Source organism: Bombina bombina, chromosome 6 (assembly GCF_027579735.1).
Source record: "Bombina bombina isolate aBomBom1 chromosome 6, aBomBom1.pri, whole genome shotgun sequence".
NCBI classification, from domain to species: Eukaryota; Metazoa; Chordata; class Amphibia; order Anura; family Bombinatoridae; genus Bombina; species Bombina bombina.
In genome coordinates, this window is record NC_069504.1 from 27,724,958 (window position 1) to 27,797,046 (window position 72,089).

The following is a 72,089-nucleotide window of genomic DNA, read 5'->3' on the forward strand; positions in this document are numbered from 1 at the left end:
TTTGAAATAGGATTTTGGAAACTTGAATTCTTTGAAATGGGACGGTTTAGAGAGGGGGGAACCAAGTGTTAAACAACAATACATAACACAGCTTATACATTTAAGATAAAGGTAGTTTTATATATTTTTTAATACTATAGTACCCTCAGGAAGGTAGTACACTACTGTAATCAGAAAGGTAATATGTATTGTTTTAAAAAAAATATAAACCTATATTTGCATTTTAGAACACACAAAAAACAAACCCCCAAAAAAACAAAAGATACAGACACTGAAGATTGTGATAAGTTAGGGAAAATAGTAAATGATGACCATTTTAATAAAAATAAAATAAAAAAATGTTAATTTACAAAATTTGGATTTAAGAATAAGTTTGGATTTTGGAATTCCAGATTTGGGAATTGGTATCTGCATATATAATTTATTAAATTGATCAAAATCTAATTTTCAACTTATTAATCAATAACAGGAATGGTTAATAGATTCAATTCTCACTTATAAATAACAGGGCAGGTTTATAGATTTAATCCTAGTTTACAAATAACAGGGCAGGTTTATAGGTTTAATCCTAGTTTACAAATAACAGGGCAGGTTTATAGATTTAATCCTAGTTTACAAATAACAGGGCAGGTTTATAGATGTAATCCTAGTTTACAAATAACAGGGCAGGTTTATAGATTCTATCCCTGATTACAAATAACAGGGCAGGTTTATAGATTTAATCCTAGTTTACAAATAACAGGGCAGGTTTATAGATTTAATCCTAGTTTACAAATAACAGGGCAGGTTTATAGATTCTATCCCTGATTACAAATAACAGGGCAGGTTTATAGATTTAATCCTAGTTTACAAATAACAGGGCAGGTTTATAGATTCTATCCCTGATTACAAATAACAGGAGAAGGTTTATAGATTTAATCCTAGTTTACAAATAACAGGGCAGGTTTATAGATTCTATCCCCGATTACAAATAACAGGGCAGGTTTAAAGATCCAATCCTAGCTTACATTAAATTATATGCTCTGTCTAAATCATAAATGTCTAATTATGACTTTACTGCCCCTTTAACTGTAAAAAAAGCCCCAAAACAACTCTGTTTAAATGTTATTTTTATATGGAAATACGGTATTTGTGTATAATAAAGTCTGTCTGTCTATATCTGTATGTGAAGCCATAAAATATTTTATATATACAGAATGTGTGTTTAGAATATATCTGTTGTCTTGATTTCTCTAATTACTAGTGCAACCATTTCCCTATGTTGTAAAGTGTATTTATGTAGAATTTCTCTTTTAAAGAAAACAGTGCAGGTATTGCATATTATTTTATTACATATTAAATACAACTTCCATGTGATTCTGATCTTTCATTGCTTTTTAGACTTGGAGGCCTATTTATCAAGCTGTCAACCGCAAATACGCTGGAATTCCGCAGCGTAATTGTGGCGAGCCTGATTCGCCTTATATATCAAAGCCTACAGACCGGCAAAAGTTGAAATCTGTCATGTAACATACAATCCGCCGGTCTCAATCTGACACAGATCGATGCTTATGCCATTACAGATGTTCCGAATACAAATTCTGCACTATCTGATAACTTTTGCTATTTATCAAACTTCTAACAGGTACGCTCGCGGCTATTCCAGTCCAGTGTACCTGGTTTTCAATCGCCACCCTGGAGGCTGTGGATGCCATAGGAATCAATGGGAGTCTGAAAGCAGCGAAAGCTTATGTTCGCTGCTGCCCGCTATCCCATTGATTTCTATAGTAGAATAAAAGTTACGTTTAGACCTAACACTCTAACATAACCCCCGAGTCTAAACACCTCTAATCTGCCGCCCTGACATCGCCGCCACCTACAAAATGTTATTAACCCCTATTCCGCTGCTCCCGGACCCCACCACAACTAAATAACGTTATTAACCCCTATCCTGCCACTCCCGGAGCCCACCGCAACTAAATAAATGTATTAACCCCTATCCTGCCACTCCCAGACCCCTCCGCAACTAAATAAATGTATTAACCCCTAAACTCCTGGCCTCCCACATCACTATCACTTACTAAACCTATTAACCAATAAACCGACAGCCCCCCACATCGCCATGAACTAAATTAAGCTATTAACCCCTAAACCTAACAACCGGCTAACTTTACATTAAATATTAACTCATCCCTATCTTATAATAAATTTAAACTTACCTTTAGAATTAAAATAAACTATATTAAACTATTTATTAATCTACCCTAACTATTATACTAAAATTACATTAAACTATATTAAACTATTAATTAACCTACCCTAACTATTATACTAAAATTACATTAAATTACATTAAACTATATTAAACTATTAATTAACCTACCCTGTTATACTAAAATTACATTAAACTACAAATTAAGTTAACTATATTACATATTTAAAAACCTAACCCTACTCAAATTATTTAAATCTACAAAAAAAAATTACTGTTACAAAAAAATAACAACTAAGTTACACAAAATAAAAAACACTACGTTACACAAATACAAAATAAATTATAAAATATTTAAACTAATTACACCTAATCTAATAGCCCTATCAAAATAAAAATAAAAAACAAAATAAAAAAAAACCTAGCCTAAACTAAACTACCAATAGCCCTTAAAAGGGCCTTTTGCGGGGCATTGCCCCAAAGAAATCAGCTGTTTTACCTGTAAATAAAAATACAAATACCCCCAACAGTAAAACCCACCACCCACACAAACAACCCCCCACATAAAAACCTAATCTAAAAAACCTAAGCTCCCCATTGCCCTGAAAAGGGCATTTGTATGGGCATTGCCCTTTAAAGGGCATTTAGCTATTTTTCAGCCCAAACCACTAATCTAACATTAAAACCCACCCAATAAACCCTTAAAAAACCTAACACTAACCCCCAAAGATCCACTTACAGTTTTTGAAGACCCGACATCCATCCTCAACGAAACGGCAGAAGTCCTCAGCGAAGCCGGCAGAAGTCTTCATCCAAGCGGGCCGAAGTCTTCATCTAACCGGGCAGAAGTCTTCATCCAGACGGCATCTTCTATCTTCATCCATCCCGCGCGGAGCGGCTCCATCTTCTAGACATCCAGCGCGGAGCATCTTCTTCTTCCGACGTCTTCTGAACAATGAAGTTTCCCTTTAAATGACGTCATCCAAGATGGCGTCCCTTACATTCCGATTGGCTGATAGAATTCTATCAGCCAATAGGAATTAAGGTGGAAAAAATCCTATTGGCTGTTGCAATCAGCCAATAGGATTGAGATTTCATCCTATTGGCTGATCCAATCAGCCAATAGGATTGAGTTCGCATTATTTTGGTTATTCCAATCAGCCAATAGAATGCGAGCAGCGGGGGTTAATATATTTATTTAGTTGCGGTGGGCTCAGGGAGCAACGGGATAGGGGTTAATATATTTATTTAGCTGCGGTGGGCTCGGGGAGCAGCGGGATAAGGGTTAATATATTTATTTAGTTGCGGTGAGCTCGGGGGGCAGCGGTATAGGGGTTAATATATTTATTTAGTTGCAGTGGGCTCAGGGAGCAGCGGGATATGGGTTAATATATTTATTTAGTTGCGGTGGGCTCAGGGAGCAGCGGGATAGGGGTTAATATATTTATTTAGTTGCGGTGGGCTCCAGGAGCAGCAGGATAAGGGTTAATATATTTATTTAGTTGTGGCGGGGTCCAGGAGCGGTGGGATAGGGGTTAAACATTTTAGTATAGTGGCGGCGTTTAGTGACAGGGTATAAATAAAGTTGGTAAAAAGCCGAATAGCAGCGAGATCGATGACTGTTAGTTAAAAACAGTCCGCTGCTCATCGACCCATACTTGGTGCGCGGCTTTTTGACAGCTTTTTTGATAAATAAGGAGAGCGTATTCAGGTCCGCGGCCGCGATGTTAGGCGAGCGTATTGGTGCCGGCGAATGCAGCATAGTTGACGGCTTGATAAGTAGGCCTCATGATCGTAAGAACCACTAGGTGAAATTCACTAAGAGGTCTCTCCAGCCTCTCCAGCTTCACCAGTTGCTGTGTTATTAAAACCATTTGATTCACAAAAGAAGGAAGAGATAGATTTTGTGAATCAGCTGGGGGTAAAAACAGGAAATGGTAAAGCTGGAGATAAGTGTAAATGGTCATTTTATTTATCTTTAGGAAGTTGTTTCCTGCTAAAGACATCTACAACTAATAAAATAAAATCTCCATAAAAAATGCTGCTCATAAGATGTCTGATTTATTATTACATATGGTAGAGGTGCTGAAAATAATAGAAAGCACAATAGAGTTTTCTAAAATGTTTTTCATTATTACAAAATTCAAGCGCATAAATAGACAATTTTGTTTCATGAATAAAATATTATTGTTTACTTTTCAGAATGGAAATGTTTTTGTCATTATTGAAAGGCATCTGGACGTACTTATCGGTACCTTAGATCATCTGGTGATATCACTAACAAAAACAGTGGTAACGTGAAATCATATTTTCTATCTATACACAACCTCTAAATAACTTTATAAGAAAGTCAAACTATAAAATACTGGGGTGTGGTTTGTATACTCCAGTGCACCCCTAATAACGGCCACTGACTTTATCTGCAGGCAATGTAATATAACTTACAGAGGCATCATTTTGCTTTATTATTATTATTATTATTATTATTATTATTATTATTATTATCGTTTATTTATAAAGCTCCAACAATTTATGCAACTCTATACAAAAGTACATTACAATAACGAGGGTAAAATACAATAAAAACTTACTTTTGTGATACTATATAATGTACATTACTACACTTATACTGTGTGATACTATATAATGTACATTACTACACTTACACTGTGTGATACTATATACTGTACATTACTACACTTATACTGTGTGATATTATATAATGTACATTACTACACTTATACTGTGTGATACTATATAATGTACATTACTACACATACTGTGTGATACTATATAATGTATATTACTACACTTATACTGTGTGATACTATATAATGTATATTACTACACTTATACTGTGTGATACTATATAATGTACATTACTACACTTATACTGTGTGATACTATATAATGTATATTACTACACTTATACTGTGTGATACTATATAATGTATATTACTACACTTATACTGTGTGATACTATATAATGTATATTACTACACTTATACTGTGTGATACTATATAATGTATATTACTACACTTACACTGTGTGATACTATATAATATATATTACTACATTTACACTGTGTGATACTATATACTGTACATTACTACACTTACATTGTGTGATACTATATAATGTACATTACTACATTTACACTGTGTGATACTATATACTGTACATTACTACACTTACACTGTGTGATACTATATAATGTATATTACTACACTTACACTGTGTGATACTATATACTGTACATTACTACACTTACATTGTGTGATACTATATAATGTACATTACTACACTTACATTGTGTGATACTATATAATGTACATTACTACACTTACATTGTGTGATACTATATACTGTACATTACTACACTTACACTGTGTGATACTATATACTGTACATTACTACGCTTACACTGTGTGATACTATATAATGTACATTACTACACTTACACTGTGTGATACTATATAATGTACATTACTACACTTACACTGTGTGATACTATATAATATATATTACTACATTTACACTGTGTGATACTATATACTGTACATTACTACACTTATATTGTGTGATACTATATAATGTACATTACTACATTTACACTGTGTGATACTATATACTGTACATTACTACACTTACATTGTGTGATACTATATAATGTACATTACTACATTTACACTGTGTGATACTATATACTGTACATTACTACACTTACATTGTGTGATACTATATATTGTACATTACTACACTAACATTGTGTGATACTATATAATGTACATTACTACACTTACATTGTGTGATACTATATAATGTACATTACTACAATAACATTGTGTGATACTATATAATGTATATTACTACACTTACATTGTGTGATGCTATATAATGTATATTACTACACTTATACTGTGTGATACTATATAATGTACATTACTACACTTATACTGTGTGATATTATATAATGTATATTACTACACTTATACTGTGTGATACTATATAATGTATATTACTACACTTACATTGTGTGATACTATATAATGTATATTACTACACTTACATTGTGTGATACTATATAATATATATTACTACACTTACATTGTGTGATACTATATAATGTACATTACTACACTTACATTGTGTGATACTATATAATGTACATTACTACACTTACATTGTGTGATACTATATAATGTATATTACTACACTTACACTGTGTGATACTATATAATGTATATTACTACACTTACACTGTGTGATACTATATAATGTACATTACTACACTTACATTGTGTGATACTATATAATGTACATTACTACACTTACATTGTGTGATACTATATAATGTACATTATTATATTTACATTGTGTGATGCTATATAATGTACATTACTACACTTATACTGTGTGATACTATATAATGTACATTACTACACTTACATTGTGTGATACTGTACATTACTACACTTACATTGTGTGATACTATATAATGTACATTACTACACTTACACTGTGTGATACTATATAATGTATATTACTACACTTACACTGTGTGATACTATATAATGTATATTACTATGTTTACACTGTGTGATAATATATACTGTACATTACTACACTTACATTGTGTGATACTATATAATGTACATTACTACACTTACATTGTGTGATACTATATAATGTATATTACTACACTTACATTGTGTTATACTATATAATGTACATTATTATATTTACATTGTGTGATGCTATATAATGTACATTACTACACTTATACTGTGTGATACTATATAATGTACATTACTACACTTACATTGTGTGATACTATATAATGTGCATTACTACACTTACACTGTTTGATACTATATAATGTATATTACTACACTTACACTGTGTGATACTATATAATGTATATTACTACGTTTACACTGTGTGATAATATATACTGTACATTACTACACTTACATTGTGTGATACTATATAATGTACATTACTACACTTACATTGTGTGATACTATATAATGTATATTACTACACTTACATTGTGTGATACTATATAATGTACATTACTACACTTATTCTGTGTGATACTATATAATGTATATTACTACACTTACATTGTGTGATACTATATAATGTATATTACTACACTTACATTGTGTGATACTATAAAATGTACATTAATACACTTACATTGTGTGATACTATATAATGTACATTACTAAACTTATACTGTGTGATACTATATAATGTATATTACTACACTTACACTGTTTGATACTATATAATGTATATTACTACACTTATACTGTGTGATACTATATAATGTATATTACTATACTTATACTGTGTAAGACTATATAATGTATATTACTACACTTATACTGTGTAAGACTATATGATGTACATTACTACACTTATACTGTGTAAGACTATATGATGTATATTACTACACTTATATAGTGTAAGACTATATGATGTATATTACTACACTTATACTGTGTAAGACTATATAATGTATATTACTATACTTATACTGTGTAAGACTATATGATGTATATTACTACACTTATACTGTGTAAGACTATATGATGTATATTACTACACTTATATAGTGTAAGACTATATGATGTATATTACTACACTTATACTGTGTGATACTATATAATGTATATTACTACACTTATACTGTGTAAGACTATATGATGTATATTACTACACTTATACTGTGTAAGAATATATGATTTACATTACTACACTTATACTGTGTAAGACTATATAATGTATATTACTACACTTATACTGTGTAAGACTATATGATGTATATTACTATACTTATACTGTGTAAGACTATATAATGTATATTACTACACTTACTGTGTAAGACTATATGATGTATATTACTACACTTATACTGTGTAAGACTATATGATGTATATTACTACACTTATACTGTGTAAGACTATATAATGTATATTACTATACTTATACTGTGTAAGACTATATGATGTACATTACTACACATACATTGTGTGTTACTATATAATGTACATTACTACAATTACATTGTGTGATACTATATAATGTATATTACTACACTTACATTGTGTGATACTATATAATGTATATTACTACACTTATACTGTGTGATACTATATAATGTACATTACTACACTTATACTGTGTGATACTATATAATGTATATTTCTACACTTATACTGTGTGATACTATATAATGTATATTACTACACTTACATTGTGTGATGCTATATAATGTATATTACTACACTTACATTGTGTGATACTATATAATATATATTACTAAGCTTACATTGTGTGATACTATATAATGTACATTACTACACTTACATTGTGTGATACTATATAATGTATATTACTACACTTACACTGTGTGATACTTTATAATGTATATTACTACACTTACACTGTGTGATACTATATAATGTACATTACTACACTTACATTGTGTGATACTATATAATGTACATTATTATATTTACATTGTGTGATGCTATATAATGTACATTACTACACTTATACTGTGTGATACTATATAATGTACATTACTACACTTACATTGTGTGATACTGTACATTACTACACTTACATTGTGTGATACTATATAATGTACATTACTACACTTACACTGTGTGATACTATATAATGTATATTACTACACTTACACTGTGTGATACTATATAATGTATATTACTACGTTTACACTGTGTGATAATATATACTGTACATTACTACACTTACATTGTGTGATACTATATAATGTACATTACTACACTTACATTGTGTGATACTATATAATGTATATTACTACACTTACATTGTGTGATACTATATAATGTACATTACTACACTTATACTGTGTGATACTATATAATGTATATTACTACACTTACATTGTGTGATACTATATAATGTATATTACTACACTTACATTGTGTGATACTATAAAATGTACATTAATACACTTACATTGTGTGATACTATATAATGTATATTACTACACTTATACTGTGTGATACTATATAATGTATATTACTACACTTATACTGTGTGATACTATATAATGTATATTACTACACTTACACTGTGTGATACTATATAATATATATTACTACATTTACACTGTGTGATACTATATACTGTACATTACTACACTTACATTGTGTGATACTATATAATGTACATTACTACATTTACACTGTGTGATACTATATACTGTACATTACTACACTTACACTGTGTGATACTATATAATGTACATTACTACACTTACACTGTGTGATACTATATACTGTACATTACTACACTTACACTGTGTGATACTATATACTGTACATTACTACGCTTACACTGTGTGATACTATATAATGTACATTACTACACTTACACTGTGTGATACTATATAATGTACATTACTACACTTACACTGTGTGATACTATATAATGTACATTACTACATTTACACTGTGTGATACTATATACTGTACATTACTACACTTACATTGTGTGATACTATATAATGTACATTACTACATTTACACTGTGTGATACTATATACTGTACATTACTACACTTACATTGTGTGATACTATATATTGTACATTACTACACTAACATTGTGTGATACTATATAATGTACATTACTACACTTACATTGTGTGATACTATATAATGTACATTACTACAATAACATTGTGTGATACTATATAATGTATATTACTACACTTACATTGTGTGATGCTATATAATGTATATTACTACACTTATACTGTGTGATACTATATAATGTACATTACTACACTTATACTGTGTGATATTATATAATGTATATTACTACACTTATACTGTGTGATACTATATAATGTATATTACTACACTTACATTGTGTGATACTATATAATGTATATTACTACACTTACATTGTGTGATACTATATAATGTACATTACTACACTTACATTGTGTGATACTATATAATGTACATTACTACACTTACATTGTGTGATACTATATAATGTATATTACTACACTTACACTGTGTGATACTATATAATGTATATTACTACACTTACACTGTGTGATACTATATAATGTACATTACTACACTTACATTGTGTGATACTATATAATGTACATTACTACACTTACATTGTGTGATACTATATAATGTACATTATTATATTTACATTGTGTGATGCTATATAATGTACATTACTACACTTATACTGTGTGATACTATATAATGTACATTACTACACTTACATTGTGTGATACTGTACATTACTACACTTACATTGTGTGATACTATATAATGTACATTACTACACTTACACTGTGTGATACTATATAATGTATATTACTACACTTACACTGTGTGATACTATATAATGTATATTACTACGTTTACACTGTGTGATAATATATACTGTACATTACTACACTTACATTGTGTGATACTATATAATGTACATTACTACACTTACATTGTGTGATACTATATAATGTATATTACTACACTTACATTGTGTTATACTATATAATGTACATTATTATATTTACATTGTGTGATGCTATATAATGTACATTACTACACTTATACTGTGTGATACTATATAATGTATATTACTACACTTATACTGTGTGATACTATATAATGTACATTACTACACTTATACTGTGTGATACTATATAATGTATATTACTACACTTATACTGTGTGATACTATATAATGTATATTACTACACTTATACTGTGTGATACTATATAATGTATATTACTACACTTATACTGTGTGATACTATATAATGTATATTACTACACTTACATTGTGTGATACTATATAATGTACATTACTACACTTACATTGTGTGATACTATATAATGTATATTACTACACTTACACTGTGTGATACTATATAATGTATATTACTACACTTACACTGTGTGATACTATATAATGTACATTACTACACTTACATTGTGTGATACTATATAATGTACATTATTATATTTACATTGTGTGATGCTATATAATGTACATTACTACACTTATACTGTGTGATACTATATAATGTACATTACTACACTTACATTGTGTGATACTATATAATGTATATTACTACACTTACATTGTGTGATACTATATAATGTACATTACTACACTTATACTGTGTGATACTATATAATGTATATTACTACACTTACATTGTGTGATACTATATAATGTATATTACTACACTTACATTGTGTGATACTATATAATGTATATTACTACACTTACACTGTGTGATACTATATAATGTATATTACTACACTTACACTGTGTGATACTATATAATGTACATTACTACACTTACACTGTGTGATACTATATAATGTATATTACTACGTTTACACTGTGTGATAATATATACTGTACATTACTACACTTACATTGTGTGATACTATATAATGTACATTACTACACTTACATTGTGTGATACTATATAATGTATATTACTACACTTACATTGTGTGATACTATATAATGTACATTACTACACTTATACTGTGTGATACTATATAATGTATATTACTACACTTACATTGTGTGATACTATATAATGTATATTACTACACTTACATTGTGTGATACTATAAAATGTACATTAATACACTTACATTGTGTGATACTATATAATGTATATTACTACACTTATACTGTGTGATACTATATAATGTATATTACTACACTTATACTGTGTGATACTATATAATGTATATTACTACACTTACACTGTGTGATACTATATAATATATATTACTACATTTACACTGTGTGATACTATATACTGTACATTACTACACTTACATTGTGTGATACTATATAATGTACATTACTACATTTACACTGTGTGATACTATATACTGTACATTACTACACTTACACTGTGTGATACTATATAATGTACATTACTACACTTACACTGTGTGATACTATATACTGTACATTACTACACTTACACTGTGTGATACTATATACTGTACATTACTACGCTTACACTGTGTGATACTATATAATGTACATTACTACACTTACACTGTGTGATACTATATAATGTACATTACTACACTTACACTGTGTGATACTATATAATATATATTACTACATTTACACTGTGTGATACTATATACTGTACATTACTACACTTACATTGTGTGATACTATATAATGTACATTACTACATTTACACTGTGTGATACTATATACTGTACATTACTACACTTACATTGTGTGATACTATATATTGTACATTACTACACTAACATTGTGTGATACTATATAATGTACATTACTACACTTACATTGTGTGATACTATATAATGTACATTACTACAATAACATTGTGTGATACTATATAATGTATATTACTACACTTACATTGTGTGATGCTATATAATGTATATTACTACACTTATACTGTGTGATACTATATAATGTACATTACTACACTTATACTGTGTGATATTATATAATGTATATTACTACACTTATACTGTGTGATACTATATAATGTATATTACTACACTTACATTGTGTGATACTATATAATGTATATTACTACACTTACATTGTGTGATACTATATAATATATATTACTACACTTACATTGTGTGATACTATATAATGTACATTACTACACTTACATTGTGTGATACTATATAATGTACATTACTACACTTACATTGTGTGATACTATATAATGTATATTACTACACTTACACTGTGTGATACTATATAATGTATATTACTACACTTACACTGTGTGATACTATATAATGTACATTACTACACTTACATTGTGTGATACTATATAATGTACATTACTACACTTACATTGTGTGATACTATATAATGTACATTATTATATTTACATTGTGTGATGCTATATAATGTACATTACTACACTTATACTGTGTGATACTATATAATGTACATTACTACACTTACATTGTGTGATACTGTACATTACTACACTTACATTGTGTGATACTATATAATGTACATTACTACACTTACACTGTGTGATACTATATAATGTATATTACTACACTTACACTGTGTGATACTATATAATGTATATTACTACGTTTACACTGTGTGATAATATATACTGTACATTACTACACTTACATTGTGTGATACTATATAATGTACATTACTACACTTACATTGTGTGATACTATATAATGTATATTACTACACTTACATTGTGTTATACTATATAATGTACATTATTATATTTACATTGTGTGATGCTATATAATGTACATTACTACACTTATACTGTGTGATACTATATAATGTACATTACTACACTTACATTGTGTGATACTATATAATGTACATTACTACACTTACACTGTGTGATACTATATAATGTATATTACTACACTTACACTGTGTGATACTATATAATGTATATTACTACGTTTACACTGTGTGATAATATATACTGTACATTACTACACTTACATTGTGTGATACTATATAATGTACATTACTACACTTACATTGTGTGATACTATATAATGTATATTACTACACTTACATTGTGTGATACTATATAATGTACATTACTACACTTATACTGTGTGATACTATATAATGTATATTACTACACTTACATTGTGTGATACTATATAATGTATATTACTACACTTACATTGTGTGATACTATAAAATGTACATTAATACACTTACATTGTGTGATACTATATAATGTACATTACTAAACTTATACTGTGTGATACTATATAATGTATATTACTACACTTACACTGTTTGATACTATATAATGTATATTACTACACTTATACTGTGTGATACTATATAATGTATATTACTATACTTATACTGTGTAAGACTATATAATGTATATTACTACACTTATACTGTGTAAGACTATATGATGTACATTACTACACTTATACTGTGTAAGACTATATGATGTATATTACTACACTTATATAGTGTAAGACTATATGATGTATATTACTACACTTATACTGTGTAAGACTATATAATGTATATTACTATACTTATACTGTGTAAGACTATATGATGTATATTACTACACTTATACTGTGTAAGACTATATGATGTATATTACTACACTTATATAGTGTTAGACTATATGATGTATATTACTACACTTATACTGTGTGATACTATATAATGTATATTACTACACTTATACTGTGTAAGACTATATGATGTATATTACTACACTTATACTGTGTAAGAATATATGATTTACATTACTACACTTATACTGTGTAAGACTATATAATGTATATTACTACACTTATACTGTGTAAGACTATATGATGTATATTACTATACTTATACTGTGTAAGACTATATAATGTATATTACTACACTTACTGTGTAAGACTATATGATGTATATTACTACACTTATACTGTGTAAGACTATATGATGTATATTACTACACTTATACTGTGTAAGACTATATAATGTATATTACTATACTTATACTGTGTAAGACTATATGATGTACATTAATACACATACATTGTGTGTTACTATATAATGTACATTACTACAATTACATTGTGTGATACTATATAATGTATATTACTACACTTACATTGTGTGATACTATACAATGTATATTACTACACTTATACTGTGTGATACTATATAATGTACATTACTACACTTATACTGTGTGATACTATATAATGTATATTTCTACACTTATACTGTGTGATACTATATAATGTATATTACTACACTTACATTGTGTGATACTATATAATGTATATTACTACACTTACATTGTGTGATACTATATAATATATATTACTAAGCTTACATTGTGTGATACTATATGATGTATATTACTACACTTATACTGTGTAAGACTATATAATGTATATTACTACGCTTATACTGTGTAAGACTATATGATGTATATTACTACACTTATATAGTGTAAGACTATATGATGTATATTACTACACTTATACTGTGTGATACTATATAATGTATATTACTACACTTATACTGTGTAAGACTATATGATGTATATTACTACACTTATACTGTGTAAGAATATATGATTTACATTACTACACTTATACTGTGTAAGACTATATAATGTATATTACTACACTTATACTGTGTAAGACTATATGATGTATATTACTATACCTATACTGTGTAAGACTATATAATGTATATTACTATACTTATACTGTGTAAGACTATATGATGTATATTACTACACTTATACTGTGTAAGACTATATAATGTATATTAATATACTTATACTGTGTAAGACTATATGATGTATATTACTACACTTATACCGTGTAAGACTATATGATGTACATTACTACACTTATATTGTGTAAGACTATATGATGTACATTACTACACTTATATTGTGTAAGATTATATGATGTACATTACTACACTTATATTGTGTAAGACTATATGATGAATATTACTACACTTATACTGTGTAAGACTATATGATGTATATTACTACACTTATACTGTGTAAGACTATATAATGTATATTACTACACTTATATTGTGTAAGACTATATGATGTACATTACTACACCTATATTGTGTAAGACTATATGATGAATATTACTACACTTATATTGTGTAAGACTATATGATGTACATTACTACACTTATACTGTGTAAGACTATATGATGTACATTACTACACTTATACTGTGTAAGATTATATGATGTATATTACTACACTTATACTGTGTAAGACTATATGATGTATATTACTACACTTATACTGTGTAAGACTATATGATGTATATTACTACACTTATACTGTGTAAGACTATATAATGTATATTACTATACTTATACTGTGTAAGACTATATGATGTATATTACTACACTTATACTGTGTAAGACTATATGATGTATATTACTACACTTATACTGTGTAAGACTATATGATGTATATTACTACACTTATACTGTGTAAGACTATATGATGAACATTACTACACTTATAGTGTGTACGACTATATGATGTATATTACTACACTTAAACTGTGTAAGACTATATGATGTATATTACTACACTTATACTGTGTAAGACTATATGATGTACATTACTACACTTATACTGTGTAAGACTATATGATGTACATTACTACACTTATACTGTGTGATACTATATAATGTACATTACTACACTTATACTGTGTAAGACTATATAATGTATATTACTACACTTATACTGTGTAAGACTATATGATGTATATTACTACACTTATACTGTGTAAGACTATATAATGTATATTACTACACTTATACTGTGTAAGACTATATGATGTATATTACTACACTTATACTGTGTAAGACTATATAATGTATATTACTACACTTATACTGTGTAAGACTATATGATGTATATTACTACACTTATACTGTGTAAGACTATATGATGTATATTACTACACTTACACTGTGTGATACTATATAATGTACATTACTACGCTTACACTCTGTGATACTATATAATGTATATTACTATACTTATACTGTGTAAGACTATATGATGTATATTACTACACTTATACTGTGTAAGACTATATGATGTATATTACTACACTTATACTGTGTAAGACTATATGATGTATATTACTACACTTATACTGTGTAAGACTATATGATGTATATTACTACACTTACACTGTGTGATACTATATAATGTACATTACTACGCTTACACTCTGTGATACTATATAATGTATATTACTATACTTATACTGTGTAAGACTATATGATGTATATTACTACACTTATACTGTGTAAGACTATATGATGTATATTACTACACTTATACTGTGTAAGGCTTTAAGATGTATAATACTACACTTATACTGTGTAAGACTATATAATGTATATTACTACACTTATACTGTGTAAGACTATATGATGTATATTACTACACTTACACTGTGTGATACTATATAATGTACATTACTACGCTTACACTCTGTGATACTATATAATGTATATTACTATACTTATACTGTGTAAGACTATATGATGTATATTACTACACTTATACTGTGTAAGACTATATGATGTATATTACTACACTTATACTGTGTAAGGCTTTAAGATGTATAATACTACACTTATACTGTGTAAGACTATATAATGTATATTACTACACTTATACTGTGTAAGACTATATGATGTACATTACTACACTTATACTGTGTAACACTATATGATGTATATTACTACACTTATACTGTGTAAGACTATATAATGTATATTACTACACTTATACTGTGTAAGACTATATGATGTATATTACTACACTTATACTGTGTAAGACTATATGATGTATATTACTACACTTATACTGTGTAAGACTATATGATGTACATTACTACACTTATACTGTGTAAGACTATATGATGTACATTACTACACTTATACTGTGTAAGACTATATGATGTACATTACTACACTTATACTGTGTAAGACTATATGATGTACATTACTACACTTATACTGTGTAAGACTATATGATGTACATTACTACACTTATACTGTGTAAGACTATATGATGTACATTACTACACTTATACTGTGTAAGACTATATGATGTATATTACTACACTTATACTGTGTAAGACTATATGATGTATATTACTACACTTATACTGTGTAAGACTGTATAATGTATATTACTACACTTATACTGTGTAAGACTATATGATGTATATTACTATACATATACTGTGTAAGACTATATGATGTACATTACTACACTTATACTGTGTAAGACTATATGATGTACATTACTACACTTATACTGTGTAAGACTATATGATGTACATTACTACACTTATACTGTGTAAGACTATATGATGTATATTACTACACTTATACTGTGTAAGACTATATGATGTATATTACTACACTTATACTGTGTAAGACTGTATAATGTATATTACTACACTTATACTGTGTAAGACTATATGATGTATATTACTACACTTATACTGTGTAAGACTATATAATGTATATTACTACACTTATACTGTGTAAGACTATATGATGTATATTACTACACTTATACTGTGTAAGACTATATGATGTATATTACTACACTTACACTGTGTGATACTATATAATGTACATTACTACGCTTACACTCTGTGATACTATATAATGTATATTACTATACTTATACTGTGTAAGACTATATGATGTATATTACTACACTTATACTGTGTAAGACTATATGATGTATATTACTACACTTATACTGTGTAAGACTATATGATGTATATTACTACACTTATACTGTGTAAGACTATATGATGTATATTACTACACTTACACTGTGTGATACTATATAATGTACATTACTACGCTTACACTCTGTGATACTATATAATGTATATTACTATACTTATACTGTGTAAGACTATATGATGTATATTACTACACTTATACTGTGTAAGACTATATGATGTATATTACTACACTTATACTGTGTAAGGCTTTAAGATGTATAATACTACACTTATACTGTGTAAGACTATATAATGTATATTACTACACTTATACTGTGTAAGACTATATGATGTATATTACTACACTTACACTGTGTGATACTATATAATGTACATTACTACGCTTACACTCTGTGATACTATATAATGTATATTACTATACTTATACTGTGTAAGACTATATGATGTATATTACTACACTTATACTGTGTAAGACTATATGATGTATATTACTACACTTATACTGTGTAAGGCTTTAAGATGTATAATACTACACTTATACTGTGTAAGACTATATAATGTATATTACTACACTTATACTGTGTAAGACTATATGATGTACATTACTACACTTATACTGTGTAACACTATATGATGTATATTACTACACTTATACTGTGTAAGACTATATAATGTATATTACTACACTTATACTGTGTAAGACTATATGATGTATATTACTACACTTATACTGTGTAAGACTATATGATGTATATTACTACACTTATACTGTGTAAGACTATATGATGTACATTACTACACTTATACTGTGTAAGACTATATGATGTACATTACTACACTTATACTGTGTAAGACTATATGATGTACATTACTACACTTATACTGTGTAAGACTATATGATGTACATTACTACACTTATACTGTGTAAGACTATATGATGTACATTACTACACTTATACTGTGTAAGACTATATGATGTACATTACTACACTTATACTGTGTAAGACTATATGATGTATATTACTACACTTATACTGTGTAAGACTATATGATGTATATTACTACACTTATACTGTGTAAGACTGTATAATGTATATTACTACACTTATACTGTGTAAGACTATATGATGTATATTACTATACATATACTGTGTAAGACTATATGATGTACATTACTACACTTATACTGTGTAAGACTATATGATGTACATTACTACACTTATACTGTGTAAGACTATATGATGTACATTACTACACTTATACTGTGTAAGACTATATGATGTACATTACTACACTTATACTGTGTAAGACTATATGATGTATATTACTACACTTATACTGTGTAAGACTATATGATGTATATTACTACACTTATACTGTGTAAGACTATATGATGTATATTACTACACTTATACTGTGTAAGACTATATGATGTACATTACTACACTTATACTGTGTAAGACTATATGATGTACATTACTACACTTATACTGTGTAAGACTATATGATGTACATTACTACACTTATACTGTGTAAGACTATATGATGTACATTACTACACTTATACTGTGTAAGACTATATGATGTATATTACTACACTTATACTGTGTAAGACTATATGATGTATATTACTACACTTATACTGTGTAAGACTATATGATGTATATTACTACACTTATACTGTGTAAGACTATATGATGTATATTACTACACTTATACTGTGTAAGACTATATGATGTACATTACTACACTTATACTGTGTAAGACTATATGATGTATATTACTACACTTATACTGTGTAAGACTATATGATGTATATTACTACACTTATACTGTGTAAGACTATATGATGTATATTACTACACTTATACTGTGTAAGACTATATGATGTATATTACTACACTTATACTGTGTAAGACTATATGGTGTATATTACTACACTTATACTGTGTTAGACTATATAATGTATATTACTACACTTATACTGTGTAAGACTATATGATGTACATTACTACACTTATACTGTGTAAGACTATATGATGTATATTACTACACTTATACTGTGTAAGATTATATGATGTATAATACTACACTTATACTGTGTAAGACTATATGATGTATATTACTATACTTATACTGTGTAAGACTATATGGTGTATATTACTACACTTATACTGTGTAAGACTATATGATGTATAATACTACACTTATACTGTGTAAGACTATATAATGTATATTACTATACTTATACTGTGTAAGACTATATGATGTATATTACTACACTTATACTGTGTAAGACTATATAATGTATATTACTACACTTATACTGTGTAAGACTATATAATGTATATTACTACACTTATACTGTGTAAGACTATATAATGTATATTACTATACTTATACTGTGTAAGACTATATGGTGTATATTACTACACTTATACTGTGTAAGACTATATGATGTATATTACTACACTTATACTGTGTAAGACTATATGATGTATATTACTACACTTATACTGTGTAAGACTATATGATGTATATTACTACACTTATACTGTGTAAGACTATATAATGTACATTACTACACTTATACTGTGTAAGACTATATGATGTATATTACTACACTTATACTGTGTAAGACTATATGATGCATATTACTACACTTATACTGTGTAAGACTATATGATGTATAATACTACACTTATACTGTGTAAGACTATATGATGTATAATACTACACTTATACTGTGTAAGACTATATGATGTACATTACTACACTTATACTGTGTAAGACTATATGATGTTTATTACTACACTTATACTGTGTAAGACTATATGATGTACATTACTACACTTATACTGTGTAAGACTATATGATGTATAATACTACACTTATACTGTGTAAGACTATATGATGTATATTACTACACTAATACTGTGTAAGACTATATGATGTACATTACTACACTTATACTGTGTAAGACTATATGATGTATATTACTATACTTATACTGTGTAAGACTATATGATGTATATTACTACACTTATACTGTGTAAGACTATATGATGTACATTACTACACTTTTACTGTGTAAGACTATATGATGTATATTACTACACTTATACTGTGTAAGACTATATGATGTATATTACTACACTTATACTGTGTAAGACTATATGATGTACATTACTACACTTATACTGTGTAAGACTATATGATGTATATTACTATACTTATACTGTGTAAGACTATATAATGTACATTACTACACTTATACTGTGTAAGACTATATGATGTATATTACTACACTTATACTGTGTAAGACTATATAATGTACATTACTACACTTATACTGTGTAAGACTATATGATGTATATTACTACACTTATACTGTGTAAGACTATATAATGTATATTACTACACTTACTGTGTAAGACTATATGATGTATATTACTACACTAATACTGTGTAAGACTATATAATGTACATTACTACACTTATACTGTGTAAGACTATATGATGTACATTACTACATTTACATTGCAGACATCTAGAAAAGGAGAGAAGTGCCCTGCCCTTGAGCACAATCAGTTGTAGATGCATTTTTATACAAATTGAGCTACAGTTAGAGGGGCTCTTAAGCTTACAGTCTAAAGGAAGTTTTACACAAATGATGTCAGTGTCACATATTTATACCTGAGCCATGAGGTAATCTAAGGTTTCTTGGTCTTTTTTTTCTTTTTTAGAAATCACTTATTGGAGATATTGACAACATTCTTACTGATCTGAGCAAAGTATTGGTATGTAACTTCTACTATCTAGTATTAGTATCTACTACTATCTATCTATCTATCTATCTATCTATCTATCTATCTGTCACAAATTCCACAGCATCAAAGTGCAATATATTTCCTTTCCGCTATTTATACATCAGGTACAAGTACAGTGAAGCTTTGCTTAATGCAGCCAATGCCCTTAATCATGATTAACTGGTCGATACCTCTCTATACTGTATTGGTATCTGATGTTTAACTAAAGACATGGAAATATATTAAATGTTGGGGCGTATATGGATTTCTATATTAGATAAATGTCATTGGTGCTGTTGCCACATTGTAGGATGTACATTACCTGCTTATATAGGTCTATAACATTTTCAAGTAGAACTTAAAGGGATATTAACCCCTTTGCTACCGGGAATTTCAGAAAGAAACTTGCCCAAAGTACTGGAGAATTTTTTAGCATTTTTGCTATAACGCTGTTTAAACAGAAAGAGAAATGCACAGGTGTGTATTTATCAAAACTATACTTTGATGCAAAAACACTCCCAGATTGCCTATATTAATGGATCGTGTACAAAACATTAATGAAAAAAAACTAGTGTACAATATCCATCACATTATCCCATAACCTTCAGTATTTAACCACTAAACTGCCAATACCCCCACCGCATTATCCTCTAACCTACGTAACCCCTAAAATGCCAATACCCCCACCGCACTATCCCCTAACCTAATTAACCCTTAACTGCCAATACCGCACTGCAAACACCCTCTATCCTATAAACCCCTACACCACCAATCCCCCTATCGCAAACTACCCCTACACTAATTTACTCCCTAACAGCTAATCTGACCCACCTAATTTAACACTCCCTAAGTTATAGAAATAAAAAATACTAACATTACAAAAAAACAAACAAAGACATTACCACAAAAAAAATCAGTAAAGCACATCCTAAAACTAAAGTTCCTTTAAAATAAAACCCACCCCAACATAATAAACCCTATACTAACACTAAAACCTACTCTTAAAAATTCCCAAGTAACCCTCACCCCCCAATTATCTTAAAAAGCCTAAACTACAAATTACCTCGATAAGGTCATATGTTAGGGCATTGCCGTAAAGTGATTATAGCTCTTTTGCATTCAAAATCATATTTTTTAAAAAGCCCTATCTGAACTATGAAAGAACATTTATGGGTTTCTTGTACCTTTAAAGAAACACTCTACCCCCCAAAAAAAGATTATGTCATCCATATGAAATAGCAACTTTTAAACATGCTGAGAGTTTATAAAGAAAAAATAAGATGAGCTAAAAACAGCAGAAAAACGTCTCTAAGTGAGGAAAACCAATAGATCTTAGACTAATATCAGCAATTAAGCATTTATTTTATAAGTATGATTTAGTCCTAAACTAATGTCAGCAATTTAGGCATTCAATATATAAAACAGAAACAATGTCTAGATAAAATACAATGTCTAAAAAACCATCGGTGGTAACAATGTTAAAATAAATCTGTAGAGTGCAGCAGCTATCTTCATAAAAAATGGAACATCTATTAAGTCTCGTGTTTGAGGAGGAATAAATAGTTTCAGAGGTGGAATGCTCACCAGCAATCCAACAGTCTGGGAAAAAATATTGCAACAGCTACCTGAATTCTCGTTGATTGTCCCGGATTACCTTACCACTTTGTATAGCGTCGCATCTATGCATTGGTGACCTTTATGGTAATTGTTGGGAGAGGACCCTGCGCAAATATATATATACTTCTAGCTCCCCTCGGGAGGTTCCCTAGTAAACCTCAAAATTAACAGTAGTGTAAGTGATCAAGCAAGTGCCAAAAAGGCTGAGGTAGGTGAGTGAAACAACTTGTGGATTTCCTAGACTTTTAAATACCAATACGGTATACAATTTTAATACATTACAATCTAATACAATAAAAATCAATCAAATTCATGGATCCATGTTTAACAGAAATATAGTACAATAATGGAATTACAATAATAAAATCACATATAAAATCACATATAAAAATTCTTGAATACAAGCAATATCTTAGAAGCAACTGTGTCTATGTAGTAGATCTAATGGTAGATCCCCCAAAAATGGATGATAAGAAGAAATTGGTAAATGTGTGTTCCAAAGAGTCCCAGTTCAAAAGTAGTCCCAGTTTAAAAAATTATATCCTTTGTGTTTGTAGGGATAAAAATACAAGTTAGTGAGAGATATTGAAAAAATACAGCTAAAACATGGCTGATAATAATAGAAAAAATTAAATTGCAAAAAATAAAAAATAATTAATTGTGAAAAAATCTTGAGTGTGATTGGTCACAAGAAGAACATCATCAAAATTGTGAAAGAATGTGATGACATAAAAAACATCATAAAAATGTAGAAAATATTATCAAATAAGGGAAGGAAGTTATAGGTGTTGAAAGAATGTAGTGGTGGATTCCTTATCTCTTCAAAATCCGTGAATATCTCCAATGAATATACAAGCTATCCAATGAATATAAAGGTTACCTTTGGTAACCTTTAGATGTATAGCTTTTCGTACCTCCAAATGATCAGTGTTTTCACCTTTGGCTACTATACTCTTTGTGTCCCGGTATACCTCACCACTGTTATAGCAAGATATGACAAGCTATATATCTAAAGGTTACCAACGCATAGATGCGACCCTATGCTGCACTTTACAGATTTATTTTAACATTGTTACCACTGGTGGTTTTTTAGACATTGTATTTTATCTAGACATTGTTTCTTTTTTGTATATTGAAATATTGAATGCCTAAATTGCTGACATTAGTTTAAGACTAAATCATACTTATAAAATAAATGCTTAATTGCTATTAGTCTAAGATCTATTAGTTTTCCTTGCTTAGAGATGTTTTCCTGCTGTTTAGCGTACCTTATTTTTTCTTTTAAACTTTTTGTTATACTAGTTTGGCCTCTCAGGGAACTCACTTCTTTAAGGTTGCAAAAAGCATCCCTCACTTTGCAACTTGACACCTACAGGTATTGATACCTGTGTTTTGGTTTTATTAGACTATTCTAATTTTATGCTGAGATTTTATGCCTTAAAAATATTAAATAAAAGCTGTTTAAACTAATTAGTTAGAGCATGTCATATTAAGACTATCGACCCTACACTACTGTGTGCTTTAGCCCTGAAAATACGACTCAGGACTCGCGAAGCACTGTTGGTCCAGAGGGAAAATGCTGCTGATCCAATCAAGAGCTCTGGTCACATGACTCAGATTTGCTACTAGCGCTGTTGATCAGATCAGCAGGATTTTCCACTGTGAATTTAATCTCTTTACAAAGGTTAAGCACACAGTAATCGGATCAATACATATAAAATTAATGGATTATAACCTCAGTTTTTTACTATATGGTGCTTTAATCTATAGTGGCAGTTGCACAAATTCCTACTAATGCTCTTTGGCTTATAGTTAATTCCTACCTATGTCCAGTGAGCATTCACAGGAAGTAATTGTCAACCAATGAGCATTGACATAAAGTAATTTTCAACCAATGAGCATTAACAGGAAGTAATTGTCAGCCAGTGATCACTCACAGGATGGTATTGTCAACCAATGAGCATTAACAGGAAGTAGTTGTCAACCAATGAGCATTTACATAAAGTAATTGTCAACCAATGAGCATTCACAGAAAGTAATTTTCAACCAATGAGCATTAGCAGGAAGCAATTGTCAGCCGATGATCATTCACAGGATGGTATTGTCAACCAATGAGCATTAACAGGAAGTAGTTGTCAATCAATGAGCATTCACAGAAAGTAATTGTCAACCAATGAGCATTCTTAGGAAGTTATTGTCAACCAATGAGCATTAACAGGAAGTAAAAAATAGAAATAAGTAAATGTGTTTAGAAGCTCGAGTTCACATATTAGAAGAGTTGAGCATCCATATGATCAGGACCCTTTGCTGCTATTAAATTTCTAGTGTGTATTAGAGGATGGATTTACAAAACTAAAGAGGTTTACTTAATTTGACATATTATGCAGTAATCAGTCTTTTTTCTTATACAGAAATGCAGTCTTCCCATTGTTGGGCCATTGATCGCAGGTGTCCTTCCTCTTCTTGGTGGTGCCTTGGGCGTTGTAGGGGCTGTTGTTGATACTGCTCTTAATGTTGTTGGCGGTGTTGTTAATGGTCTTCTTGGTGGCAGCGGTGGTCTTCTTGGTGGCAGCGGTGGTCTTCTTGGTGGTCTTTTTGGTGGCAGCGGTGGCCTTCTTGGTGCTGGACGCAGATAAGGTCTCTTTGGCTGATACAGGTAAGTTCTCAGCTTTACAATTTCTGTAACTAGGGTGGCTGCTCTATTGTATTGATAAAAGTCACTAAATATAAACAGTTTGTCTATTGAAACACTATGGTACTTCTATTGCTAGATCATTTATTGAATTGTTACCACAAGATTGTTGTTCATTAAGGGATAGATTACAAGTGGAGTGCACATTAATGCTCCCAGTTGAGCGATTTTTGGACTAGAAGTAAGATTTTTGTGCTCATTAGGTTGCACTCATATTATTAGTTGAAAGTAAACTGTTTTTGCTCTTGCGGTAACCCAAGCACAAAAATCCAAAGTTAGAATATCACGTACGTGGTCACGTATTCCCCCATAGAAGTCAATGGAGAAAGAAAATTGGAAAAAAAAGCCCACTCTTGTGCAAACACAATTGCATATTCTCATTTGTGCTAACCCAGCACAAAAAAATGTATATTTCCCATTTCAATGTTCTTCACATGGTACAATATATAGATGATTATATATAGATATATACTGATACATATAGAAATATATATTTATAAATACATATAACATATTCCACTATGTGCAGAACATTGGAATGGGAAATATTTATAGTAAAAACATAGTTAAAACCTTTATTAAAAATGAATATCGCAAAAATATGTTTTACATGTTTTCATCTACTTAATGGCAAAGGGCTATAATGCACTTATATGTATGTCTATATATCTATACATATTTATTTATGTGTTCATGTGTGTATTTATATGTGTATATATGTATTTACAATGTGTGTATCTATATATATATATATATATATATATATATATATATATATATACACACATACATAGACATCTTTAGACATGTATATGTATGTATGTCTATGTTCACGCAATCATGTTTACTTTCAACTCGTAATATGAGCAGTAAGCCCGATGAGCACAAACCCTGACGATAAACCTCTTATCACTTGGGCGCAAATGTTTGTGCTCCACTTGTAACCTAGCCCTAAATGAACTAATTTAATTTCACTAAAGGGATCTAAAAGTCTAAAATTAAACCTTCTAGATTTAGATAGATCATGAAATATTAATCACATTTTTCAAATTTACTTCATTCTCTTGTTATCCTTTGTTGAAGAGTAAAACTAGATAGGATTATAGGAGCTCATGAACTTGCTCATTCTATGGTAACAGTGTTTGCAACAATGTAAAAAATTACATTAGATGGCTCAAGATATGAAAACACTTCAGAGCTAATTTAAGATTACTTTTTAATAAAGGATATCAAGTGATCTAAGCAAAATTGATCAACTAAATCTGTCCTTTTAATATCTAAGGTATTTTGTGTTACAATCATTTATAATACTGCAGTAGGGTTAAAGAGAAATGAAACTCACATTTTTCTTTCATGATTCAGATAGGGCATCTTTCTAATGTACGTCTATTATCTAATTTGCTTCATTCTCTCAACTGCAATTAATAAATCCCTGGTATTTAGATGTAAACATCTCTAGCACTGTATAAAACCTAATATCTCTATTCTATCTGTATACAACAACATGACACAGACAGGACCTATTGCCAACAATGTAATATCAGTGGGTTTGTGTAAACCCTGGAAGGATTGTAAAGGGTTAATCTAGTCAAAATTACACTTTCATGATTCAGGTAGAGCAGCAATGTTAAGTAACTTTCTAATTTACTCCTATTATAATGTTTTCTTTGTTCTCTTGCTATCTTTATTTGAAAAAGCAAGAATATAAGCTTAGAAGCCATCCCATTTTTGGTTTAGCACCTAGGCAGCACTTTATGATTGGTGTCCTAATGTAGTCACCAATCAGCAAGAGCTACCCAGCTTACATTCAAATAAAGATACCAAGAGAACAAAGAAAAATGTATAATTAGAGTAAATTAGAAAGTTGCTTAAAATTGCTGCTCTATCTGAATCATGAGAGTTTAATTTTGATTTCACAGTCCCTTTAAGTATAAATATCCAGTTAGCTTTTCTTTTGTAAAGAATTCCCTCTCTATTCCCTCCTCTTGGTAATGATTTGACCTTTTCTACAATATTTAACACAATAATAAACTATATATATTTTTTTAAAATAATTTTTATTTTAGTATAAAAGATCAATAATTGTTTGTTTCATCTATAAATTGATAATATAAAATGTATGACTTTCGTTATTGGTACCCCTAGAGATGTAGGAAGTGTCTTCATTAACCAATCAATAAGGAATCAGTTGGATCACATGATACATGTCTGGTTAACTTCAATATCCATTAAAGTGTTTCCAGAGACATTTTTATAATATTTTTATGTTTTAGATGATTTCATGTCCTGTTAATAATAAAATATTATGCATTTTATTAATAAGAATTTTCATACAACATTTAACATTTTGAGTTTTATAAGAGTTTGTATTTTCTTTCTAGGAACATCTCTGCTCCATCTCTGCAAAACCAGCTGATGTGGATTTACTGATTCTTAATGATTTTTTTCTGTTTCTCTAGATTTTCATTTACTTGTATCAACTGTTAATGAAATAAAAGCATTGCATTATGGGTTATCTGTGTTTATTTTGCTGTATCTGGGGACAGAGCTGAAATCATATTACAGAAATCTATGTACATCTCATATTTACATGATTTAGCAGCAATTTCATGGTTTATAAAGACTTCTGGAGGAGACAATGCACCAAATGAGAGCAGCTCAGCAAATATATATATATTTTGCTTTCGGTATTTCTAGTAAATATAAAATACACATATAATGAATATGAATTGTGGTTCTAGAACATATATGTGGAGGAGGGAACAGTTATCTTTCCATGCTGGGACCAGAGAGTTTGGGACTCAGTCAGGGAGGCTATGGGAGGAGCCGTCCTTAGACAAAGTCAGGGCAGGTACAGGAACAACTGTGTTTAGTGATTGTCGCTGGGAGAGCTGTGTGTAGCAAGGACACTGAACCCAAAAAATTTCTTTCGTGATTCAGATAGAGCATGCAATTTTAAGCAACTTTCTAATTTACTCCTATTATCAATGTTTCTTCATTCTCTTGCTATCTTTATATAAAAAAGAAGGCATCTCAGCTTTTTTCTTGGTTCAGAACTCTGGACAGCAGTTTTTGATTGGTGGATGAATTTATCCACCAATCAGCAAGGACAACCTAGGTTGTTCACCAAAAATGGGCCGGCATCTAAACTTACATTCTTGCATTTCAAATAAAGATACCAAGAGAATAAAGAACATTTGATAATAGGAGTAAATTAGAAAGTTGCTTAAAATTTCATGCTCTATCTGAATCACAAAAGAAAAAATTTGGCTTCAGTGTCCTTTTAAATGGGTATGAGGCTCGGCTAGGCGTGAAGCAGCACAGACATCAGTGAAAATAAAAACACGTGCACATTACAGTTTGCTCATTTCACAAAATATCGCTGCATTATTCCTGGCAATATTCTTCTCAGATATGAAGGTTCCTTGTTTTTTATTCCTTTTAGTAACTGCACCTACATCACTGTGTTTATTTTTTATTATAGAATTTCCTACCACCATAATTATGCATAATATTTATTGTGTTGTTCCTGAGAGAACATTACTTACTAATTTGTTATAGCACAAGATAATGTATCTTATGTACAAATGATGCAAAAAAAGACAGCGCCTCATTGTGCAAGTAGGTTTCGTAAGAGAGAATCACAGTGAGAGTGAAGACAAATAGAAATATACTCACAAGAGTATTGGCACCCTTATTGAAAGTGGTGCGAATAGGCAGACTGACGTTTTAACAGCAGTCAGTACGCTGTGCCGGATAACATCCGAAATCCTGAGCGGACGGCTGTGGGCTCTCCTCAATAGATCGAGTCCAAATCCTCTGTAGCTGTGCTGTGGGAAGAAACAGCTTGCAGCTGCTCTCTGTGTGTAATCAACGCTGAAAGCTGGTAGTTGAAAAAGAGTCCTCGGCAGAACTACACTCGATAAAAAACTCTGCTGGTGATAGAGAAAACTTGGCAAGCAAAGATAAAAAAGCCAAATGATACAAGGCTTAGTGTAAAAAAGTAAAAACACTTTATTTGGGGTGAGCTTTTACGCGTTTCTCGGTCACAAGCTCCTGGCCGTTTCATCAGAAAAGGTATATTATATATTATATTTTATATCATATATTTTGTATTATTTTAATCGTTTGATTATTATTATCACTGATCCAGTAACCCTATTTGTGCCGCCACGTACAAAGGTTCATATATACATCATATATACATTTTTTATAATTTAATATTGGAATTTTACTTAGAGTTATTTCATACACATTATAAAATTTACACCTCTCACACTGGTTACCACACTTAGAGGCACACTTCAATTATTATTATTGTTTTTTTTGTAACTGCACTATCTAACACTGTATGAGGATTAATCAATCATTCTGAGTTTATTACCTCCGGGTTTTTGATTTTGATTTGCTCTAGGCGCACGCTATTACCATTTTTTTATATTTGGTATTCTATCTTATGTACAGTCCAGTGCAGGCTCTTTCTTTTATAGAGGTTCTAAGTTAGTGAACAGGGTACAAACACCACCAAATCTGATCAGAACTGGGGGGTGACATTGCCTTTCTATGTGTCCTAGAACAAAAGTACCCCTGCTAGCCAATCACAAGCTAATACACACGTATTGCATCTGAACAGTAATTGCTTGTTGCACATGAGCAGGTAAAGATAGAGATTGGGAAAGCCTGCCCTCTTCTCTTCCCTTAAGGTGGTTTAGCATTGATCCAGTTTGATTAATTATGTATTAAACAGTTAAATAGTAATGTAAACAGATATTTCTTGTTAATCCTCATCTAATAGTAATATATATGTATATATTTATAGGTACACAGTAATATTTATACATAACTACCTAGTATGCCCCCTGCTATTGCACAGATAACTTTACCTATCATAACTGTAGATGTTAATCCACCTTAAGAGAGCAAGTGACTAGAGACACAAGGTTATCATAACTGTAGATGTTAATCCATCTTAAGAGAGCAAATGACTAGAGAGACAAGGTTATCATAACTGTAGATGTTAATCCATCTTAAGAGAGCAAATGACTAGAGAGACAAGGTTATCATAACTGTAGATGTTAATCCACCTTAAGAGAGCAAATGACTAGAGAGACAAGTTTATCATAACAATAGATGTTAATCCATTTTAAGAGAGCAAGTGACTAGAGAGACCAGGTTATCATAACTGTAGATGTTAATCCACCTTAAGAGAGCAAGTGACTAGAGAGACAAGTTTATCATAACAATAGCTGTTAATCCACCTTAAGAGAGCAAATGACTAGAGAGACAAGGTTATCATAACTGTAGATGTTAATCCACCTTAAGAGAGCAAATGACTAGAGAGACAAGTTTATCATAACAATAGCTGTTAATCCACCTTAAGAGAGCAAATGACTAGAGAGACAAGTTTATCATAACTGTAGATGTTAATCCACCTTAAGAGAGCAAGTGACTAGAGAGACAAGTTTATCATAACAATAGCTGTTAATTCACCTTAAGAGAGCAAGTGACTATAGAGACCAGGTTATCATAACTGTAGATGTTAATCCACCTTAAGAGAGCAAATGACTAGAGAGACAAGTTTATCATAACAATAGCTGTTAATCCACCTTAAGAGAGCAAATGACTAGAGAGACAAGTTTATCATAACTGTAGATGTTAATCCACCTTTAGAGAGCAAGTGACTAGAGAGACAAGTTTATCATAACAATAGATGTTAATCCACCTTAAGAGAGCAAGTGACTAGAGAGACCAGGTTATCATAACTGTAGATGTTAATCCACCTTAAGAGAGCAAATGACTAGAGAGACAAGTTTATCATAACAATAGATGTTAATCCACTTTAAGAGAGCAAGTGACTAGAGAGACCAGGTTATCATAACTGTAGATGTTAATCCACCTTAAGAGAGCAAATGACTAGAGAGACAAGTTTATCATAACAATAGATGTTAATCCACCTTAAGAGAGCAAGTGACTAGAGAGACAAGTTTATCATAACAATAGCTGTTAATCCACCTTAAGAGAGCAAGTGACTAGAGAGACCAGGTTATCATAACAATAGATGTTAATCCACCTTAAGAGAGCAAATGACTAGAGAGACAAGTTTATCATAACAATAGATGTTAATCCACCTTAAGAGAGCAAGTGACTAGAGAGACCAGGTTATCATAACAATAGATGTTAATCCACCTTAAGAGAGCAAATGACTAGAGAGACAAGTTTATCATAACAATAGCTGTTAATCCACCTTAAGAGAGCAAGTGACTAGAGAGACCAGGTTATCATAACAATAGATGTTAATCCACCTTAAGAGAGCAAATGACTAGAGAGACAAGTTTATCATAACAATAGATGTTAATCCACCTTAAGAGAGCAAGTGACTAGAGAGACAAGTTTATCATAACAATAGCTGTTAATCCACCTTAAGAGAGCAAGTGACTAGAGAGACCAGGTTATCATAACAATAGATGTTAATCCACCTTAAGAGAGCAAATGACTAGAGAGACAAGTTTATCATAACAATAGCTGTTAATGCACCTTAAGAGAGCAAGTGACTAGAGAGACAAGTTTATCATAACAATAGCTGTTAATCCACCTTAAGAGAGCAAGTGACTAGAGAGACAAGTTTATCATAACTGTAGATGTTATTCCACCTTAAGAGAGCAAGTGACTAGAGAGACAAGGTAAGGGAAAGAGAGGGGAGGAAGTGCTAATTGACTAGTAGATAACAGTTATAACCCTATCCTCTGACTAGTAGATAACAGTTATAACCCTATCCTCTGACTAGTAGATAACAGTTATAACCCTATCCTCTGACTAGTAGATAACAGTTATAACCCTATCCTCTGACTAGTAGATAACAGTTATAACCCTATCCTCTGACTAGTAGATAACAGTTATAACCCTATCCTCTGACTAGTAGATAACAGTTATAACCCTATCCTCTGACTAGTAGATAACAGTTATAACCCTATCCTCTGACTAGTAGATAACAGTTATAACCCTATCCTCTGACTAGTAGATAACAGCTATAACCCTATCCTCTGACTAGTAGATAACAGTTATAACCCTATCCTCCCTAGGATAACGAGAAACAAGCACAATTGTAAATGAGAAATATAAATAATGAATCTGTATTGCAGTTTTACTTTCAAATGGAAACAAATGGAAAAAGGAAACAACTTTGAGTTTGAGTATCAGGGAGGAGGAACTCTTTCAGATGAATCAGATGTTTCCAGCACACAGATAGTATTGATAAATAAGTACACAAATTTAGTTGGTTCAGTGCCATAAAAAGAATTAAAACAAATTGTGACTTGGAGCAGCTTTTGTGCAATGCTACACGATAAAAGGCTAAACATACAAATGTAAATAACTTTCCATTGTAACATAGTAGAGAGGTTGAAAGACAGAAGTCCATCAAGTTCAACCAATAAAAAGCCTCAATTATGCACAATAAAGAAAACTGGCAAACAAATTTACATTAATACAATTAGAAGATAAATGATTAAACACAATCAATCATATCCCTGATTTCTGTTGTTAGCCAGAAATGTGTCTAATTGACTTTAAAATGTATCTACAGCATTCACTACCTCCTTAGGCAATGAGTTACAGTGAAAGAAATGTCTACGCTGATTAAATCTCCTGTAGTCTTAAATTGTCGTCTTTAGTCACAAACAATTGAATTGGAACAGACAGCGCTTCTGCCAACTCTGTATATTAGCATTCAATCGGCTAGATTTAGAGTTCGGCGGTAGATGGGCTGTTAACGCCACGCGTGTTTATGTCTAACGCACGTCATTGTTTGACTCCGGTATTTAGAGTTAATATAAGACCATCTAACGATGCTCCTAACGCGTGTATGTCACACGCGTAATCCTGCCCGCGTTAGACAGTCTCCCATAGAGATCAATGGGAAATCAAATAAATTGCCTTTTTTCACCTAACACTCGATCTCGCGAGAATACGCACAGCTCGGTCATATGACGCATACCACATCATGCACAACAATAACACGCCGCAAATGTCACAACAACAATCAATCAACAAAGCACACAAGCATTACACATTCACAAGCGGGGGAAGTTTTAATACTATTTATACGGGGAATACGCATATACTTTAAGATGCGGAAAATCGCACAATAACAACAAGGATTAAAAAATATATACATACACTAGAAACAAAATCGCATTCAATATCATTATATATTATGAAAAACATACATATACAACACTTCACGAAGAACACACCATCGCAAATTCACATTTAAAAAGAATACTTTTGGACAATGAAAGCGAAAACGAACACTATGACATCATCGCATTCTACACATTCCACAAATACCAACTCTAAATGAGCATGCGCAAATTAACACACCTAATACACATTGCAATAATATTAATTGCTAATAAAGCACACCTGAACACTAATTACAATGGAAATTGGGACATCATTAAACATTTACACAGGGTATATAAGCACCACACAAGCATGGCTTCTTTGACTGTGTTGCTGGTGGGTCTTTTGAGATTTAAGAATAGAGAGTTAGAGATTTTTTGAGAGTGAGTTAGTGTTAGCGTGAGAGAGTCAGTTGGTAGTGTTAGCGTGAGAGAGTCAGTTGGTAGTGTTAGCGTGAGAGAGTCAGTTGGTAGTGTTAGCGTGAGAGAGTGAGTGAGTTAGTGGGAGTTAGTGGGAGTGGGAGAGAGTCTGTTAGTGGGAGCGTGAGTGAGTTAGTGGGAGTTATTAGTGATAGTTGTTAGTGTGAGCGTCAGTTAGTGGTAGTTAGTGAGCGTTAGTGGGAGTGTTTGTTATTGAGAATTAGAAGTAGTGTGAGTTAGCGAGCGAGTGATTTATCTGTACACTTAACACATTTACACGCAAACACATTCAATACATACATACACTTATCAATAACACTACATACACTCCATACCCCCTACCCCCTCATACTACACTCCATACCCCATTCCTTGTAGTCCCATTCCCTTTCATCCCATTTACTCTTATCCCATACCCCATACCCATCCCATACCCATCCCCTAGTTACATTTAGTTTACATATCCTCCTTTTAGTCTTATTCTTTTCGTTTATTTAAATACTCCTTACCCTCTTTGTTTTGTTTACATCCCTCACACTTTAAGCACCTTTTTTGTCTTTTTAGTTCTTTATTTTGACCCCCTTTCATTTCATCACACTCACTTTTTGTTTGATTATTTGGGGTTTAGTTTAGGGAGGAGATGGAGGCCAGGCAGGGGACAGGTAGAGGGGGGAGTAGAGGGAGGGGGAGAGGAACAGGGCAGGAAGGGGGGCAGGAAGCGGGGGTGGAAGCGGTGGGTGGACCCAGCCACTTGGTTCAAGATGACCAAGTGGCTGGGCCCAGTGGCGGTCAGAGTAGGGCTTCACAGTCCGGGAAACAGAGGGCATCGTCACAGGGGAAGGCCAAGGCGACTAGGGAGGCGAGGTTTACGATGGAGGAGAAGGAGGCCCTCGTAGAGGCCTATATGGCCAGGCATAGGATGCTGCAGCACCAGAAGACTACCCCGACTGACAGGAGGAGGCTCTGGAACGAGATTAGGAATGCAGTCAATGCAGTGGGTGGCCGGAACCGGGATATGGATTCTATCAAACATCGGTACCGGGACTGTAAACTTGAACTTAAAAAAAAGTTAAGCCTGGAGGCCCGACATGCCGCAGGGACCGGTGGCGGCCCTGCCCTTGAAATCGAGTACTGCCGATGGGAGGAAATGTTGCGGCCCAGCATCTCCGAGGTGGAAGTAGTCGGTATCGGAGGAATCGATACCGGGAACCTGCCACTCTCATCTGACGGTAAGCTCATTGAACAATAATTTCACATACGAATGTATTTCAATGGACACTATACGCAAACATTTACTTTCATGATTGAGGTAGCGAATACAATTTGACAAAACATTCAAATGTACTTATATTACCTAATTTGATTCATTCTTGAGATATATTTTAATGAAGAAATAGCCATGCACACGGTGAAACAATCACAGGAGGCAGCTATATTCAGCTAACAATCAGCATCTTATAAGCATATTTAGATATGCTTTTCAGCAAAGAATATCCAGAGAATGAAGCTAATTAGATAAGAAAAGTACATTCGAAAGTTGATACTAAATGTATGCTTCTAAATCATGAAAGATAAAACATTGGGTTTCATGTGTTAAGGATCAGATTAATGCTATTACGCTGTTTACACGCATTCTATTACTTTGCGGTTACATCAGTATCTAGGCTATAGGTTAGGTGTGCATTTAAACAGACTGAAAACAAACGCAAAAACATTCACATTGACCAGATATCACAAACACGGTTTAGAAAAAGCGGAAATCGTATTGATTGTTTGTTAGATTTCAAAGTGGATTAATGATTCTGCATTTGTAATTGTATCGTAAGCTAAGTCATTTAAACCTTGATTTGCAAATATGCTAATATATATATATTTTTTTTTTATTTTTTTATTTATATACAGAGTCTGGGGACGAGGCAGCACAGCCTCCTGCATCTCCCCGGGATGAGAGTGGTGGTGAGGAATTCCCACTTCGGAGGGAAGAGGCCCCCCGTGACGAACAGCGCACGGGAGATGATGAAGAGGCCCCGGAAGCACAGGAGGATCCCGCTGAACCCGCGGAACCCGCGGAACCAGATGTCCCTCAAAGACCCGCACTCCGCCGTGCACGGGCACCCCGCCGTGCACGGGTTCAACAGGCACAACAAGAAGAAATAGCGGAGGTGCGGGTTCTACTGGAGTACATAGACCAGATGCGTACCTCCCGGATAGAAAACATAGAAGGACGACGCAGAATACTTGATGGGCAGAATCAAATAATTCAAGGCCAAAATGAAATAATCAATATACTGAATAGAATACAAGAAGGACAAACAAGAATGTTTAATCTTCATCAGGAAATGTTTACATTTTTCCGGGAGGCGCATGCTGGTCTACCTCCTGTTGCTGGGCCTCTTGTTGCTGGGCCTCTTGCTGCTGGGCCATCTCCTCCTGCCGGCCCATCTCATCCTCCTCCTCAGCCATCTACTCCTCCTCCTCCTCAGCCATCTACTCCTCCTCCTCCTCAGCCATCTTCTCCTCCTCATCCATCTTCTCCTCCTCCTCAGCCATCTACTCCTCACCTTGGTCGTCCCAGTACTCTTCCTTCCACTCCTCCCACAACAGCTCCAAGGAGGACTCTTCGGAGTCGGCAGTTGCCTCTCCCAGAGCCTCAGCCCCGTGGGAAGAGGGGAAGGAAGAGGAAGTAAGTATTTTTTTCCATCTTCAAATTTTTTTTTGTGTAATGGATAGGTATGTGATGATGTGGTTTTCATACACTTGTGGACCACACTCTGTATATAATCGACTTCTATGGGACCGGGTCCATGGAGGAAGATTCTTTGCAGAGTGTGGGTTATAAGTGTGTGAAAACCACATCATCACATACCTATCCTTGTTCATGATATTGATTGGTTTCTGTGATGTGATGTCCAAACTGTTTCCCGAATCGCTAACTAAATTACCATAACAATTATCCATGATGGCATATTACTGTTTGAATGCCAATAACACAGCTTAAAGGGACAGTCTGAAAATTATTGATTACAAAGAAAACACTGTATTACGCATTATAAAGTTTGAAACAACAAAACATGGAGAAATACATGTGTGACTTATGTGCTTACCCTTGTATCTATGACTATGAAAAATGACCACTTATTTGTTGTTCTGACATAACAACATTTTAGATATCAATGATCAATACATGGTCAATAATATGCTGTATGAGCACAAGGTTTTACATATACAAATGCTATCCAAATGCCCTCTAGTGCTCAAATTGTATAATGATTACAAGCACTCTTCAAGATTTAAGAAATGAGCACACCAACCTCATAGGTTTAGAGAGCAAATTTAAATAAACCCAGACAAATGTTCAATTGTTGAGAAACATTTGATATCCTTGATATTACAGAATTGACTTTTCGAATAATTTAAAAATTTTTTTTTTTCTAAACTGTCCCTTTAACAACATTACATATGCTAACACATATTTTAAGCTTGTTGGTATATCTACATGTACTTTGTCAAAAAAAAAATTTAAAATAACATTTATATTGACGTGTTAAATAAAGTCTATTTTCTTTAAGAGACATTATTGTGTTAATATTTTATTGTAAATATTTTTATTTTAACAATGAATATGGTTTAAAGTCCTTTTAGGAGTGGGGGGGGGGAAATATGCTAACAAAAATATATTTGAAGATTAAACTATGTGGATCTCATACATGATACAAAAAACAACATTTGCATTCAAGGGACAGTATCCTATATTTTTTACATAACTGTATGTAATAGACACTACTACAAACAACAAGATTAACATATACTGATATCAATATTAAAAAGCTTCAAACACTTGCAAATAAAATAGGGTTAGCTATATTGAAAATATAGATGAACCACCATTACAACCGTAAAACAACACAATACCCCATCATTAACATATGAAAAGACCCTTTACACAAACTGGACAAAGCTGGAGATGGTACTCACATGAAACTCATTGGCTTTGCGAGGAGTAAGAAAATTACTTACATTTTCTTACAACACAAGACAAAATAAACCGATTGGTTAAACAATGGACTATCTAACTAGAGACAAAATCAAATATTTTTATTTATAATGTGAGTGTCTAATGAACCTTTCATAAAATATACAACGAAATTACATTTAGAAGAAGTCGGCATCATATATTTAGCATATGATAAATGCATATTGATTACTTTATTCAAACACAATAGCGCATATTTATTAATTAGATATGTTCAACATTAAACACAACAGTAATTTTTCAGAAAAAGGAACATTGTTGACAAACATATTAAACATGGACTGGAGAGATTTGCACTTGCCTATAAATATCCTATGCATGAAAACATTTTGCTTTCGTTCGTTGATTCAACCAGACATCCAGCAAAAGAGAATGTGTTGGTCTTTATCAGCTACGGGTCAACAATGTAACATGATGCAAATAATACATATTCGCAAGCTTTGTAAAATTGCATGCAGTCACAAACGTTTTTAACGTGCACAAATATTGCGGGACTACGCAATCCAATCACACGTTTTTTTACCTTTACATGTTCCGTCTTAACATGGCGCTTCCTTGATCACGTAAGAACGCCATCCAATGAAAGGCACATTATTGATCACGTAAGAACGCACAAAAAAAAAAGGCGCATCCTTGATCGCGTCAAAACGCAATACAATAAAAGGCATATTCCTGATCACGTAAGAACGTCAGTCAATACAAGGAATCATTGGACAGCCTGGCAGGTGACGTCTTAAGCAACATGGCGCATCCGAGATCGCTGAAAAAACGCAGACAATACAAGGACTCAGTGACATCTTGGCATATCACTAAGAAACGTATTTATATTTTAGGAACTAGTATGTGTGTAGATTGCTATCTAGGAATGTCACCAAATCATGAATCATCTTTTCGGACTTGACTGTCCCTTGAACTATAGCTATGGTGTATATCTTTAACATTTAAAAGATACACATGAGAAATACATATGCCATTGATGTTTTAAGATATGTTTGGATTGTTGTTGAATAACAATAGTTATACATGTATTGATTAAACGTGTCATTTATTCAAGTTTAATTATTGTCAGCCTACCTATAGCCATATATGGGAGGAGATGTATTTTGTTAACATATTAGTTAACTAATATTCATCATCTACATTATTTGCATTACACACAGAGATTGATTTGGTTACACTTTGACAATAATATAGATTTGAAAATGAAATACAGGTGCTGTCAACATTACAATAAGATTGTTTATTAATAAAACTATATGTCCTTGTTCTTGTAAAAAGGACAAAAACGCTTTACAAATGGAAATACATTCATTTACAATAGTGATCAACATCACTTAAAGGGACATTATTTTGTTTTTAAAAAGAGCATACACATAGTCAATACTATTTAAATAAAATGAACACTTTACAGGGATTATATCATTGTATCAATACTCAGATCATTTGGTAAAGGTGCATCAATTCATGCAGAGTTTATAAATACACACATGGATCTGAACATTTAAATATACATATATACACAAATACAAAAATATATATACATATATAAAGAAATTACTCTGCTAATCATAATCAGGCAATGATAGAGCTAAGAGAAAATAATATAAACACAAATAATAAGATTACATTGGAGATGTTAATCTTAAAGTCATTTACTATTGTCTTACATATATGATTTCATTATAACAAATATATTTGTTAGGTCCCTTTAAGGATAAACAACATAAACTCGAGCTTTAAAAAAATAACAGGAAGAATGAGGACAAAGATTTGTGAAATAAAATGTATTTTATTAGTATGTAAGAAAACATACACAACGTTTATAAATAATCTTGTAAAAATAAGGAATATATGAGCCATATGACAAGGTAACACAGTGCATCACAGTCCATGAAGAGAGTTGCCAAGGGCCAGCATAGCCCCATTGGAGACACATGGCAAGGTAACACAGTGCATCACAGTCCATGAAGAGAGTTGCCAAGGGCCAGCATAGCCCCATTGGAGACACATGGCAAGGTAACACAGTGCATCACAGTCCATGAAGAGAGTTGCCAAGGGCCAGCATAGCCCCATTGGAGACACATGACAAGGTAACACAGTGCATCACAGTCCATGAAGAGAGTTGCCAAGGGCCAGCATAGCCCCATTGGAGACACATGACAAGGTAACACAGTGCATCACAGTCCATGAAGAGAGTTGCCAAGGGCCAGCATAGCCCCATTGGAGACACATGGCAAGGTAACACAGTGCATCACAGTCCATGAAGAGAGTTGCCAAGGGCCAGCATAGCCCCATTGGAGACACATGACAAGGTAACACAGTGCATCACAGTCCATGAAGAGAGTTGCCAAGGGCCAGCATAGCCCCATTGGAGACACATGGCAAGGTAACACAGTGCATCACAGTCCATGAAGAGAGTTGCCAAGGGCCAGCATAGCCCCATTGGAGACACATGACAAGGTAACACAGTGCATCACAGTCCATGAAGAGAGTTGCCAAGGGCCAGCATAGCCCCATTGGAGACACATGACAAGGTAACACAGTGCATCACAGTCCATGAAGAGAGTTGCCAAGGGCCAGCATAGCCCCATTGGAGACACATGGCAAGGTAACACAGTGCATCACAGTCCATGAAGAGAGTTGCCAAGGGCCAGCATAGCCCCATTGGAGACACATGACAAGGTAACACAGTGCATCACAGTCCATGAAGAGAGTTGCCAAGGGCCAGCATAGCCCCATTGGAGACACATGACAAGGTAAAAGAGTGCATCACAGTCCATGAAGAGAGTTGCCAAGGGCCAGCATAGCCCCATTGGAGACACATGACAAGGTAACACAGTGCATCACAGTCCATGAAGAGAGTTGCCAAGGGCCAGCATAGCCTCATTGGAGACACATGACAAGGTAAAAGAGTGCAACAGGCACAACAATAAACTGATAAAAAGGCCAAATGGCAACAATATAAATACTAATTCAACATGTGGACGGAGGATTATTATCTGCCACCATGGAGCATATCCAGATCCTCCACTTACTGGTCATCATCTTCATTGTCCTGTGCATGTCCAGCTCCAGATTCAGGCCTTGAACGTAATTGCATAATTTCACGCAGAGTCAAGTCCTGAACCCGGAGCTGGGCCTGCATGGTGTTGTTCATCCCTCTCAGGACATCTGCGTTCCTCAACACGGCCTGCTCTACTCTTGCTATCCCTTCTAGCATGAGCCATGCTGAGTCACAGCCTAAAATAAAATAAAATTAAATATTAAGGATAATTACACAACAGAATAAAAGATTTTAATACATACATTGTCATCATAAAGACAAATAATTATTTACATAAATTATTTTTCATATATTCTTTACACATGAATTAGGTTATTCAGACAGACAGAAATCATTAAAGGCTCATGTTACTCAAACATGTTGTCCCCTTTAATTGGTTTTAGATGATCCACTTATACAGCTTGAGTGTATCAAATCTTGTTAAAGGATTTACATTGTACTTACATCAGCTATTTAAAAATTCAATTTAGACTGTGGTAGGCACACCTATCCTTAAACATTTTGGCATTGAGGACAAGCTGTGTAAACATAGCAACCAGAAGAAATTAAATTCCCACTGGGTTAGACAAGAGATAATGTATCCACATTTGGACATAAAATTTTGGATCCAAGTAGTGGTGTTTGGTATATGTAGTGATATCCAATTAAAGGGACACTGAACCTAAATATTTAATGGACTGATTCAGATAGAGCATGACATGACAAATCTTTAGAAATTACACATATTCATTATATGTTTTAATTGTCAAGCTATATTTTGAATGCAAGAATGTTGGTTTTTATGGAAGCCAATATTTGTTGATGAACTTTGTTTGTGCATGCTGGTTGATGGATACATTCATCCAACAATAAAGAAATGATGGCCACATTTATTTTATTGTTTAAACTAATTATAGGAATAAGTTGTTTTCCATAAATATATCAAGAGAATGACAAATAATTCATAAGAGTATTCTATTATACATTGGCTTAACATTGCATGCTGGATTTGAATCACAATTTAACAAATTTAACTTCACTGTACCTTTAAGTATCTTATAAAGTGTATTTAGAATGATACTTACAGCTGTGCCTGGGAAGGACAATCTGACACCCAGGACAATGAAGGTTTAAACAGGGGGGAGGGATGGGATTGGCTTGGGGAGGGATGGGAATGGCTTGGGGAGGGATGGGAATGGCTTGGGGAGTGGTGAGCTGCTGCTCCAGGGTAGGCCGTACAGCTGGGGAGTGGGGAGTTTGGGTCTGGACAGCTGTACGGGCCAGAATACGGGGAGAGCGGCGAAGGGGGGTGTATGGGCGTTTTTTGGGAGGGACAGGATATGAAATATGGGAAGGGCTGGCAGTGGTCGGGGCATGGTCATGAGTTTGGTGATGGGAAGGGCTCTGGGTGTGTGCAGAGGTGTGGCCATGGTCAGGGGTGTGTGCACGGGGAGGGGTCTGTGACTGGGCAGGGGCAGAATCCAGATGACCAGAAGTGGTGGATCCATCTGAAAATGTAAAAGAAATATATTAACATCTCATACATCCTGACATCAAATCAACGCATTTCAAATTGATTATGTTTTCAATATACTTCGAAGTGTGTTTGAATCTGTAAACTATTCTGAAATGAGGATATGGTATCTATATAGGCACTCAGATGAATCTCAATGACTGTCTGTACAATGTGAAACTTATTATTGTGTTTTGGCATGGAATATGCATGTGACATAATGATGGCATGAATTATATATTCTTAAAAAAATATATACAAGCAGATTTTCATGCTGCCTGATATAGAAAGGGGCCAGTAGTGTATTTGAACAGACAAATAATATTCCTTTTTAAAGGGAAAAAGCTGTAGACTTTGAATGTCTTCAATAAAATGATTTCAAACTAAGAAACATGTTGGAAACATGATAGATATATTTCACATACCATCAGACTCCAAGGCAGCCTCTTCCTCCTCCATCCCACATGTGACATCAATCTCTGTAAAACATAACATGTTGTGTACACCTTAAGATCAGATATTATAACATATGTTACTGTTGCTCAAATACGCACATCAATGTTGCATTAAAGATATACACACACAAAGTTATGATTTACATCATTTTGATGGAGCATACAAATGACAATAGATTTGTTATTGTCAATAAATCAGAATATTAATGTATTGTTTGTCTTAATGTTAAATTCATAAAAGCATAGTACATAGAACATTTAAGATTTCTCATGTGTGTATCACTTGATGACTGTTGTCAAAAAAACAAATTTAAAAAAACATATGTTAGACATCTTATGAATAACAAATGTGTAGACTAATAAAGTAGAAATTATTAATCGCTCAATATTAAAAATAAATATATAAACAGAAGATAAATTCTATGTTTTTTTATAATGTTATGCTTCATCGGAATCATGATCATAATATTGATTAGCAATACACCTTCAATTACATATAAATGAGTCCATGGACTTACCAGGAGACCGCAAAGGCGGCTCTATGTCACTGCTGGATTCCTGTGGGCTTCCCACACCAACTCTCTCTATGAATGATATAGATATATATTATTAAACACATTTTGGATATCACTAAATCACATCTGTCTAGAATTTTAACATTAATCAACTTTAAAATGTGAAGAATAGAGCAGTCATTACACCAGAAAATGCTTGATTGAATCAAGGGGATTCTGTAAACATATCTGTATTGAACATATGTTTAATGTCAGACTACATTAGACATCAAATTCATCTCAGATGCTGCTATTGCATATCTAAATATACCCAATGATCAATGTTCTTAACCCTTTAAGGACACAGCTTTCACTTAGCTCAATTGTTTTATGACGGAATAATTCCGTCATATGTCCTTAAGAAGTTACAAGAATACACACAAACCACATATTGAGGAGCATCTGTTGACAAATCTAAACAAACATGTGTCACATTGACCCATTTATTCAATGTACAGTAATCTTGTTTAGGACACAACACATATTTATCACAATACATAACAAACTTGATTATTACAAATATGTAATCATGGTGCTGTTAGAGTATGCAGATATCTATAAAGTAACTCCAACAGATAATTAGATTTATATATCAATAGTTTTTAATAAAAATAATGTAAAGATGAATGAATCTATTTTGTCTTAAAGGGACACTGACATGATTAATTTAAATAATTGATTTCTATGTTCAAAATGTAAAAAATGATTTTACATTGACTCCTATTATAATTAGAATGTTGTTCGATATTAATCTTAAAGGCAGATAAGGAATATTGGATTCAATAAATATTGTTTGTTGAAGGTATCCACCAATCATCAATATAAACCCAGGTTGGTCAACAAATTTTTAGATGCACATAAACGTACTTTCTTTATTTTAAACTACATTTAGCAATAGAATATGTCACATATGATGATAGTATTATATTTTAGGTTTATTAATATTGCATACTGTATGTGAAAGACAATATTAATAATTGTAGCTCAGTATCCCTTTAATCTAAAATTAAATAGATTCCACAATGTTGTTGTTTGTTAATGAATTATCTACTCCATATGTTGATGTAATGAATGGTATTGAGCATGCAATTAAAATCAAATATGTTATTTAAGGATATCCGAATAATTATATAATTTTCATCTATTAAATAGACATTACATATAAATATTGAACAATGTGTATTTAGTATGTAATGTTCATTCCATGTTTCTAAGACAAATGTCAATTAAAATGAGACATACCATACTGTGACAAGCCCTGGCTTGAGGATCCAGCAGCCACATCCATATCTGTAATATATTAAATGAGGATTGCATATCATTAATACTAATCATGCCATGTTTAAAATATTTACATTAATATCAAATCAATAGAAAAATATTAATCCTTTGGTAGTCCCATGAGTTAATAGTTTCCGCAATTAAATTAATGATAAATATATCCTGGACTCTTATTTTCAATCAGTTGTGTTGTTTACTGTATCTTTAAGAATATCTGCTTGTTATTACATAATCATCAATTGATGGCCATATGTTATAATTTATTAGTATTATTCGTTTTTTATTAGATATAATATTTAAAATAAGAATACTGTATTCTTCACTAATCTAAGAATTTCCATTTAATTTTTAACAACATGTATAAAGCAATGCCACTTTCCGCAAACCCATGTTAACGTGGATGAGAAATGCCATTTTCGCGATCATTGCGCAATGATTCCAAGCGGAATTACGCATCCGTCATTTGAACAACATGTATAAAGCAATGCCACTTTCCGCAAACCCATGTTAACGTGGATGAGAAATGCCATTTTCGCGATCATTGCGCAATGATTCCAAGCGGAATTACGCATCCGTCATTTGAACAACATGTATAAAGCAATGCCACTTTCCGCAAACCCATGTTAACGTGGATGCGAAATTACATTTCCGCTCTGTGACGCATATTCTGTAGAGCGCAAGAAACATCATTCCTATTTCATGTGTCAATAATCTAAAATCAGATATCTAAACATCATATGTAGTGTATGTTGTGAGATCTGTATAGGTTTAGTATCTGACTAAATACACATTTTTTAATTTTAAAATTATAAATATTATATGAAGTTGGATAATTACCTGGTTCAGATTCTCTATCGGCTCCTCCCAGGCCACCGGACGGAGAAGCATCTGCCCTGTCCCCCGCGTCAGGACTTTCAGATCCCGCAGCTGGGAGGGAAGAAGAGGAGGCCGAGGATGGCGAGGATCTAAATCTTTTGGGGACCCGGAGATTGAGGAGCTCGCATAAAGTCACCTCATAAGGGAGTAGGTACAGTTTCCGCTGGGCCTTTCTTTGGCCCCCTCTTTTACGGGCTTGTACCCAGTCCCTTATGAGGTTGACTTTTTTCGATAAACGCAACCTCATATCTCCGAATCTCCTCATGATCTGATCCTGGCTCCTCTGGACGTCACACACCAATCTAACCGCATTGGTGATAGACTCCCAGAGGGCCTTCTTAACAGGCGCATCTGTCGAGCTCCTCTTGTTCCCAAACAGCTGGGGATAAAAGTCCTTGACGGCGTGGACCAGTGCAGCGCTCTCCTCCTTGGTGAACCTGGGAACTGACATGCCTGCTGGGTTGTCCAATAAATATATTATAATAATATAAACTGCCTGCAGGCATTAGAGAACTGACAAAGATGGCAACGTGTAATGGACTTTTATATGGTGAAGTAAACATGAGATGCACCATGGGACAATTTATCTGTACATCTGATTGGATAAAAGTTTGAAATATTGTTATAATGTCTGTGAGACCATCCTGACTCAAGTTGTGTTTGTGTGATGAACTCTGATTGGCCGTTCCTTAATGTTTCATATCTTAGTAACTTCCTTACACATACCGCTTGGTGGTGCTGTAAATTCATTTTTCATGTAGACTTATTTGTAACTCATGGGCCTGTCATGCGGATATGTGTGACGCAGATTTAATATCCGGGATCCGTGAAATATTAATGATTAAATACTCTTTAAAATCTAATCCTGTCACATTATTAATGTTGTAGACATTTCTCGGTTTAATAACGGTCTGTTTCTTTAATACAAATACACATTTAATATTGTATGTCTTTATTGTTCTTTAAATAAATTGATTGTGAAGTATTGACATTGCTCTATTAAATGTATTTATAATGCACATTGATTGTGTGCTATTGCGTGACATTACACTAATGTTTAAATATGCTAATCTGGTGTTTGAAGATGCGTTTCCCACGCAATATTTATTAATGTTAAAATTCCGGTTAGAATGTCAGTAACTTGGATAATCTGTTTATAAATGTTAAACTACAGCTTTGTTATTCGCAAATAAACCTCGAGCTTGTATTTCTCTGAAGTGCTCATATATGTTATTGTGCAATGGCGTATTTAGTTTTAAAGAGACATTACAAACAAACAATTGTATCAAATGATCTGTAGAGATAGAAGATTGTTTAGACTTTAAACTGTAAATCATTTTCTCTTAGTATTTATATATCCTCAACAGAAGAAATTTAAATGCACATGGTTGAGACAATCACATAAGGCATCTCTGTGCATCCACCAATCTTCATCTACTGAGCCTATCTCGATATGCTTTTCAAGCAAAGTATGTCAAGATAGGAAGAGAAGTAAATACACTCTTTAAATCTCTTAAAGGGACACTGTCCAAACAAATTTACCATTGGTGATTGAGCATGAAATGTTAATCAACTTTATTATTTAATACGATTATCAAATGTTAAGTTATCTTGTTATGTTTCTTTGCAAATCAATAATGATATTTTATATTACGGACAATTGTTTAATAAAAACCTGGGTTGTCCTTGACGATTGTTGCATCAATTATTCCAAACAATCAAGTTCTGTCCAGAGTACTGAAGCAAATAAATTAGCTATTTACTGTCTTATTTCTAAAGTAATGATAGCAACATCACAATGAGCATTCATAATATGAGACAAGTTTTAAAGTTGATTAAAATAGAATACTCATTCAGAATGTATAAATCATTGTTTTTTTAAATGGCTACCTTTAAGTATATTTTGAGTTCATGTCCCTTTAAATAAACATTTCACAATAATGCTTAATATATCATAAACCTAGGCACCTTCCTTTTGCTAAATGAGTCTAACATATGAGTAAAGCAAATTTAGATTAACTTCTAGATTGTTTTACACACTGACTGAAATATATTTATTAAATGAGGTCTTTTTTAGCCTTCAGCGTAGAGGGACATTAAGCTATATGTTATGTATGCATTTTGTATAATAATCTTATATTTGACCAACTTAATATGTTTTGTTATTCAATCATTATATTGTAATTATATATATATTCGTGGATTAAATACATCTCTACATAGGCTATTTTGATGCTGATTGTTGTTTGCATATAGATGCCTTATATCATTGACTAAGATATGTGCATTTATTTGTATTTTAACAAGTATATTTAAAGACTGAATGTAATTCTATAGTACATTCTAAATATGTTTAAATTCTTGTATGATATTTGTTACAATGTATACAAAATATAAATTTTGAATGACCCCTTTAAGGACCCAAACATATTGTATTTTGATTTAACATTGACAAAATAAACTAAAGGGGAAATTACATTCTATATAGATATTTGATGTCTAACCCAAGAGGTAAGATTGTAATAAATACATAATATTACTAAGTATAGTTAAATGACTCCACTAGAAAATTACATAGATTAACCTGGCATCCAATAACTAATTTTTTAAAAATATCAAGTTAAATGACCTACCATTTATAAATGTAATAATTGTAAAATATTTTCGAATAATGTTTTGAGATACCTAAGGAAGATACATGATCTTATACAATTCTTTTTACATTCAACAACACTGTCACTTTCATGTAATTGAACCACTTCACCTTATTAAATGTTAAAACAATCATAATATTAATACATATCCTAAATATTTTTAATATATACTTTTTAAATATAAAAGCATTGAAGAATCAGACTCCCCAATTAATGTTAAAAGATATATTTTAATATTCTCTGAAGATTTTTATTTTCTACTATTAATGCATTATTTTCTCTTATGCATGTGCTTGTCAAATGGACTCCCATGACTGGTAGTTGGCTAAGTTTTATTTATTTACAGATTATATTGATATATATTAGAATATGTTAAAAATAAACATATATTTAATTTTAAATAATTAAATATTCCAGGAAGTCATCAGATGCCAATCTGAAATGAAAAATAATAAAAATGGAACAAAGTTAATACACACGTTGTAAAATATTCATAAAATACATTTAAAATCATATGGTGTCTATGCTCTAACTTTGATCAACATTTTTTAAAGATAATCATTACATTGATTTTAAATTAATTAAATCCATACACCATTATATTGTTGATTAAAAATTATATTTAAATATCAAAAATTAAAATTATACATAATAATGTATATCACATGTAAACAATATATGTATGCTGAACATAAATGTAATATTTCATGTCCATTCAAATACCTCTATATCAACTATAATATGTATTCCTTTTTCTGATTGTGATCCCTAAATATCTCATTAAGAACTAAATATGACTAATGTATGTAAGCTACTAATATTCTACAGTCTTCACTAGCATGCATTGGTACACCAACCTGGACAATGCATGGTCTTTGAAAGTCAATTCAGGGGTAAACAGTTGATCTTCAATAGGTGTCTTATTAATCAGTTCATTAAATAGAGGACTGGGAAATACCATCTAAAAAAGTACAATCATCTAAGTGTCTGATTGTGATCCCTAAATATCTAATTAAGAAATAAATATGACTAATGTATGTAAGCTACTAATATTCTACAGTCTTCACTAGCATGCATTGGTACACCAACCTGGACAATGCATGGTCTTTGAAAGTCAATTCAGGGGTAAACAGTTGATCTTCAATAGGTGTCTTATTCATCAGTTCATTAAATAGAGGACTGGGAAATACCATCTAAAAAAGTACAATCATCTAAGTGTCTGATTGTGATCCCTAAATATCTAATTAAGAAATAAATATGACTAATGTATGTAAGCTACTAATATTCTACAGTCTTCACTAGCATGCATTGGTACACCAACCTGGACAATGCATGGTCTTTGAAAGTCAATTCAGGGGTAAACAGTTGATCTTCAATAGGTGTCTTATTCATCAGTTCATTAAATAGAGGACTGGGAAATACCATCTAAAAAAGTACAATCATCTAAGTGTCTGATTGTGATCCCTAAATATCTAATTAAGAAATAAATATGACTAATGTATGTAAGCTACTAATATTCTACAGTCTTCACTAGCATGCATTGGTACACCAACCTGGACAATGCATGGTCTTTGAAAGTCAATTCAGGGGTAAACAGTTGATCTTCAATAGGTGTCTTATTCATCAGTTCATTAAATAGAGGACTGGGAAATACCATCTAAAAAAGTACAATCATCTAAGTGTCTGATTGTGATCCCTAAATATCTAATTAAGAAATAAATATGACTAATGTATGTAAGCTACTAATATTCTACAGTCTTCACTAGCATGCATTGGTACACCAACCTGGACAATGCATGGTCTTTGAAAGTCAATTCAGGGGTAAACAGTTGATCTTCAATAGGTGTCTTATTCATCAGTTCATTAAATAGAGGACTGGGAAATACCATCTACAAAATAGAAAATCATCTAAGTGTCTCCAATAGGATGTCTCCACAGCCTTATTCTATCAAATAGTTTGCACTTACCATGTGAACATGTATTTGTATGGTTTTCAAGGTCAGCAGAATTGAAATATAATGCCAGACATGATCCCATTGGTATACTTCAATTTCAATCTTGGCTTTTTCCCCACTGTCAGTCTTTGAAATCTTCACTGTCAGGCTTCAAATTGTTCCCTTTCAGTCTTTAGATTAAGTCATCTCCCTAATGTAAGAAATTATATATAAAGATTTCATACAAGTGTGTGAATCAGTTCTGTACCCCTCTCCCACCCCCCATTTCATAATAAATATCTATCACTAGCTTACTAAGCCTGTGTATGAACCTGTGTTATTTTCTATCAAGTGTGAAGATGAGTCATATTGAGCAGAACAAACCTCTGTGTGACATTGAACCATAGTCATTCTAGAGTATCCCTTTCTGATTATGTACATTTTAAGTAATGTGTAAACAAAGTTATATTTTTTAAAATGTATGCCATATGATGTATTTGTGTACAAATCATGCCAGCAACAGTCCATACATTTCTACTTACCATCTGATGTCCTCTTTAAAAACCAGGTGGCAAAGACTCGCTATAGGACCCAATGCCCAGAGCATCACCTATATTATGAGAAATAAAGATTATTCTAACATTTGATCAATACTAACATGTTTGCACAATTCTCTACTTGTCATTTCCCTAGAGTTCACATCTATTGAAAATACTCCAGTGTAACTTCTATTATTTACCGTCTAAAGTGGCGGTTGATGACGTCTGCTCTGACATCAAGTCCCTCGTCCTGGAATTCCCCCTCTAGAACAGGATCATCCTCCTCATCTCTGAGGAGGTCTCTGTCCACCGGGACGGCCTGCAGCATCCCAGCCCGCTGTGCAATATTATGCAGGACGCTACAGGCTACAACGATCTTAGCCACCTTCTTTGGGTTGTACTGGAGTGCTCCTCCAGAACGGTCCAGGCACCTGAATCTCATCTTCAGGAGCCCGAACATCCTTTCAACCACCGCCCTGGTTCTCTTATGAGCCCTATTGTAGCGCTCCTCAGACACATCAGTTGGGCTACGCAAGGGGGTAATGAGCCAAGGCCGGCTCATGTACCCAGAATCACCTATAAATTTAGAACAGAACATAATTCAAACAGAATACTTAAACTAGTATATTGTTGTATAAATATATTTTTTAAAAACCATAATCCATATTAAAAGTTGTCAGAAAGATAAAATAAAAAAAATAAATTTATATATAAATCTGTATCTTGCCATTTCATCTAAGACATGCTACATATGCGTATTTCTCCTAAACCAAACCTTGTGTAAAATGCTAACTACATGGTTACATTGCATTCTCTATCTGAACACTTAAGGTAAGACATGCTACATATCTGCATTTCAATACAAATAGACATTAGCAGAAATAGACAATGACAGGGTTAAATTGCATGAGATAATATCTTGCCTTTTCATCTAAGACATGCTACATATGCGTATTTCTCCTAAACCAAACCTTGTGTAAAATGCTAACTACATGGTTACATTGCATTCTCTATCTGAACACTTAAGGTAAGACATGCTACATATCTGCATTTCAATACAAATAGACATTAGCAGAAATAGACAATGACAGGGTTAAATTGCATGAGATAATATCTTGCCTTTTCATCTAAGACATGCTACATATGCGTATTTCTCCTAAACCAAACCTTGTGTAAAATGCTAACTACATGGTTACATTGCATTCTCTATCTGAACACTTAAGGTAAGACATGCTACATATCTGCATTTCAATACAAATAGACATTAGCAGAAATAGACAATGACAGGGTTAAATTGCATGAGATAATATCTTGCCTTTTCATCTAAGACATGCTACATATGCGTATTTCTCCTAAACCAAACCTTGTGTAAAATGCTAACTACATGGTTACATTGCATTCTCTATCTGAACACTTAAGGTAAGACATGCTACATATCTGCATTTCAATAAAACTAGACATTAGCGGAAAAAGACAATGACAGGGTTAAATTGCATGAGATAATATCTTGCCATTTCATCTAAGACATGCTACATATGCGTATTTCTCCTAAACCAAACCTTGTGTAAAATGCTAACTACATGGTTACATTGCATTCTCTATCTGAACACTTAAGGTAAGACATGCTACATATCTGCTTTTCAATAAAACTAGACATTAGCGTCGGTAAATAACTAATGGTTAAATTTAATCCTATAGCTGAACATGACGCTAACAGTTAAAAAATACAGGGGCAATTGTCAAAATAATTAACCATGTTGAGCACAAATACTCACCAACGAGATAACCAGGGGGCATTTGTCTTTCCTCAAACTGTCTCCACAGGGACGACAGAGAGAGGATGCGGGCATCATGACAAGCCCCTCCAAAATTCGCATACACATGCATAATCCTCATCCGTGCGTCACAAACATACTGCACGTTGAGGCTATGAAAATGTTTGCGATTTCTGAAGGGCAAGTCATCAATTGGAGCACGCAGCGCAATGTGGGTACAATCAATGGCTCCCAAGACATTGGGCAATTGAGCAATATCAAAGAATTCCCGCTTCAGGCGCCTCCAATCACCATCATTCTGTGGGAATCCTATGTATTGCTTACTGATACGTACCATGGCGTTCAGAAAGTTATCAAACACCCCAGAGAATGTACCTTGAGCCAGGCCATGCATGTACAGTTCTCCGGATTGAAAACTCCCTGAGGCCAGGACGTATAGACAGCTTAGCATCTTACTCATGGGGGGAACAGCAGTCCTTATTTGTATACGTGGCTCCAAATGAGGTTTAAGAAGCTCGTAAAGGCCAATGAGCTGTTCGCGATCGAGCCGATACTTATCAAAAACCTCAAAGTCACTCATGTTTTCCAAGGTGGGTCTCACCCTGTAGACACGAGGACCTCGAACCAGACGACCCCTTCGTCTCAGTCTGAGCCGCCGAGGCTGCCTGATTCGACCAACAGCTAGTTCGCCAATAGCACCACCAGCAGCGTCTACCATGTCATCGTCATCCATCTTTCAAAACAGCGTAACAAGGTAAGCACTTGATCTGATGTGGATCACAAGTGATGCATTGGCCATGTTGTTTGGGGGATTTATAGTACAATTAGTCCAATGGTAGTGAGTTTGTAATGATTGCTAATTGTATTCACTTGTTTGTATGTGAGCGGCGCGAATGCTTTCACAGTGGGCGTTTTTTGGTTGTTTGCTGAAATGTTAGTTTCAAACAATGATTCTCAATGTGAAAGTGTCCAATATCACACATACAGTGCATGTTTGTAATGTTTGATCATATGCGTAATCAATATTTCTTAAACGCGATCTTATAGTAACAAGCACACGTCCAGGCTAACATGAATGAAAGTGCATAGTTGTGTATAATGTGCATCAAATGTGATCGATCAATGTTGCTGCAATATTGTTTGTAAACGATAAAGTAACATCTGCCATCTGTAGTATTGTATATAAGTGATTGTCGATCTGTCAATATTGTATGCGTCCCTTTAAAATCGCAATAATAATTCAGAACTTCCTGTCTGCCATCTGTAGTATTGTATATATAAGTGATTGCCGAGATGTCAATATTGTATGCGTCCCTTTCAAATCGCACTAATACTGAATAACTTCCGGCTGTCATCTGTAGTATTGTGTATATAAGTGATTGCCGAGATGTCAATATTGTATGCGTCCCTTTTAAATCGCAATAATAATTCCGAACTTCCCGTCTGCCATCTGTAGTATTGAATATATAAGTGATTGCCGAGCTGTCAATATTGTATGCGTCCCTTTCAAATGGCACTAATACTGAATAACTTCCGGCTGTCATCTGTAGTATTGTGTATATAAGTGATTGCCGAGATGTCAATATTGTATGCGTCCCTTTTAAATCGCAATAATAATTCCGAACTTCCCGTCTGCCATCTGTAGTATTGAATATATAAGTGATTGCCGAGCTGTCAATATTGTATGCGTCCCTTTCAAATGGCACTAATACTGAATAACTTCCGGCTGTCATCTGTAGTATTGTGTATATAAGTGATTGCCGAGATGTCAATATTGTATGCGTCCCTTTCAAATCGCACTAATACTGAATAACTTCCGGCTATCATCTGTAGTATTATATATATAAGTGATTGCCGAGATGTCAATATTGTATGCGTCCCATTCAAATCGCACTAATACTGAATAACTTCCGGCTGTCATCTGTAGTATTATATATATAAGTGATTTTATATCTGACAATATTGTATGCGTCCCATAAAAATTGCACGAATACTGAATAACTTCCGGCTGCCATCTGTAGTATTGTATATATAATTGATTTGCGATCTGACAATATTTCTTAATTGTCCCATTGAAATCTCCATAATAATGCTGTTCAAAAGTGTGGTTTACGTATATGTTGTATTGTAGTATTGAGTGTTAAAGTTCCTAAAGGGGCGGTACAGTGGTGAATCTGTGATGTGTATGGTTGAATCTTGTAATGACGTCATGATATTATTAACCTGCCTATGTAGTTGTGAAATCCTCATTGTGTTGTTGTATTGTGCTACATTGTTATTGTGTGCTGAATAAAATATAAATGTGTGCTTTGTGGTTGCGTGATGGGGGATACGTGTTATGTACATGTAGTACGTATATATTGTGATTGTGTCCCACATATGCTGACTTGTATATAGCGGTCTGGCATTGTTGTTCCTTCCCATAAAGTGACATCTGTAATCTGGTGTAATGATGTTCTTCTTGTACGTAATTCCTAATGGTTTCTGGTGATGGAATCATGATGTTACAAGTACAGTCAAATCCATATGTTGTGTTTTGTGATTCCTGTAGAGAATGTAATGTGTTTGTCCCCCATCATTTGAATGCACATGTATGAGTGAATGTTAAACGTAATGTATGTGCATCCATGAGTGATTATGTGTTAAGCCTATGTAGATATGCAGTTGCTGCAAGCATATGAGTTGAATAACTGAAATGCAATAATAAAGGTAAATGAGAGATGTTTCCCATTGTGTAGTGTTTGTGAATCCAGAAATGTGTATTGAATTTTATTTTAATTGTAAATGTAATTTTATTGAAATAATAATGTGTTACTAGTGATGGGGATTTGTAGTTGATGTAATCTAAAAGTGTTAAAAATATTTATGGTGTGGTGAATATTTAATATTAAAAACCATAAGTCCACCATAGGGAAATAGTCATTTCTTGATCTATTTATCATCGCTAGGTCTAACGCATGAAATCATGTATTTTCTAGCGCTGGTATTTGGAGTTTTTCAGTCTACGCTATTTGCGTGCGTTAGGGAAATGAGGGTTTCGCGTGCACGAGCACGTCTTCCCAATAGAAGTCAATGGAGGCTCCAAATATTTCTCATTTTTTTTTCTAAGACTGGTTTTCCTCGTAAAGTGAGTGACGTCATGATCTTGTGTGAAAAAGTCGCTAAATCGTGTTCTTTTTGTAATAAATAAATATTTTGTGTATGTCATGTGGTGTATATTGTTTGTATGCATCGATGAGTGTATGTTTGTGATAATGTTATTAGTTAGATGTAGGTATATGAGGGTCTTTTCCCGTGTGTCTATGTAAGTCAATGGGAAAATGGATTTGTGTGGATTATTTTCAAACACCCGAGATCTCGCAACTTTAATCCTTTGTATTTTAATGAAAAAAAAAAAAAATAAGAAAAATAAAGATAGTGTTGTGTTTGTATGAGTGTAAGTGTACTTTGTGTAATATTTGTTTTGTGATTCGTGGATGTTTTTTTTTGCGGTATATGTTTACTACTGGGTCTGAGGTGGCGGTAGAAAGGTGAGCGTTAGGTGTATTTTGAGTGGCGGTAAATAAACTCTAAATACCGGAGTGCGTAAGAAACCCGCGTTAGGAGCCTCTAACGCTGGTTTTTACGGATAACGCCGAACTCTAAATCTAGGCCAATATGTTTATATTAAATAATCATATCCCCTCTCAAACACCTTTTTTTTTCTAGAGTAAATAGACCCATTTGTCTAACCCCTCTTTATAGTCTAAATCCTCTATTCCATGTATTAGTTTTGTGGCGCTTCTCTGAACCGCACTCCATAACTTACCAGAGAGATTTAAATAGTGATGGAATTGTGCTTTCTTCCCTTGCATCTATCCTGTATTAATACATGCTAGTATCTTATTAGCCTTACAAAAAATAAACTGGATGCGCCAGAAACAACAATCTCATAGTGTACTGTGATACAAAAAAATATAACAAATATTAAATAAAGTGCGTAATGTTCCAATGCAAATAAAGGGAGGGATTGTTAAAATGATATGCAAAAAAGATAGCTATCTGCTTCCGCTTCATAAAACGACTCCAGCAAACGGAGGAAGTGGACAAAGGTGAAAGAAAAAGATGGCGCCCTAATGGTGAAATACAAAGATACTTATACACAAGAAAAAACAATATCCTCACAAACGAACAAGCACTGGATAGTGCAATAAAAGCTGGCTAAACTATCAGAGTAGTCCGGCTCTCACTCTCCGGACACAGATGGAGGCAGGATAGCTAGACTAACACTCTGAGAAAGGAGGGGTCTCTTAAATGTATATAGCAGAAATAAGGTCGCTTACTGCTGATAGAGAGAGAAAAAAGTTCCACCACCAGTGACATGGCTCAAAACACAATAATAAAATAAAAAATGTAATAAAAATCTCAGTGTTACAAGCTGTTTCATCAGGTGATAATACACACATTTCATGAATGAGCTTAAATACCTTAGTGTCAGCGTGCTCGTATATCCATTGCCCATGTCACATATAGCCTTAAATTGATAGATTGTAAGTGGGAATAGGGCCCTTAATTCCCCCTGTATTTGTCTGTAAAATATTGTCTTTTATTGTATTGTTTCTCCGTTGTACTTTTATGCTTGTACCCATGGGCAGTGCTGCAAAATCTGCTGGCGCTTTATAAATAAAGAATAATAATAATCCCGAGACCAGCAAGTGACGTATCACGTGGGCTACAACATTGATTGACAACCCCCACATCTAATAGAAATATGGCACAGCCCAATAAGGGCGGACTATATATTATAATTAGGCATGTGCCAAATAGAAATGTAAGGGGTAAAATGGCTAATATCAGAGACCAGCAAGTGACGTATCCCATGGGCTACAGCCTTGATTGACAACTCCCACAACAAATAGGAATATGGCACAACCCAATAAGGGTGGACTATATATTAAAATTCGCCATGTTTCAAATAGACATGTATGGGGAATCAGGATCTATAAAGAAATGTCTTATTTACTTATCAAATCCTAAATGGGTACTCTGTGAATCTAATATCCCACTATAATCTACAAAATATACGCTCAAAAAAAAGAGCTAAAGCACTAGCCTAAACAGATCCAGATAAAACCCAATAGACGTATAAGCACACCCACTCGCCTAAAAAAAGTCATACTAAAAATTTAAAGAAACCTTCCATACTATATATATATATATATATATATATATATATATTAAATAAAAGCCTAAAAATACTAAATAATGTCTAGTGACGTAAAAAATATATATACGGATCTAATTAAGCTCTCCAAATAAAGTAAAACTAACTAAATTTATGATACAGACAATAATATGTAGATCAATAAATCCTATGTAAAAAAATGAAATAAATTATGTTTAAAAATTAAATGCTGCTGTATCAATATTTTTTGTTTAAACCATATGGAGCAAGGGTATGACGTTTCTCTTTGTCTTAACCTTCTATATACCGTACATTCACGCCCCAAGATTTTGTAATAAACTCAATAGTTATAATTTTGAGTACCTTATTATTTTCATGGTTGCAAAAAACATGTCTTGGGACACAATGCTTCAAGACAGAATTATTCACATTCCTGAGATGTTCACTCCAGCTCTTTTTATAGGTCTAGATGTTCTCCCTGTATATTGTATCCCTCAGGCACATTTAAGAAGGTAAACCACATAAGAGGAATCACAAGTAATCCTGGAAGTTATATTAAACTTCTCTTTGGTAACGCAAAAGAATACAGATGCGCCACATGGCCCAATATTGTTTGATCCAAATAAATATTTTTAGTGTGTAACAGATACACTCACATGTGTTGGAGCACCTCAGTTGGTGCTGTGGGAACAGTCTGGGATCTATAACAGTCACCCAGCAGACCGACCTCCTAGGATTAGTATAAGATCTGTAGTGGAGAGATACAAAAGACACAGGGTGCCTATATGGCCTAGTACTGTTTAGCCAAACGTGTATGTAGACAAATGTAAAAAAAAATTCCACTCACAATTGTTGTAGCATCTCCATTGATGCTAATAGAGCAGGCTGGGGTCAATTCAGTCACCCAACAGACTTAGTTCAAGGCAATCAGGAAAATCCAAACCTCCAGACAATGTAGGAGGCCCAAAGGTGTTCGCAAATATTCCAAATAAAGGCAGCAAGTGTTTAAGAGTAATAAAATTACTTTAATAAAATATTTAAAAACCACAAGCGACGCGTTTCTCAGCCAGTGGCTGTTTCATCAGGCTTAATAAAATTAGTTACAAAACACTTGCTATATATGCCAAACAAATAATTAGAATAATTGGTAACACTTGATGTGGGAGTGGCCCAGAGTGGCTGCTAACCCTCTTGTGACCAATCAAATTCATTTGCAAAAAAATGTATACCAGGTGTGTATCAACATTGCTAATAACCCTATAACAACACAGTCTTTAATAAAACTAATTCAGTAATATATCTGTTACCAACACAATACCCATAAAAGTCCCACCCATACATGTCCAAACACAAATCATCATGTGATCAATGATTGGCAACAAACAATAGCAGTTTACTTAATAGATAGGACAACAATATTCGTATAATCATATAATCGTATTATAAACCTTTATATCACATAATAAATAGATTGTTGTAACCTTGTTGTTCATAATAAAGTATTGAGCCCTATAGTTCGAAATTGTTTTTAAAAAACGTTAAATCATTTGGTTCAAGTTTGCTTACTTTATAAAACTAGGGATTATGTAATGTCGTGTACTCGAGTCGTAGCGTCCTTCAAAACCTATTGCGCATGTCAGACACGGTCCTGTCAATCACATTCATAAATGTCTCTGATTGGTCTGATACGAGTAAGTCATAATGAGCGAAAAGATAGTGATAGGTTATGATAAAGATGTTACATCTTTACACAGGGGTGTGTGCATTGGTAACAGGGCTGTGTACTTTTTAACAATAGCATATGTTCACATTTTCAAAGTGAACATTTTATAAGTGAGGCATTAATTTTTAAGAATTATACAAGAATTACACTCAATACTCGCCACACTGCTGGCTACTAACTATCAAACTGCCTACTGACATCTGCTAAGGAATGCTGAGTTAACCTACTGTCTCTTCTGCTTTCAGGTACGTGAACTAAGGCCCTGCACTGAAATCTTGCTATTCCCTGCTTTTCTGTAATTTTACAACAAATCCCTCTTTTTGGTACGTGAACTAAGGCCCTGCACTGAACTCTTGCTATTCCCTGCTTTTCTGTCATTCTGTAACAAATCCCTCTTTTGGTACGTGAACTAAGGCCCTGCACTGAACTCTTGCTATTCCCTGCTTTTCTGTCATTCTGTAACAAATCCCTCTTTTGGTACGTGAACTAAGGCCCTGCACTGAAATCCTGCTATTCCCTGCTTTTCTGTCATTTTACAACAAATCCCTCTTTTTGGTACATGAACTAAGGCCCTGCACTGAAATCTTGCTATTCCCTGCTTTTCTGTCATTTTACAGCAAATCCCTCTTTTTGGTACGTGAACTAAGGCCCTGCACTGAAATCTTGCTATTCCCTGCTTTTCTGTCATTTTACAGCAAATCCCTCTTTTTGGTACGTGAACTAAGGCCCTGCACTGAAATCCTGCCATTCCCTGCTTTTCTGTCATTTTACAGCAAATCCCTCTTTTTGGTACGTGAACTAAGGCCCTGCACTGAAATCTTGCTATTCCCTGCTTTTCTGTCATTTTACAACAAATCCCTCTGTGTGTGTGTGTATTTATATATATATATATATATATATATATATATATATATATATATATATATATATTTATATATTGAGCAATTGAATTTAGTCTGTTAAAATTAAGTCCTGCATTTTTTGTAATGATTTTTCCCAATGTCTCAATTCTAATGTCTAGTTAATTGCCATGTGATGCTCACTCCTTATCAATACTTGCTATAACTCTAAAATGTATAGTTGTCTTATGTCACAGTTTTAACCCCCTCCAAATTTTATTGTCTGTTTACTTAACTCATCTCACCCTGACCAGATTCTAACATTCCAATTGACCTTACCAACTGTCTTTGATTAGCAATTAAGTAAATTTAGTGGACTCAGCTGACTGCCCTACCTGTATATATTTCAGACTGGCTTGGGGAAGTGCATTGCACAGGGGTGTGTGCATTGGTAACAGAGCTGTGTACTTTTTAACAATAGCATATGTTCACATTTTCAAAATGAACGTTTTATAAGTGAGGCATTCATTTTTAAGAATTATACAAGAATTAAGTGAACATTTTATAAGTGAGGCATTCATTTTTAAGAATTATACAAGAATTAAGTGAACATTTTATAAGTGAGGCATTCATTTTTAAGAATTATACAAGAATTCAACAAGGATTGGGCAAGGGGCAAGACACAAGGCAAGTACTCTTGTATTACTTTGTTTTATGTATCTCATTGTATCCTTTTGCAAGTGCTGCTGTAACACTGTGTCTTATGTGTTTACTTGGTTCCCACTTTCAGAATAATGCTCAATATCTTCATATTCCTTTTTGCTACCTCTTGTCTCTACAACAAACTACATTACTCAGTTACTCCTTCTCCCTCTCCACCTGCACTGTTCATTAGCCCATCTCTCTTACACTCACCTTACTTTTGTACTCATGAACTCTACTTATTCCTAAATACTCTCTCTCCCCCCTGCACTTCAGTTAAACAACAGTCTCATTACTGCAAATCTGCTTCTCATCTCATGTCACTCTCCCTCTTGCTCATACTAGCTGCTGGCGACATCTCCCCTAATCCTGGTCCCTCACAACCTCCTAACCTTTCACATCCTTGTGTGCCTTTCAATAGACTTCATAAACTAAACTCTGGTAACCTTAATCGCATTCCTCTTACATCTAAAAACCCCTCCCCCTTCACTTGTGCACTCTGGAACTCTCGCTCTGTTTGCAACAAGCTAACTTCTATCCATGATCTCTTTATTTCCCACTCTTTTAGCCTTCTGGCTCTTACAGAAACCTGGCTCTCTACTTCAGACACAGCATCCACTGCTGCACTGTCACATGGGGGTCTCCATTTCAGCCACACTCCTAGGTCTGGCAATAGACAAGGAGGTGGTGTCGGTATTTTATTTTCCTCTCGTTGCACCTTCCAACAAATACAGCCCTTCCCTTCACTCACATTTTCTTCATTTGAAGCACACATGATTCGGCTATTCTCTCCCCTCTCTATACGTGTTGCAGTCATATACCACCCCCCTGGCTCCCCAACTCAATTTTTAGATTACTTTGCTGCCTGGCTTCCTTATTTCCTTTCCTCAGACACCCCTGCCCTCATTCTTGGCGACTTCAACACCCCCCTTAACAATCCCACTGCCTCATCTGCTAAACAACTTCTGCAACTCACTTCCTCTTTCGGTCTGTCACAATGGACTGATTCTCCCACTCACAAAGACGGTCACTCCCTTGACCTGATCTTTAGCTATCGATGCACTCTCTCAAACTTCTCAAACTCCCCTTTTCCTCTTTCTGACCACCATCTCCTTACCTGCAACATATCATCCCTTCCTACAACTCTTCCACCTTCTACTCCTCACACCAAACTTTACAGAAGCATTAGGTCTTTAGATCAGCAACAACTTGCTAATTCCCTTCAACAGCTCCTCTCATCCTTCTCCTCCTTTTCCTGCCCTGAAAAATCTATCCGCCACTATAATTCCACCCTTATATCCGTCCTTGACAATCTCACCCCTCTTACCACTGCTAGGAAATCACACACTCATCCCCAGCCCTGGCATACTCCTCTGACACGGTACCTACGCAGATGTTCCCGTACTGCTGAACGGCATTGGAGAAAATCACGGAGTTCAGCTGATTTTCTTCATTACAAATTCATCTTGAACTCCTACTACTCTGCCCTTAATCTCCACAAGCAACACTACTTCTCTACTCTTATCTCTAATCTTTCTTCAAACCCAAAACGTCTGTTCTCCACTTTCAATACTCTCTTCCGCCCTCCTTCACTTCCTAATACAACTTCTCTGTCAGCTCATGACTTTGCCAGTCACTTCATTAACAAAATTGATTCCATCAGACATGAAATCAGCTCTCAACACAATTCCATTCTCTCCCCCCCCTCAAATACTCTCACTCAACCACAACCCTCATAACCTGAAACTTAGTTCATTCTCCCCTGTTACTGAGGATGAAGTTTCAGCACTTATACTGCGCTCTCACCTCACTACCTGTCCCCTTGACCCTATCCCCTCACAGCTGCTCCCCTCTCTCTCTGCTACCCTTACCTCTATACTAACACACATTTTCAACCTCTCCCTCAGCACTGGTACATTTCCCTCATCAATGAAACATGCACTGGTCACACCTATCCTCAAAAAACCTTCCCTTGATCCTACCTCCCTATCCAACTACCGCCCAATTTCCCTCCTCCCTCTTGCTTCAAAGCTTCTCGAAAAACTAGTATATGCACGCCTATCCCATTTCCTTACGTTAAACTCCCTTCTTGACCCGCTGCAATCTGGATTTCGTCCCTATCACTCCACAGAGACAGCTATTGTTAAGGTCACCAACGACCTACTTACAGCTAAATCAAAAGGCCACTTCTCTCTGCTTATCCTCCTTGAGCTGTCCGCAGCCTTTGACACTGTCGACCACCCTCTTTTGCTCCAAACCCTCCAATCCTTCGGCATCTGTGACACAGCCCTTTCGTGGCTCTCTTCCTACCTGTCAAACCGTACCTTCAGTGTAGCCTTCTCTGGGGCCTCCTCTGCCCCGTCACCACTTTCTGTCGGAGTACCGCAAGGCTCTGTCCTCGGTCCGCTTCTCTTCTCAATCTATACGTCATCACTAGGTTCCCTAATTAAGTCCCACGGTTTCCAATATCATTTGTATGCCGATGACACCCAAATCTACTTCTCTGCACCAGAACTATCTCCTTCCTTGCTAACCCGTGTCACTAACTGTCTTTCTCACATCTCTTCCTGGATGTCCTCTCACTACCTCAAGCTAAATCTCTCCAAAACTGAGCTCCTCATTTTCCCCCCTTCTCCAAAATCTCCACCCCCAATATCTCTATAACTGTCGACAACTCCATCATTACCCCTACCCCGCATGCCCGATGTCTCGGGGTCACATTTGACTCAGATCTTTCCTTCACTCCTCACATTCAGTCCTTGGCTACAGCCTGCCGCTTCCACCTTAAAAACATCTCTAAAATTAGACACTTCCTTACACAAGACACAACTAAGATTTTAATCCACTCTCTCATTCTTTCCCGCCTCGATTACTGCAACTCTGTCCTCTCTGGTCTCCCCACCTGCCGCCTAGCTCCTTTACAATCCATAATGAATGCCTCTGCCAGACTCATCTTCCTTACACGTCGCTTTTCATCTGCTGCGCCTCTCTGCCAATCCCTTCACTGGCTTCCTCTTGCCTCTAGGATCAAACACAAAACTCTCACTCTTACATACAAAGCCCTCAACTGCACTGTTCCCCCCTACATCTCAGACCTTGTCTCCAGATACTCTCCCTCCCGTCCCCTTCGCTCTGCTCATGACCTCCTACTCTCCTCCTCTCTTGTCACCTCATCACACTCCCGTTTACAGGACTTCTCCAGACTGGCTCCCATCTTGTGGAACTCTCTGCCTCGCTCCACAAGACTCTCTTCTAGTTTTAAAAGTTTCAAGTGCTCCCTAAAGACTCTACTGTTCAGGGACGCATACAACCTACGCTAACCTTTCCTAATACCAGTTCCTCTCCTCCACTGCAATCCCCTGAACCCTCCTAGCATGTAAGCCTAAAAGTCCAGCTGTTTGTAGATCACCTTCTTAAGAGCCGACTACAACAGTGCAACTCTTGGCAGGGCCCTCTACCCTATAATTGTTTTGTTTTGTACTCCCCCTTTGTTTATAGCACTGCGGAATCTGTTGGCGCTCTACAAATAACCGATAATAATAATAAAATACATCATTAAAGGGGTTTGCGCACCCATTGTGTCCACAAAACAAAGTGCAGGCATCATAAATTAACCACAACCTAAATGCAGTTATGACCACAAATGGAAAATGACATGGTGTGTGAAATCCAGTCAAAATCGTTATGTAGTGCTAGTGGTAGAGGAGCGTCATATGTTCAGAAATCGTTACGTCCATCTACTTCTATTGCGCATGTCAAATGCCTCATGTCAATCAGATACATAGTTGGCTATCAATGGTCAGATGGAAGCCCTGATGATAGTCAATTGGGTGTAAAGTCTTACGTCATAGAGGGGGTGTGTTGGCCAAGTACGCAAACATAACAAACTGATGGCCTCGTCTAATCATAGCCTCCTTCCTATTGGACAATCAGAGTGTGACGCATGTAGCTAGATGCATTCCAATAGGACATCAGTACAACTGTCAAACAACATCAATGGGGTCACATGTGGACTGTCAACAATCTCACTCAGACACATAAAGTACAAAAACTATAACAATGTTCAGAGCCCAGATACCAGGTCTGCATTAAATATCCTGAGGATTAAATGTCTGTCGATATCAGCATTATCAATATGATCATGTGACCAAGACTAACGTGACTCAACATAATGTCATCTTGCAACTATAGTCAGTCTAAACATAATGTTCAGAATAAATGTAGGGAATGAATATGCATATATAAAGATGATAATCATCATGGTATAATTACCATATGTGTTAAATACAAAAGTACATGTAAGATATAATGTGAAAGCCCACCTAATATGCAAAGTGTAATATAATAATATAGATAAATTAAAAGTAACAATGAGAACATGTTACAAAAGTGTCAAAATAGTAACTTAACACAGATGGTCACATAGTATTCTTTCTAATGATATAAAAAACTATTGTATTACCTAGTGATATAGGTAAACTAATTCATAGATTGTTCACAGTGATATATATATATATTAATAAATACTAAGTGTTTATTCAATTATTCTACTAAATGTGTAAAGTTGCATAAGTGGTGATATCGCATAGAAGAAGATATGATATTGAGTACTAAAGATTATCAATAAATAATAATAGTAAAAACACACAATGTTATATGAACAATATGAAAAAATAGTAAAAATAAATAAAAATAATAATAATGCAAGTAACCTGGGATGGATATTGAAATAATAAATGATAATGTGTGTATGTGTGTTACTCTGAAGTTATAATAGTTGTGTTTGTAAATGATGGTGTGTGTATATGTGTGTTACTCAGGAGTTACAATGGTTAATCTACACAATAATAACAGATTCACTAATAAAAAGATGAGGTGGAATTACAAATCTTCATAAATCAAATGCTGCTAGATCGACACATTCATTCAAACCATCAGGGGCTAGAGTATGCAATTTGTGTATCCAATAGGTCTCTCTGCGACGCAGAGTAAGCATAGGATTGTGACTATTTCGTGGTATTTGTTCAATGGGTAATATGACGATTGTTTTGAAGCTTCCTTTATGTGCATACGCACAATGTCTAGATAAGCCGTGTTTAAGGAATTTCCTTTTGATATTATGTGTGTTCGCTTCATCGTCTTTTAATGATGCGACTGGTACACCCTACATACTGAACCCCACAAGAACAACCAATTAGGTATACTACATAGGTAGAGTCGCATGAGAGTCTCTTAGTGATTTTAAACTGTTCTCCTGTCTGATTAGAGGAGAATGTATTGGTCCCACTTTTGACCACCCAACACATGTTACATCTAGGTTTCATACATTTAAATACCCCATTCTTAGGTAAAAAAATACCCAAGAATGTCCTATTAATACCCAAACTAGGGTTGATGCTAGTAATCTTGTGCCTGACTCTGTTGCTGGGGGCTAATTTATTTTTAAGTGTTGGAGCCCTTCTATAAACTATTTGCGGTTTAGAAGGAATATGGTTTTTAAGAAATGGATCGTCACATATAATTGGCCAATGGTTTGATATAATCCATTTAATTTCGCGATAATGGCTACTATAACCTGTAATGAATAAAGGTGTTTTAAGATTATCAATAGATTGTTGTTTTTTGTCATTCTTTTTGTTTTTATCTTGTGATAAATATTTATTTCTATCATCATATAAAGCTCTAAGGTAACCTTTCTGAACCAAATCCAGAGGATAGCCTTTTTCTAAAAATGTATCTTTTAGTATGAGGGACTGTTGTTTGTAGCACTCTACCATGCTACAATTGTGTCTGATCCGTCTAAATTGCCCATAGGGCACATTCCTCTTCCAACTGTAGTAATGGTTACTGCCATAGTTTAATAAGCTATTGCAGTCTACCTTTAAAAAAAAGGTTTCTGACATTATGGCACCAGTAGCGGAGAAATATAACAATAAATCTAGATATTCAATCATATTAGATTGAATATTACTGGTAAACTCTAGACCAAAATCATTACTATTTAGAGAGGAGGAATAAAATAGAGCCTCGTGTGAGCCCCTGAATAAAAATATAAGGTCATCTATGTATCGGCCATAGAACACCAGACTCGCACCCATAGGAGACCCATAAACATGGTAGTCTTTTTCTTTTTTAGTCAAAATGCCTTAATCAAACCCCAAAAAAGAAAGCTGTTTCAAATATACAGGTGTGGGATCTTTTGGTAGGACCCTATAGTAGCTGTCATCATTAAGAATTCTATCTGCCTCAAAGATGTATTCTTTGATATTCTGAAGCACAATACCTCCACCCTTATCCGCTTGGCGGATAACTATATCTCTATTCATACTTAAGGAGTTAAGGGCATGGCGTTCACCAGGGCTCAAATTGTTTTTATATTTAGATTTTTTTGTGGAGTTTTTCAAGGTCTTTAAAACACCATTGATTGAAAGATGCTTATGTGTGAATGCTTTGTTCTGGGCGGATTAAAATTTGATTTTGGTTTGAAATCTGTATGTATATAATTTTCAGACAATTGTTCTAAGAGTGTGTCAGGTTCGTACATAATCAGACCGTCAGTTAAACGTTCGTTCATAGAATCTACAATGATCGGCTTAGTAGTAGTATTTTTGAAACGTTTCTCTGCAAAATATTTTTGCAGAGATAACTTTCTAGTAAAGTTATTCACGTCCACAAATAGTTGAAACATGTTGGAACTATTTGATGGACTGAAAGATAAGCCCTTCCCCAGAACTCTAATCTCATCATTAGAGAGCACATGATCTGACAAATTAAAAATTCCCTTTTGATATTTTAGTAATTTTTCTTTTTTGATGGATGAGGATTTTCCTCTATTTCCACGTTTGTGTATGCTCTTTTTTGTTGTGGTGGTCGAGGGGACATCGACCACTGTTCTATTTGATGATTTGGGCCTACATCTAAAAAAGGAGTCAGACATTGTTCCTCATCAAAAGGTGTGGAGGGATTACTATTGGATTGGTGACCCTCAGGATTTAATAGTTGGTATCTATTCACTGACTCAAAGGGCTTATTGCTGGTCCTAGGTTGGTACAACTGATCTAGGGGCCTGAAGGATTATAGGAAGCCCTCTCTTTATTGTAAGGTCTATCTACATGGGTTTTTGTAGTTATGTTATGTGATCCCTACCACTAGCACTACATAGAGATTTTGACTGGATTTCACACACCATGTCATTTTCCATTTGTGGTCATAACTGCATTTAGGTTGTGGTTAATATATGGTGCCTGCACTTTATTTTGTGGACACACCAGGTGAGCACACCCCTTTAATGATGTAACATCTTTATCATAACCTATCGCTATCTTTTCACTCATTATGACTTACTCGTATCAGACCAATCAGAGACATTTATGAATGTGATTGACAGGACCGTGTCTGACATGCGCAATAGGTTATGAAGGACGCTACGACTCGAGTACACGACATTACATAATCCCCAGTTTTATAAAGTAAGTAAACTTGAACCAAATGATTTAACGTTTTTTTAAAAACAATTTCGAACAATAGGGCTCAATACTTTATTATGAACAACAAGGTTACAACAATCAATTTATTATGTGATATAAAGGTTTATAATACGATTATATGATTATACGAATATTGTTGTCCTATCTATTAAGTAAACTGCTGTTGTTTGTTGCCAATCATTGATCACATGATGATTTGTGTTTGGACATGTATGGGTGGGTCTTTTATGGGTATTGTGTTGGTAACAGATATATTACTGAATTAGTTTTATTAAAGACCGTGCTGTTATAGGGTTATTAGCAATGTTGATACACACCTGGTATACATTTTTTTGCAAATGAATTTGATTGGTCACAAGAGGGTTAGCAGCCACTCTGGGCCACTCCCACATCAAGTGTTACCAATTATTTTAATTATTTGTTTGGCATATATAGCAAGTGTTTTGTAACTAATTTTATTAAGCCTGATGAAACAGCCACTGGCTGAGAAACGCGTCGCTTGTGGTTTTTAAATATTTTATTAAAGTAATTTTATTACTCTTAAACACTTGCTGCCTTTATTTGGAATATTTGCGAACACCTTTGGCCTCCTACATTGTCTGGAGGTTTGGATTTTCCTGATTGCCTTGAACTAAGTCTGTTGAGTGACTGAATTGACCCCAGCCTGCTCTATTAGCATCAATGGAGATGCTACAATAAATGTGAGTGGAATTTTTTTTTTACATTTGTCTACATACACGTTTGGCTAAACAGTACTGGGCCATATAGGCACCCTGTGTCTTTTGTATCTCTCCACTACAGATCTTATACTAATCCTAGGAGGTCGGTCTGCTGGGTGACTGTTATAGATCCCAGACTGCTCCCACAGCACCAACTGAGGTGCTCCAACACATGTGTATCTGTTACACACTAAAAATATTTATTTGGATAAAACAATATTGGGCCATGTGGCGCATCTGTCTTCATTTGCTTTTCTAGACTGCTGTTCCTGGATCCGGACCTGGTCCATCACAGATTGCTGCCTCCATTGATACTCTGCCATCATCAGAGACTTTTTATTTACCCTGTAGATTTAGTCATTCATAGATACCAAATTGTATTTCTATATATACCTTCACTGCTGACTATACGCTTTAGGACTTCATTATTAGCTATTTCTGTATAAGTTACAATTGTGCCTTTTAGTATCTTACCATCATTTTTGAGTAGTTCAGTTTAAATACTGGACATTTAATATTTAGCATATGCTGACTTAGAGGGTAGATTGATTTACACCATAGTTTTTCTCTCAGTTTTGTTACATTGATACGATAGAATTACTGTTACACTAAGGGTGCCCCCTAAATATCTTTTGTTCTCTTTGGTAGCATTAGACATAAAATTACTGGTACCTATTGTGATGTCTCACATTTAAAAATACCTTTCCTATTAAACTGATTATTCTCTACACATTTAGTTTTAGATTTAAATGACTTTTTCATTAAAATCTTACTGTGAGCCAATTTGTTTTTCATCTAGGAGCTCTCCTAAAAGAACATAAAGGAGAATCTCCTACAATCCCTTTTAAAATTGGATCACTCATCAAAATAAACTATTATTTTTCAAAGCTGCTCTAATATAATGATGATTACTATTGAATTGTGTGATAAACTGCAAATCATTTTTAGTCTCTTTTTTCTAGTTTTTCAAGATTTAAACAGATCTAGTCTATTTCTTTTTTGGCCTAAAACCCCCCTCTCTATTTAGCAAATCTTCTGGATAACCATTCCCCATGAACCAATTTATCAATAATTGGGATTGTTCTTCAAAAACATGGATATCACTATAATTCCTTCTAAGTCTACAAAATTGAATATAAGGGATGTTTCTAATCCAAGGAGCATAATGATTACTTTTGATGTTCAAATAGCTATTAGAATCTACTTATTTAAAAAAGTTCTTAGTAGACACTAAGCCCTCTTCATTCCAAGAGAGTACAAGATTCAAAAACTCAATACTTGAAATATCCATTTTAGCAGAGATGGAAATACCCACATTATTTGAATTAAGATGTTCCACAAACAGCTGTGCTTCAGAAATGGATCCTTCCCAAATAAAAATAAGATTGTCTATATACCTGCTATGGAGCACCACATTTGCTCCATAGATGGAAGAATAGATGTATTGATCCTCAAACCATCCCATAAAGAGATTGGCAAAACTAGGATCAAACTTGGTGCCCATGGCT

The 72,089-nt window shown here is 33.7% G+C and overlaps 1 long non-coding RNA gene across 1 annotated transcript; it reads left to right on the forward strand.

The window, feature by feature from the left end:
• The first annotated feature begins 4,397 nt into the window (after positions 1-4,397).
• Positions 4,398-29,180, forward strand: LOC128664951 (uncharacterized). The gene is made up of 4 exons (XR_008402947.1): positions 4,398-4,483; positions 22,319-22,372; positions 26,410-26,654; positions 29,072-29,180. It is a non-coding gene; the product is annotated as an uncharacterized LOC128664951 (long non-coding RNA).
• The last annotated feature ends 42,909 nt before the right edge of the window (positions 29,181-72,089 follow it).